We start from the raw sequence: 72089 nt of genomic DNA, 5'->3' as shown, positions 1-72089 counted from the left end.
TCGAGTGTGAGAGGCTGCAAGGGCTCGAATTGGTATAACAAGGAATGGGACAGCACTTGTGACATCACATTACGTTGACGTGAAAACATATTTCTTACTATTGTGGGCGTGGGGCATTTTTTAAATCAATTTGTAAATTGTACATGTTTTTCTTGTAGGCCTTCGTGTAAATTAATTTTGGCTGAGTCAAATCCCCTTTACATTATCAGAACTCTCTGTGTTACCCTCAAAACATTTGTTCAACTTGAAATCATTTCATTTTGTGGTCATATGCGATCGCATCTGCGATCAAATATCAACCCAACCCAGTATTTGTTAGTAGGATCGCATCGATCCTACATTACTGCCTGTGATTCTTGTTTGTGATGAATCCAAAAGTATTAACTTAAGAATGATAATATATTATGCATACACATTCCTGCACCTCACAACTCTTTCCATATTCATGTTGGAAATCTCAATTCAAAGAACACTGCACCGAAATGGGTAATTAATGTCATACTGCTTTTAACTGGGCAATCATATGATTTAGAGCAACAGAAATCGATGTAAATTATAACCATAGCCTACATATTTTTAAACAAATCACATTATACAAACCCATGGGGTTAATAACCCATACTTAAAAATAATGAAACCAAATTAATTATAAGGCTACTTGTGCAGATAAGCAAGTCCAGCTGAAAACATGAAAACATATTTTGTTCTGTAACGTGAACGTTACGGTTGGTTGATCTGTCCGTGCTTGTTTATTGGCTGTTCTTCAGGTAACCCCGTGTTTCACGTCACGACGCTATGAACTGTGGGTAATTCCCTTGGGCTAAGTCTGCAGAAATGCAGACTTACGGGAAGGGGCCATAAAGGGCTCAAAATGTCTGCCAGAGAGCCCTCGCGCACTTGCCGAGTTGACATTGGGACACCCCTAAGCCCTCGCGGACTTCGCGGGAGCGCGCTCTTGAGTCTGCGAGTCTGCAAGGGTGGACATTGGGACTGGGCCTCTGACTCCCATAAGGGAGATCAGGAGTTTGATCGCTGGTTGACGAAGAACCTGTTTGATTCCTAGATTTGGCCACGTCCTCTTTTCCTCTCCTCTCTGCCCCCTTTTTGTGAGTGGCTGTAAGCCAGCGCACCATAGATAGTGTTTGTCGAGTTGTCACTCCCTCCCTCTTTCCCTCTCTCCCTCTGTTCCGTTGTTGACCTGCATTTCTATGTTGCCACCACAGGGCCGTTGCTATGAATTTTGGGCCCCCTTAAAGAATATTGGTGTGGGCCCCTACCCCTCCGACTTTTCGTCACAACTTTTTTCGACCCCTTTTTTTAATGTTATTTTATATATACTTTTGTATTTATTTTTCTGTTCCTCTATGTTCTTTTTCCAATTAACCTCTCCATAGACATTAACTTGAGAACTTCCTGTGCTTGGACTGTCTCTGTCTGTAGCAGTTTCATGACTGGAACTACTATGAGCTCTTCACTCCCTTCACTCTCTGTTTCTAACTGGCTAGGACCTTGTAGACGGTAAGAACAGAACAGTGTCTTCTTAAGACTTGGGAATAAATCTATGTAGCACTGTAGAGTTTACAGGAAGCTGGCTAGGCGGCTGTTGATTGGCTAATAAACGCCTCTCTTATTTCAAGAGCAAATACCCTCTAAAATAAGAGAACTGAACAAATCAGCATTTAAACTGAAATCAACTCTATGAATTTCTATGAATTAACAACACTATTTATTTATTAACCATGAATTTCTTTATGTAATGTAACTGTTTCCTATGTAAACTATCTTAACCTGGATTACATCTACATGTTGCTATTCAGTACTGTAGTTCAGTAATAAGTTTAACTAGCCAACCAGTGTCTACCTCACTCACTCCATCTAAAGCATCTTCTGGGGACTGGGGGTGGGTGTCTAGGTCAGACGAGGCCACAGCTGATTCTGTGAGTAGCAGGACATAAAGGTTTTATCTTCTAGGTTTATTTTCGATATTAATTTCTATTAATTAACTTAACACTTTTGAAGCCTCTGCACTACCATTAAATAACTTATCGCCACCACCACAGAAGAAGACTACCTCGGAAAAATAATTTCACTCGGACAGAACGCGTCTAAATAAGTTATTTAATGGTAGCACCGAGGCTTCTAAACCCAGCATTTGTTAAAATAGACCCTTTTGCTTAGGTAAGTGAAGTTTCATGTTTATTTGACACTTGTAAATATGAGCACCTCTCCTAAATAGGCCGACACCGATTTATTTTGATGGAAAAGTGAATGGACCAGCAAAGGACTGTTGTCTGGCATGAGCGAGCGTAATGCGACAACGGGACTGAGAAGGGCTAACTAGCTAACGTTAGCTTAGCACTTTCTTCACACACTAGGCTAACGGCTCTCGTTGTCATGGTTAATGTGAGATTGCGGGCAACTGACCGACCATCTTAACATAGCTACTCTCACCTTTCTTGTGGAAAAAAATGTTTATGGGCTCCCGCTCTGCTGCCTTTTCTCCTGGCCTCTCTCTCCACTCTTTTCTCCTGGCCTCTCTCTCCACTCTTTTCTCCTGGCCTCTCTCTCCACTCTTTTCTCCTGGCCTCTCTCTCCACTCTTTTCTCCTGGCCTCTCTCTCCACTCTTTTCTCCTGGCCTCTCTCTCCATTCTTTTCTGGTGCCCGGATTTATGTATGGGCTTGATGTTTATGATTTAACGTTAGGTTATTGGTGCTAGTATTTGATAGCCAGCCGGTATAGTGACATTAATGTCAAAAGAGGTGAGACTTGCCAGCATGAACCATGGCATGGACCAAACCATTTAAGAAGGGGGATATTGCTCAGGAAATTAAAACTTGTTTTCATCTGTATTGCATTATTTGTGGCTTAATTTGAATTCTGATGCAGAATTAGTGTGACTGATCTACATGCAGAATAATTTTGTCATAGAAAGAGGGACCTCTTGTTTTTTTGTGGGCCCTGCTTGCTTGTGGGCCCTTATAATCATCATCACCTTTCACTGCTAAACAACGGCGCTGCAGTAGTCCCAGCACACCAAAACAAAAGCACTATGACATCCTGTGCTTCTAAGTTCCTCGGTAGAGTAGTGGATAAAGTGCCTGACTACCATGCGGGAGATCAGGGGTTCAAGACCCCGGTGGGGAAGATTTGGGGAAACAATACCCACACCCTTTGCTAGCCTGTGGGTTTATTCCTATGTTTACTTTCAGCCTTTCTCTCCCTCCCTCCTTTCACTCTCCTTTCCCCTTTTTTGGAAGTACGGGAGAGATTCCATGGGAACAAAAACACTATGACATCCCACACTTCCAAGTTCCTCAGTAGTGTAGTGGATACTCTCATGCATGAGATCAGGGGTTCAAGACCCATGTTCAGGACAAACCTGTTTGAATCCTAACTTTAGCCACAAGCTTTCTTCCTCTCCTCTCTGCCTCCTTATTTCAGACGGACGGAACAGATCTCATAGGAAGAAAAGGTTTTTTTTAAGGAAGTGTACAGTCTGTTTTACAGATTAATTAACTGTGTCAAACTGATTGCAGAAACTGGGTGACCAATTAAGTGACCAATTACCCATTGATATACTAGACTTGTGCTTACTGTTATGTTTCTCTGTGTATGCAACTCTGTGTTTTGTTTTCTGCTCCTCCTGTTCTTGGTCCCACTCCCAGATTCCTGAGTGGATCCAGTTAAAATTAATATAATTCAAAGCATTTTAATAAATATGAGCATTGTGAAATTTGTCATTTGTGTTTGTCACTGGATGTTATAGAAGTTATGTAAAAATGTGGTTACCTGGTGGTGCTATGTCAGTTATTGAATTGATGTGCAGTAATTGAACATTTGAAATACTCCTGTTTTGAAATTAGACCTACAGTATAGGTGTCTCAGTAATGATCCATTATATAGGCTATACTTTGCATGTATTTACCAGATAACTGGGGGACTATGTAAGGAAGGGTTACCAAAAAATGTTCAGAGTAAGTTAATTTAGTAATAGAAATCCATAAGCCTAGGGCCAAAGGGCCTAGAATATAGACAATAAACTACCGGTGGAAGGGTGGTGGAGCAATAGCGGGAGCATTTCGGATTACTAGCGGACCGCTGTCCCTGACGCTAATAATCCGCCAGACGTCCGCTTGCCATTCGATGTGCAAATGGCCAGGAACCAGCCAGCAGATTCGGCCGGAGGTCCGCCAGCTCGTCCATCGGGGACCCGCTGTAGGTCCGCTAGCCTTGTGTTATATTCCGCCGGAGGTCCGCCAACTCGTCCATAAGAGACCCGCTGTAGGTCCGTTAGCCTTGTGTTATATTCCGCCGGAGGTCCGCCAACTCGTCCATAAGAGACCCGCTGTAGGTCGGCTAGCCTTGTGTTATCCCTTTGTCCAGAAACAGAAGTTGAACCAATTGCAACAAAATAGCTAACGTTACAGGAATCATCAGTGTAACTGCTTTAGCCACTGACCACTACCATTAATGTTATGGAAGCTGCTGCTAGTTGTGAGCTCATGAGCTAACTGGCTATCCTGCTCTTAGTGGCATCGGGACCCGCCTTCCCGGAGGTTGTTTTTTTGGGCTGGAAATTTAACATTTCAATCATATTCAACCCGGTGATAGTCAATCCCGGAGATGAGCTCTTCGCTATGCCCTCCAGATCTATGCTAGGCTACTGAAGACGGCACTCGTTGTTCGAGCGACTTTTTGTTGCCACTGAGGAGCCTTCCCATGTCCAACCACCACCAGATCAGGGAACGGAATCAACCAAACAGAAGCCGAGCGAGCCTTCTCAGTGTGCAGATAGTTCGTCACAAGCTTAGAAACCGGCTGAGCAACAACTTCATCAATGCTCTTTGCTTCCTCAAGTCCCACTTTATCAAACAGAGGAAAGTGAAATAGCCTAATCGAGATGGGATAGGAATTTGGTTCATTTAAATGTGTAGGCTTAGGCCTAGTGTAGCCTACAATGTAAGCGCAAGGTTGTTTTTTTTCACATAGCCTACTTTTAAATTGTGAATTTGAGCTCTTTTTCGTTTTCACATGTTGATTTTTATAAATAAAACGTTTATGTGATACATTATTATACAATATCACTATTCTGTTGCATTTATTTGTCTACATAGCATAAATCTAATGTTAAAAAGCACTTCCAATTTCTACGGGAAATCACAGGGTGACCCGGGAAGAGGTCAGAAAATTCCCGGGAATTAAAATTGGCTAAATCCAGGAAAATCTGAAACACTAAAAGCATTGGAACTGATGTGTCCAGGCTACAAGACCTCTTAATTTATCAGACATTATTTCATTTCAATTCACCGCTATATTAGTGGCATGACTAGCTTCCGTCCTACCAGTCCTGAACAGAAACAAGCCAGCCACGCACATCAGCCAGGCTGGGCCTGGCCTGGTTTATTGAAATAATCCCGTCTGACACTCCTTTGAAGATTAAATATATTTGTTGCCTGATTTTTGGAATCTCTGAAGATCAGGATCTGAGTGTTTAATTGATAAAAAAAAAAAAAGACAAACGCTTAAAATAGTTTTAATAGTTTACAATTCCTTTTCCTAAATGGGTATGCATTTGTAACAAAATTCCGATTCAAAGTAATATGTTGCATTATCATTTTCATGATGAATAAACATAATGACTGTCAATTTGTAAAATAAATAGCAACTTGTGTTTCATATTCATGTGTATGGCATTTTTCATGACATACATTCTAACAACTGAGCATTTTGAAAATGACAATAGGCTGTTTCATTTCTGCATTGTTCTTTTTTTCAATGTTCGATTTCATCCATGAAGCAAGAGTCAAGAGTCAAAGGTCCTGGTTCCTTGTGGAGTTGGTCTCTGCTGGGCTGCTTTCTTGACCAGCTGGGTCTGTTAGTCATGGTAGGTCAGGTGGGCCTGGTAGCCATGGTAGGTCAGGTGGGCCTGGTAGCCATGGTAGGTCAGGTGGGTCTGGTAGCCACGGTAGGTCAGGTGGGCCTGGTAGCCATGGTAGGTCAGGTGGGCCTGGTAGCCATGGTAGGTCAGGTGGGCCTGGTAGCCATGGTAGGTCAGGTGGGCCTGGTAGCCATGGTAGGTCAGGTGGGCCTGGTAGCCATGGTAGGTCAGGTGGGCCTGGTAGCCATGGTAGGTCAGGTGGGCCTGGTAGCCATGGTAGGTCAGGTGGGCCTGGTAGCCATGGTAGGTCAGGTGGGCCTGGTAGCCATGGTAGGTCAGGTGGGCCTGGTAGCCATGGTAGGTCAGGTGGGCCTGGTAGCCATGGTAGGTCAGGTGGGCCTGGTAGCCATGGTAGGTCAGGTGGGCCTGTTAGCCATGGTAGGTCAGGTGGGTCTGGTGAGCCTGGTAGGTGTGGTAGGTCACTTGGGCCTAGTAGGCATGGTTGGTCAGTTGGTCCTGGTAGGTCAGGTGATATGACTGGTAGGTCAGGTGATATGACTGGTAGGTCAGGTGATAGGACTGGTAGGTCAGGTGATAGGCCCGGTACAGTACAGTAGGTCAAGTGATAGGCCTGGTAGGTCAGGTGGGCCTGGCAGGTCATCTGGATCAGGACCATGTGGGCCTGGTAGGGCTTGTAGGTCAGGTGGGCCTGCCTATCTATCTATATAATGATCTATCGATCTATATATTCATTTATCTATCTATCTATTTTTTTTATTTTTATAAATCTATCTCATATCTATCTATCTATCTATCTATCTATCTATCTATCTATCTATCTATCTATATATATATATGTTTTATCTATCTATCTATCTATCTATCTATCTATCTATCTATCTATCTATCTATCTATCTATCTATATGTTTTATCTATATCTATCTATCTATCTATCTGTCTACAGGTATCTGTCTATTTAATCTCCATCAGCATCTCAGTTAGTTTGGGCGGCAGGCTGGGCGGCATGACCTGGACCTGGACGAGGACTCTCTCATCTGGAGGGGAACAGAGGGGAACAGAGGGGTGGTTGGTATGTTGTGTGGATGTAAGGGGGGCATTACAGCATAACAACATTATAAAGTCCATATGACGGGAGCACAGGAATGTTTCCTATACTGGGAATGAAAGGACAGGGGAGAGGTGTCATTTTTACCAGAACTTTAAGGTGGGATGGACTACAGTGTGACACCAGAGCAGTAGACTCACCCAGCATCACCTGTTGCACCTGAGGTGGAGCAGTAGGCAGCATGGAGTCAGTCAGAGGCTCCTGGCTCTGCATGTGGACAGCAGGCTGGAGGAGGACAGAGGGACATAGTTAGACACACAAGGCTAGTGCTGACAATGTGGAGAAAAAGAGCAGTGAGAATATTGCTGTACCTGCGGAACACTGGTAGCCATCTTGGGCGTGGCGTCCATGTGCTGCTGAGGTTTGTGGACTGCAGTGCCCCACTTGGGCTGGGACGCTCCGAGCACGGGGGCTTCATGGCTGGTGGGAGCAGGGTCCCTGGTCTGGGTGGAGACACGCTGGGTGGACATCATGTGGGTCACCTGGGAGTTGGGCGTCATGGTGGTGAACGTCTTGGGTCTCAGGGCAGATGGAGGCATGGCATCTGGAATGTTCTGAACATGCTGAGGACAGACGCCCTGGGTCACCTGGCGAGGGCCGGGTCTCAGCTGGTCCAGCTGGGTGTCAGGGTGGTACCCAGCCCGGTTCTGAGCCTCAGGGATGGCAGCCATGAAGTCTCCAGAGGGCGGTGCAGGCCGGTAGCTCACGGTGCCGACGCTGGCCTCCCGCTGCATGTACCTGTTGGTGAGGTATGTCTGGCGCTGCGTCCTGCTCTGGGCCGGGGCCACGTACAGAGGCTTGGTGGCCATGATGCGGCCGTTCATCTCAGTCAAGGCCTTGGTGGCCTCCTCGGGGGAGGAAAGACTCACAAAGCCAAAGCCCCTGCTGAGGCCACCGTGCATCATGACCTTTGCACTGAGGACATTCCCGAAGGAAGAGAACGCATTACGGAGTCGCTGGTCATCAATCTGGTTGTCCAGATTCTTGATATATAGGTTGATGCCCTTGTGGTGGATCACGCGGTCCTGTTTCTCCTGCTTCAACTCCACCTTGTGTTCTTGCCGGGATTTGAAGCGGCCCACAAAGACAAGCCTGTCATTGAACAACATCCCGTTCAGTCTTTGGATGGCCCTGTCAGCAGCCTCCTGAGTCTCATAGTGCACAAAACCATAGCCCTTTGAGTCATGCTCATCACATGCAACTTTGCAAGAGAGGATGTTACCAAAGGCAGAAAAGGTGTCCAACAGGGCTCTGCTATCGATGCTCTTCTCTAGGTTGTTGACATACACGTTCCCAACACCGCTCTTTCTAATGGAGGGGTCGCGCTGAGACCACATTATGCGGACCGGTCGGCCCTTGAGCTCCTCAAAATTCAAGGTGTCCAGGGCACGCTTGGCGTCCGCTGGCTGTTTAAAGTTCACATAGCCGTACCGTAGGGAGCGCTTGGTGATCCTATCCCTGCAGACGCGCACAGAGAGGATTGTCCCAGCTGGGCTGAATTTGTGGTAGAGCATATCCTCGGTCACATCAGAATGCAGGTCCCCCACGTAGAGGGATGCTTTCTGGCAGCTAACACTTAAATTCATTTTCTCTGATCTATTAGAAACGCTACTGACAACTGAAGGAATGAAATTGGACTTTCAAGCAAAAGTGTGCGTTCTAAATTCTAAAGGGGTTTGTTATGTCAGGAGTTCCAACTTCCAACATTCCCTTGATGACAATGATGACCAATTATGACAGTTATGTTTTTTTTTCAAGGGAAACCAATAATGTATGTCATCATGATAAAGACTGTGTTTACACACTTGGGTGCGCATGGTAGCCTACCTCTGCTATTACGCACAGGTCAGAGTGCAACCTGTTTTCTCGTGGCGTTGGCATATTTTAATGCAAACCAAATTAGGCCTCAGTCCTCAGTAAGCTTGTTGCATTTTTCTAATTCATATTGGTAGTAGTTTGCGCATACGATCCTCGTGAACTGAATTAGGCTACCTCCAGGACATATCAGTTTACATCTGGCGCCACAAGGCAGGTGCATGCATGACCTGCACAGAAAAATGAATGGCCTAAGAAGGGGTCTTGTCAAGTAATCTGTGTACCCTTCAAAACTTAAAAATGAATTTGTCACATTGAAAAATTAGTTCAGTGTTATGATTTTCTACTTTTTTGCTCTCGTGAAAATTGGATAATCGGTAAATTGTTTTTTCATACGACGTTTGCACATTACATTACAATAATTCAGTAAACGCTTTTATCCAAAGCGACTTAGAATAATGACACTCAACAGTAGCAAAATATAAATACAATAGCATATGTGTTTAGGAGGGAGGATCCTGGCAGTATTTCCTGAAGAGGTGAGTTTTGAGCCTGCGGCGAAAGATAGGTAGCCTAGACTCCGGTGATTCCACCATTTTCTTATCCTCTCGGAAAAAGTGGAAAATATGGAAATGCATTTTTGATATGTTTGCATTTTTCTTCTCTCTCTCATCTTGTTTGAATTAATGAATATGTTTGTGTGGGTGCTCATGAGCATATTGGTTGTTAAACTCAAGTCCATTTAGACTTTTACTCATTAGCTCCATGTCCAAATAAAAGTTGATAGAGTCGATATAACCAGTCATTCACACTCATAACGCACTACATGCAAAACATTACTTCTGCAATCTAAAAAAAAATTCCCTTGGGTATTTATGGGAACACGTCAGTGTCTTACAGTAGCCTATCCATCCCAGAACGAAGGTTACGTATAGTAACCCCAGTTCTACGAGTGGAGCGGCGCTAACGCTCCTATTGGTAACCTATGTTGGCATGCCAACAACCAATCTGAAGATAAAAATTTACTCTTTATCGTCTTAACCAATCACAGACCCCCCACCTTACTATAAAGGTGGCTACACCCCAGCAACTTGCTCTCTAACACTAAGTCAGACGAGCTAGAAAGCTAGAGGCAGGGCCTGGAAAAAAATCCTATGGGGCTCCGCTCCACTCGTAGAAGTGGGGTTACAATACGTAACCTAACCTTCGTTCTACATCGTGGAGCTCCGCCCCATAGGGGGGCGCTAGCGCTCCTATTGGTGACAGGCGGAGCTCCAGCGATGCCCACAATGTACGCGGGCCCGGCCGACATAAAAACATCAACCCACTGGAGGCAAGGGAGTAGGCTACACAAGCACCACACAGTAGTAAAGGTCAACTCCCTCCACCCGAACCCCAACGGAGGGCCGGTCAGGCAATAAGACGGGCGGACGAGGCAGAGGGCCGCAAACGGAACGCAAGGGTCCCCTGGTGTCCACCAGGTGCTAAAAACCAAAGGCCGCGCACCCCGCACAGGGGGCGGAACAATGGTCAAGCTGCATAAAACATGCATGTAAAATTGATCGGGAAGTTACCATAAGCACAGTCCCGACACCACACAGGCTTTAGAAAAAGGACATGGATTTATTAATTATATTTCATTTAAAATATCCACATCAGCGTGGCTCAGGACGCTCCCCAAACCCCCTATAGCTACCCCACCCCACAGGAGCTCAAGGCTTAAATTATAACACTGCACTCTCACTGCAAAATAATGTAAACTACACTGCAAAAGAATACAACTGCACTCTCACTGCAAACGAAACATAACACACGTGTGTAAAACCAAAACGCCAAAACAACCGGCCTGCCACACCGGCCTAACACGATTTAAAGATATTAATTAGGGTACTCTGCCCGGTAACCAAGTCTCACACTGCCCACACAAGTGGCAGTGACAGAGTCCATGAACAGGCACAGGTGCGGTTTGTCAGTCTAATTGCGGAGCCTGGTTGTCAACCTAACTCCTCCCCGTTTAGGTTTGCCACACCCCTTTCTGATCTCTGATTGGATAAAATGTGTCTTAGTGCTAAGGATTGAACGAATGGCATTGGCTACTGAATGAGTCTGGGAGGGGCTTACTCGTTAACATCACCTGAGAGAAAGCATGACATGTAGTTGCAGACCTTTCGCCATTGTGTCAAACGGTGGAGATTGTTCAAGTCCTGAAAGACCTTAGCTTGTCGTTGCTGTTTTTAGAGGAAGAAAATAGTGACTTGCTTCAGGTAGGTAAGTTTAAAATTGGGGTAACGCAAGAAAGAATGGGAGTGATATCAAGGCTGTTTTTTTTTTTTTTTTTACAATTTCTCATTGATATCTGATATGGCTTTGCCTTGTATGTTGAATGCCAACGTAAATTTAATTTAGCTCTAACTTTCCTTTAGCCTACATTCTAGAATTTTTACTAAGAAGACCCGCGGCAGAAAGACTTCTCCGTCAAATCAGTAGGCTAGATCACCAACAGTGTGTTTAACTGTTAGCCCAACTGTTAGCCCAACTTGAGTGTATGATAGTACAGTGGTTTCATCATACAGTAGCATTCAGTGGTTGTACTGTTAGTTTTCACCCAATAATGTTACCAACACTGCCTCATTCAAGTTTAACTCAAATTCTCTATTCTTAAGTGTCCCTACTCCCTACCTATTATGTTTTGAGTTTGTCTCCCTGCTAGTTATTTCTATTTATTGAAATAAAGAAATTTGACCTTGCAGCAATGGCCACTGGCAGCATTACACTGGAGGAGCCGTTCCAGTGTTCGGTCTGCCTGGACCTGTTCACAGACCCGGCCACCGCTCCATGTGGCCACAGCTTCTGCAAGGCTTGTATTGAGGGCTACTGGAACAGGTCGGACAACCCCACCTGCCCGCTGTGCAAGGCAAGTTACTCACGCCAACCCAAACTCCAGGTGAACTATGTCCTACGAGAGATAGTGGAGGATTTCAAGCAAAGAACCGAGGATGGCAATGCGGAGGCATACACATTCATCAGGCGTCCGAAACCTGAATCATCAATGAGGAGGGAATATATGCTCCAAAAGGTGAGGGCTTGGGTTCCTGGTTGGTTCCTACAGTAATGAGACCTTGGGTTCTGGTTGGTTCTGAATGGGATCTTGTTTTCCCTTGGTGGTTCCTCCTAATTTCTTTGTTCTTTCTGCTTTCAGGCTACGCTGAGGAGAACTTTGGTAAATGTGACGAGGCAACTCGACGTTGCTTCGAAGGCTGCTAGCTGCTATAACTTTAATATGCGGCGCAGCAAAGTAAGTTCTTTACTACAGTACTTGTTTTTCTCATCTTTCAACCATTCAATAGCTGAAGAAATAGGTGAGAACTAGGTGGACAAAATGCTGTTTTTCTCAACGCTGAATGTATATCTAGCTTGTCCACCAACTCACTGATGCAGCTAGCCGCTTCCCAGTAAAACTTTATAGAAGCCGTCCTCTCCTCGAGTGCCATGAACTGATCCTGTCCCGTCTCCTCAGAACAAGGCGGAACGAGAGATCCAGCAGGTGGAGTCGTTGTGCAGGGTTCGGATTGACTCTGTGAAGCGCCTCCGTGAGCGCTTCATGATGGAGGCACAGAGGAACATCACAAAGGTGGAGGTGGAGGTCTCACGCCAGAGTCGAGAGCTGGGAGAGTACATTGTTGCTTTGAGTACCAGGAGAGAGGAGCTGGAGGCACTGATAGGCTCTACAGACCCCCTCGACTTTCTCAAGGTTGGTCATGCGTGGGTTTCTAAATGGGGGATCATTTAGGGGCCATTGGAAGTTTCTGAAAGTGCTTGAAGGAGGAGAAGAATCAAGGCTCATCTTCTTCCCCAGTGCGTTTCAGAACGAGGCGCAAAGTAAACTGATCTACAGTAAGCAAGGAAATAATATGGAGAAACTCCTTCAGTTCATCCTTCTTTTTCTCCTTCCTTTTTTAGAAGCTTCCTGTTCTAGGTGCCGGTCCACAGAGGATGCACTTGTTGAGTGAACACCCCAAAGACCTGCTGGCCAAACCCCTCCATACCTTCAATAAGGCGTTTCCCAAAGCATGATGCAGTAAGTCATCTTCCATATTAGCAATGCAATATTGTCTTGGTACAGTAAGCCTGGTTGCTGGGCCCAGATTTCTGATTTTTATTTTTTTTCTCGTATCCCACTCTCCAGGACTGTACCCCCACCAGAGCCTGCCCCCCCCCCCCCCCCCCCCCCCCACCAGGCTGGGCATGGAGGCAGGGACTTCTGAAGGGGCATCATGTTCTATTTAAATTATTGTGGTTTTAAATTTGTGTGTATTGATATGTCTATTTTTATATGACCTATTTTAATAAAGGTTTAAATTAAATCTGAATGGCCATGAATTCTCGAACTTGACTATACAGCACTGTAGCTGCATCCAACCCAACAGTGAGGCTAGTTCTCTTCACTGGGTTGATGGGTCCCCCTAGCTAGTTCTGTTCCTGGGTCAGGGATACTGGCGGTGAGAGGAGGATCATCCTGGTTCTCTCCACAGCGAGCTGGGAGATAAGAAGCTGAGAGGAATGGCGCCTTGAGGAATGGTTCCTTTTCAGTTGTGACAGCGTTTATGGACTAACAGGAGGGCTAAATGAGACTGGGAGCTTTGAGTGGGGTGGGTCTGGGAAACCTTTTCATCCATCATACTGTAGCTAGGCCTATTCTATGTATGGACCTATTCTGTTTGGCTTCCACGTCAACATGATTCTGATGTTTTTGTTCTGTATTGGATATGGTGAGGTCAATAGATGGCAGTACTGACATGTTAAGGCTTGATGGTAGTACAGGCAGGCATAGAGGTTAAGACATGCAACATGTTTTAGCTACCTTTTAAAATGGAAACATTGGTGGGAATAGAACTGTTTCTTTCAGAATATGTGAATTGATTTATGGCTTATCTAATCACTACCTAATGACATGACGCACGCACACACGGTAATACACACATGGTAATACACACACACACACACACATGCATTTTGGAGTCGCCGATTAAATTTCTCTGCTCTTCACCCACTATGTGTGTATGGATGATTACTGTGTGTGGACCCTGTTCTCTGCTGTGCACTCTGTAGTAAAACTGCCACTGCTCCTGTCCATCATGCCCATGTAACCCATACTGTACGTTTTGGCATGCCCATTCTCGCTACCTGTTCGACTCAAGGACTCACGGACGTTATAGTATTGGGCCACCAACAAATTACACCTACAGGAGCTTTTGTAAATTCATAGGCATTAATATGGAGATGGTACCCCCTTTGAAGCTATAACAGCATCCACTCTTCTGGGAAGGCTTTCTACCAGATGTTGGAGTGTGTCTGTGGGAATTTTTGCCCATTCATCCAGAAGAGCATTTGTGAGGTCAGACACTGATGTTGGACGAGAGGGCCTCGCATCACTAAGCGCAAGGCCAAGCGTAGGACGGAGCGATGTAAAGCACGACGCCACTGGACTCTGGAGCAGTGGAAATGTGTTCTGTGGAGTGATGAATCACACTTCTCTATCTGGTAGTCTGATGGATGAGTCTGGGTTTTACTGCATTGTGCCAACTGTAATGTTTGGTGGAGGAGGGATAATGCTCTGGGGTTTTTCTGGGGTTGGCCAAGGCCCCTTAGTTCCAGTGAAGGGAAATGTTAATGCCTCAGCTTACCAAGACATTTTGGACAATTCGATGCTTCCAACTTTGTGGTAACAGTTTGGGGAAGGCCCTTTCTGTTCCAGCATGACTGTTCCCCAGTGCACAAAGCAAGATCCATAAAGGCATGGTTGGGTGAGGTTGGTGTGGAAGAACCCAGCCCTGACCTCAACCCCACCGAACACCTTTGGGATGAACTAGAACGGAGATTGCGAGCTAGGCCCTCTCGTTCAACATCAGTGTCTGAACTGACCTGAGACATTCATTTTACAGTACATGCCATATTGGATAGGAAAAGGCTTTTATAACTTCCAGGAATACATAAGGACATATTCTAATGATGACACTACCATCTAAAAGTTTCCACTCCACCTGTAAACGTCCCCTCTTGTGTGATGAATCTCGTTGTCTTTTATTATTGTCCTTGATTAGCTCTGCATTGTGTTTTTTGTTTCCAATAAAAGACGGCCCCAATCTCACACAATACCACACAGTCCAGAATGAATCTCTCCAACGTGGGACTTGAGCCTCAGCAAAAGTGATTTATTCCAGAAGGTTTTACATACAAAAGACGATGGCATGCCTAATGTACAGTTGACCTCTCTGTATGCTGTCTGGACCCAAATCAAAGCATTGGTCTCGTTGCAACGTTCTTATGTGGTTTGAGTGTCCCCCCTCCCTCGTCTCCGCTCGCTTGGGAGTCTGGGATCTGCATACACACAAACATGATGACACATTCTTGACTGACGTAGCTACCTTATAAGCCCAATTTCAAAGCAAGGTTTTCCACAGCTGACGGTGTTGGTCTAACCATGGAAAGCCACAGGATGATAAGACACAAACCCTTCATGACAGCAACTTGAAACCACCCAAATCTAGTCTGTGAGTTTGAATCGACGTGTCTTCTCCCTGAGAGACGTTCTTTAATTGCTGTGTGTATCTCTGCTGTGAAAGGAAAATTTACTCAAAATCCGAGTGTCCCCGACCCCGAAATAAAATGACCTTTTTAACAAAATACACGTCCCAATACCCCTGTCTCCGTTTCATGAGTATATCTCAAGTGCAACCTGGAGTTTTTAATCACAGAATGACAATGACCTCCACGTCCTGTCCCTGACCAGCAAGCTGTAAATGGAAGATGTGGTTATTGTGTGGTGTGAAAGTTCAAATGTCCCGTCTTGGTCTGTCGACGTCTCCACCCGGAGTAGTGTAGTCCTCCCTGCTGAACTCCAGCACATGTTGATCAACCGTGTCTCAAGTCAACCCGGAAGTCCTTCTCTCCAACTCCACCTGTTAGCACAGAAAAACACAAGAAAACTGCGACGGTATCATTCATTCCACGACTCTGATTGTGATAGCATATCTCTCACTCTCTCTCTCTCTCTCACTCTCTCTCACTCAGACCAGATCTAGAGGTTATGGTTTCACAAAATCCTTAGTTCCATTATCCTATTTCTAGAAGAGCCCCCCCCCCACTCCAGACTGTGACCCTCCGAGAAGGTCCGTTCTAAGCCTGCCTGCGGTCTTAGCACCCATTCTCCTGTCCCTTTAGCAGCGCTACAGTCATCCGAGCAGTGGGCACAGGTATAGAGCATTACGTCGTAATTCTCTAAGTTGTCGTCTTCATCCCGAGTCGACCCCCACCGCTTGACGGATGGTTCTTTAGCTCAAGGACTCTGCTCGAACAACAGCTGCCACGACTGTCCCTAGTTTTGGGGTGCTAAGCCTGGACGCTATTCTACCCCGATGTTTTTAAGTCTGGAGTGGTTGGCTCTGCAATTTATCCAATTCAATACTACAAGGGTGTGTTCGCTTTGAGGTGTACTCAGTCTAATCTGTGTCTGGTGGTGCAACCACCTTGCATTGACTGGCATGAATCCAGTTGGGTTTCCCTACTACCTTAACTGCTGTGTGGGTGATGAGCCAGGTCTGATAAGGTCCATCCCACTTTGCATCTAATTTCTCTTCTTTGAAAACTCCTTTATCATTACGTACTGGCCTGGGATTAGAGCCTGTCCCCCCCTTGGGGATCTCGCTCCATACTGCCAGCACCTGTTGTGGGCCCTGGCCACAGCCATGCTTAATTACTCACAGTAACCACTCAACACCTCACTAGTGAGATGAACATCTGCCTGCCACAGATGACCTCGAAAGGGCTAAGGCCCATCTCCTGATTGTGTTGCTCGAATGGAGCAAAGCACGAGACTCAAACTCCATGAGAGTGTCCTTTGACCTTAATCACTGTCAGCTTTTGGAAGGCTGATGGCCTCCATGAGCTCCCTAACAAACTCTCCATTCTTAATGGGCGTCCCTAAATGCTGACAGGAAACATCTCTGTTTTCCAAAGTTCTCCAAAGTCATGCCATGTGCATACCGACTGACTACATGGATGTTTGCAGTCTTGCCCTTTAAGTGGAAAGTGATGGGAGACATTTCGCGTAGGTGATTACGCAACACCTGATGATAGGTGTTTGGGAAGCTGTGTAAACCCAATTGGCGTTCAAATGAACTGATATTGATCTCCATCAATATTGAAAGCTGTCCCTGGTTGCACCTCTTCTGCAAGAGGGACGCTAAGCCTTGTGTCATGTTGATGACTGAAACCCATTGGTGTTCAGGTTTCAAGGCACTGAAAATGGTGGACCAGTCTCCACCAGGGGCTCTATCTTATCCCCATACTCATTGGCCACTCTGTAGTTCACACAGAGGCGCCATTCACCTGAAGGTTTCAACACAGGCCACGCTGGGCTTTTGGAGGCCCTGTGAGTTTCTTCAGAAACCTTCTATCACTTCTGTCTTTTGCCCAGATTGGCAACTCTGCTATGTCAGGTTTGTTTACCCAACTCCATTTAACTTTCCCTTGTGGGAACTGAGGGGATGAATCTATTTGTTAACACCTCAAGGCCCAGTAGGGGTAATCCTACCGGTCCCACACACACAGAGGTCGTGAGAGACACAGATCCCAATTCCCGCAGGAATGGCCTGTTTTTTTTTTCACCCAAAAATAGGCTCCCCTCCCCATCACCAATGCATGCATGCCTTGCTCTCTCACCATGGTGTCGGTTCCCTCCAGACAGCGATGAGGAGTGACGGTGGCCACCCCCCCCCTCGCATCGAGGAGAAACTCTACATGTTTTGGCTTCCGTTCTAGGTGGTTGTTACACCCAGGCCTTCTGGCTTTTGTAACAGAACGGCCTTGGCCATGGAGCGGCATCAGCTTCTGAATAATGGGGGAGCCGTGTGAGGGTGAAAGCTGTTCTCTGAGCTTCTGCTCCCACAAAGATGACAGCGTTCTCGTTTGTCATCCCTAGCTCTGAATGGGATCTGTGGAGCTCTGGCTTTCTCCTCTACTCTCTTGACCTTGGTGGTGATTGCTTTAGTTAGAGTGTAACCAACCAACGGGTGACTGGCCTGAGCCATGTTCACATCACCTACATCGCATGGATGTTTTACACTAACCGACCAGCATTCTAGATTGTCATCTGTACTGACAGTAACACCCCCCGGTCGTAGGGGGCGCCAGTTCGAAACAGCTGGTGGGAGTGTTACATCTACAGTACGATCCCTCCTCTCTCTCCTGAGCTTGTGAGGAGGGGGCGAAAAAACTTGGGCTCCTCCTTTAACCTCTCGTCATTTCTGTCCTCATCTAACAGCATTGTCAGCCCCGCCCCCTGCAGTGGGACGGGCTCACTTTGGTAAGATGAGACAGACCTCCGACCACCATTGACGGTGTTCTATCTCCTCCTCCGACTCCCCTCCCTAAGCCTACTCTGCTCTCACTGATAGTCAAGCGACTGGTTGACTGTAGTTTGGCTCTGTGGCTGTGTAAGGGAGGAGCTGAGTCGGGAGCGAGAAAGAACGGCTCCAGCACTCCGCTGGAGCAGATAAGGTCTTGGTTCACACAGTATGATTTTATCACAGTGACCTAACCAAACCGCTTCCCTAGACTGTGTATATATACATGTACATAGGCCTATGCATACATACATACACATCTAGAATCCATGTGCGACAATACACATACATCACAAACCCATCCAAAACCCCGGTCTTTCACGGGGGCCTTCTCAAGGACTGCGCAATCCTTAGAAGTGAAATACCCTCCACTGATCTCTCGCGTGGGCGGGCAACCCCAGGGTGATAACCCTGCTGGTCTTCCTTAAGAAAGTCTTAAGGGCCTCATACACCTGTACACAATATTTCATGCGATAGGTACCCCAGGATGTCCAATATCCTGCTGGTCTACTTTAAGGCAATTCCCTGTACACCACAGGCTGTCCTTAAAGGTTACACATAGAGAAGTGGTCTACTTCACATAACAAAACAATGCACGCACCTTGGCAGATACCTTGGCATTACAAACATAAGACATGTAGCTACAAATAGACATATATTTACATCCAGCACTGGTTTCGTTTTACGTGCTGAGAGACTATGTGTGGTATAGTTGAGATTTACTGATTTGTTCTTTATGATCGGGATATCGAACCCACTCACCCAGTTGGGTCTGATTGTCTGTCTGGGGTCGTTCAGGTCACAGCTGCACTGCCAGGCGTCTCCCGTGGCTGTCGCTGTCTGCTTTGGCTGAAGACCAGTCTTGGACTTTCTCAGGGTTCGGTGTCCGATCCGGGTCACGCCGCACCAATTGATGAATCTCGTTGTCTTTTATTATTGTCCTTATTTCAGCTCTGCGTTGTGTTTTTCGTTTCCAATAAAAGACGGCCCCAATCTCACACAATACCACACAGTCCAGAATGAATCTCTCCAACGTGGGACTTGAGCCTCAGCAAAAGTGATTTATTCCAGAAGGTTTTACATACAAAAGACGATGGCATGCCTAATGTACAGTTGACCTCTCTGTATGCTGTCTGGACCCTAATCAAAGCATTGGTCTCGTTGCAACGTTCTTATGTGGTTTGAGTGTCCCCCCTCCCTCGTCTCTTGTCCGATAAGACTGTCTCTGGTCTCTTCTGTGGCCTTGTTTTGTCACGTTAACCTACGCCGCCTCGGCGCCCAGGCCTTTATCTCTAACCACAACAATGGTGTTTGGCCCAGAGTGTACCAGCCATGGAATGTCTTTATCTCATAAGTCTATGGAAGAGGGACACTTCTTACCGAAAACTCAAGCCGAAAGCCATACTCAGAGGTCAATCATCATAATTAGGAAATAGCTAACAGGATCATATTAAAAGGCATTTCTCTGAAAATCAACAATATTCAACATGTGTGAAGAAATCATATATTTAGGTCTGGTATGTTATCTCTCTCTAGCTGACAGCAGAAAGTTATATGTCATGTCCATCTCTTGTCGTGAAAGCCTTGAAACTGTTTCCAGCAAGTAGCACTATATGGTTTAGAACAGAGAGCCTGTCTGAGGGCCCCATCCAAGCGCAGAAGGGGCCTCTGGGGCCAGTAAATCTGTCTTTGCAGGATTAGAAATGTCACTAAGGGCACCACCTGCATGTGGGTCCTGGTGCTAAATGTAATGATCTGTATGCCTGTGTGAGCCGGTGGAGCGCTGTGGTCTGATTCTAGGGGAGAGTGTTTCCTGCCAGCTCGTAAGAATTAAAACACTTAGACCTGTTCTTTTTGTGTCTCATACTTTATTGATTCATCTCAACAGCAGTATATATTGATAGGCAGTGATATAATAGTTTGCCACTACACTGTCTCCCCCCTCCGTCTAGGTGCAGTGTTTGTGAGCATTGCATTTGTGGAGATGCGGAGTTTGGGCGAGGCAAAATCACTGGCCCAATCCCAAACCAGCCCCTACCCACTCCATTCCACCACCAAGTGTCCCTCCAAATTAAGTTTCACTCGCAGCTGTGGAGGGCACTCTTAATTGAGGGGGGAAATGTGGTACGGACTCCCCACTCCACTGGAACCAGGAAGCAGCCGCCATCATGGCATATTTACATGATTTATAGGAAAATGTTATTATAATTTATATTATATATTAGCAATGCAATATTGTCTTGGTATAGTAAGCCAGGTTGCTGGGCTCAGATTTCTTTCTTTTTTTTCTTTTTTTTCTTGTATCCCACTCCAGGACTGTGCCCCCCCCCCCCCCGCCGGGCATGGAGGCAGGGACTTCTGAAGGGGCATCCTGTTCTATTTAAATTATTGTGGATTTAAATTTGTGTATTGATATATGTTTTATCTATCTATCTATCTATCTATCTATCTATCTATCTATCTATCTATCTATCTATCTATCTATCTATCTATCTATCTATCTACCTACCTACCTACCTACCTACCTACCTATCTATCTATCTATCTATCTATCTATCTATCTATCTATCTGTCTGTCTATTTAATCTCCATCAGCATCTCAGTTAGTTTGGGCGGCAGGCTGGGCGGCATGACCTGGACCTGGACGAGGACTCTCTCATCTGGAGGGGAACAGAGGGGAACAGAGGGGTGGTTGGTATGTTGTGTGGAGGTAAGAGGGGCATTACAGCATAACAACATTTCAAAGTCCATATGACGGGAGCACAGGAATGTTTCCTATACTGGGAATGAAAGGACAGGGGAGAGGTGACATTTTTACCAGAACTTTAATGTGGGGTGGACTACAGTGTGACACCAGAGCAGTAGACTCACCCATCATCACCTGTTGCACCTGAGGTGGAGCAGTAGGCAGCATGGAGTCAGTCAGAGGCTCCTGGCTCTGCATGTGGACAGCAGGCTGGAGGAGGACAGAGGGACATAGTTAGACACACGTGCTAACTAGGCAAGTGCTGACAATGTGGAGAAAAAGAGCAGTAAGAATATTGCTGTACCTGTGGAACACTGGTAGCCATCTTGGGCGTGGCGTCCATGTGCTGCTGAGGTTTGTGGACTGCAGTGCCCCACTTGGGCTGGGACGCTCCGAGCACGGGGGCTTCATTGCTGTTGGGAGCAGGGTCCCTGGTCTGGGTGGAGACACGCTGGGTGGACATCATGTGGGTCACCTGGGAGTTGGGCGTCATGGTATTGAACGTCTTGGGGCTCAGGGCAGATGGAGGCATGGCATCTGGAATGTTCTGAACATGCTGAGGACAGACGCACTGGGTTGCCTGGCGAGGGCCGGGTCTCAGCTGGGCCAGCTGGGTGTCAGGGTGGTACCCAGCCCGGTTCTGAGCCTCAGGGACGGCAGCCATGAAGTCTCCAGAGGGCGGTGCAGGCCGATAGCTCACGGTGCCGATGCTGGCCTCCCGCTGCATGTACCTGTTGGTGAGGTATGTCTGGCGCTGCGTCCTGCTCTGGGCCGGGGCCACGTACAGGGGCTTAGTGGCCATGATGCGGCCGTTCATCTCAGTCAAGGCCTTGGTGGCCTCCTCGGGTGAGGAGAGACTCACAAAGCCAAAGCCCCTGCTGAGGCCACCATGCATCATGACTTTTGCACTGAGGACATTCCCGAAGGAAGAGAACGCATTGCGGAGTCGCGTGTCATCAATCTGGTCATCCAGATTCTTGATATATAGGTTGATGCCCTTGTGGTGGATCACGCGGTCCTGTTTCTCCTGCTTCATCTGCATCTCAGTTAGTTTGGGCGGCAGGCTGGGCGGTATGACCTGGACCTGGACGAGGACTCTCTCATCTGGAGGGGAACAGAGGGGAACAGAGGGGTGGTTGGTATGTTGTGTGGATGTAAGGGGGGCATTACAGCATAACAACATTTCAAAGTCCATATGACGGGACCACAGGAATGTTTCCTATACTGGGAATGAAAGGACAGGGGAGAGGTGACATTTTTACCAGAACTTTTAGGTTGGGTGGACTACAATGTGGCCACGTTTCCCAGAGCCATCGTAGCGCTACGTTCATCGTAAGATACATCGTAAGGTCCCCCTCTAGGTGGCGCCTCGTTTCCCAGAGCCTTCTTCGGCTGAGGTGTACCTTGACTAAGGAGGCTCTGGGAAACAGCTCTTCCCAAGGTACATCATAAATCGACCTTACGATGTACCTTCTGAAGATACATCGTAAACTCTCCCTTGAGCTGATGCGCTGTGTGCCAGAGCCTCCATAGACAAGGTTTACCTTACCCAAGGGATAGTTTCTTAAGGGCGGTCTGAACCCATCGTAAGCTGTCCTTTATCGATGCGCTCCATTCATTGTGTTATAGTTTTAGCCCAATTAGAGCAAAATGATATATTTAGAAAGGAGAGTTGCAATATAGCGCACATCTGTCTACCCTACCTGCACGAATTACATCATTAACACATCAAGGGAATGTTGTCTTTTAAAATAGTATTGAGCCAAATAAAATATAGTAGCTACCCATAATATAAATTCAAAACTTTCTTATGTAAAGGAGCAACCTTTTCTTATGTAAATGCGCAATTTGATGGCATATGGCTTTTCTGGCTGTCTGTAGGCTACCCCACCACTATATAGGATACCAACAGATATTAGGTGAATTGATTAATCCAACGAGGCCTTCTAGACCCATAGTAGGGTAGACTCAGGTAATTAATCAAGGTCCCCTTCTATTTAGTATCACAGCCAACTCGTGCTTCGTGTAGGCCTATACATCATGGCTGCATTAAAACAATTTTGTGTTTAATTCATGAGTAGTGTATTGTGTCATGTAGGACATTTCGAAATCCCTATCAACATTTCCTACCTGACAGGATGCGCTACCCATGAATTGAACATAACATAATGGGTGGTAGGTCATCCTGAGGAGGTAGGCTATATGACAACTTTTCAGAACACCAAGTGAACAAAATCAGTCACTCATTTAGCTATCATCATCATCATCATTAGCCATCATCATTATAATTTTTTTCCTGGGCTTTCAAGAAGTCCCAGACTAGGCTTATGTGTCCCAATAAATGCTCTTTATTTTATATTTTGTAGACTATAATGTATGAATTGGAATTATCACGAGTTCTCGCCTTGACTCTTAAATATATTAGCAGATGAGCTTTAGTAGCCTAGGCATAGCTTCCTTTTTGTTAATATTAGATTGAGGTAAAATCTAAATGATTATGAGAAGGCTTAAAAACGTCAACAAGGGACAGTTCCACTAACGATGTACCTTACGATGTATCTTCAGACGCCCACTAAGGGATAGTCTGGGAAACACTCGTAGGAAAAACTGTTCCTTCGCCAAGGTATACCTTAAGAAGCGTCGTAGATCGCCAAGGTACATCGAATCTGGGAAACGCGGCCAAGAACTTTAAGGTGGGATGGACTACAGTGTGACACCAGAGCAGTAGACTCACCCATCATCACCTGTTGCACCTGAGGTGGAGCAGTAGGCAGCATGGAGTCAGTCAGAGGCTCCTGGCTCTGCATGTGGACAGCAGGCTGGAGGAGGACAGAGGGACATAGTTAGACACACAAGGCTAGTGCTGACAATGTGGAGAAAAAGAGCAGTAAGAATATTGCTGTACCTGCGGAACACTGGTAGCCATCTTGGGCGTGGCGTCCATGTGCTGCTGAGGTTTGTGGACTGCAGTGCCTCACTTGGGCTGGGACGCTCCGAGCACGGGGGCTTCATGGCTGGTGGGAGCAGGGTCCCTGGTCTGGGTGGAGACTCGCTGGGTGGACATCATGTGGGTCACCTGGGAGTTGGGCGTCATGGTGGTGAACGTCTTGGGTCTCAGGGCAGATGGAGGCATGGCATCTGGAATGTTCTGAACATCCTGAGGACAGACACCCTGGGTTGCCTGGCGAGGGCCGGGTCTCAGCTGAGCCAGCTGGGTGTCAGGGTGGTACCCAGCCCGTTTCTGAGCCTCAGGGACGGCAGCCATGAAGTCTCCAGAGGGCGGTGCAGGCCGGTAGCTCACGGTGCCGACGCTGGCCTCCCGCTGCATGTACCTGTTGGTGAGGTATGTCTGGCGCTGCGTCCTGCTCTGGGCCGGGGCCACGTACAGGGGCTTGGTGGCCATGATGCGGCCGTTCATCTTAGTCAAGGCCTTGGTGGCCTCCTCGGGGGAGGAGAGACTCACAAAGCCAAAGCCCCTGCTGAGGCCACCGTGCATCATGACTTTTGCACTGAGGACATTCCCGAAGGAAGAGAACGCATTACGGAGTCGCTGGTCATCAATCTGGTCGTCCAGATTCTTGATATATAGGTTGATGCCCTTGTGGTGGATCACGCGGTCCTGTTTCTCCTGCTTCAACTCCACCTCGCGTTCTTGACGGGATTTGAAGCGGCCCACAAAGACAAGCCTGTCGTTGAACAACATCCCGTTCAGTCTTTGGATGGCCCTGTCAGCAGCCTCCTGAGTCTCGTAGTGCACAAAACCATAGCCCTTTGAGCCATGCTCATCACATGCAACTTTGCAAGAGAGGATGTTACCAAAGGCAGAAAAGGTGTCCAACAGGGCTCTGCTATCGATGCTCTTCTCTAGGTTGTTGACATACACGTTCCCAACACCGCTCTTTCTTATGGAGGGGTCGCGCTGAGACCACATTATGCGGACCGGTCGGCCCTTGAGCTCCTCAAAATTCAAGGTGTCCAGGGCACGCTTGGCGTCCGCTGGCTGTTTAAAGTTCACATATCCGTACCGTAGAGAGCGCTTGGTGAGCCTATCCCTGCAGACGCGCACAGAGAGGATTGTCCCAGCTGGGCTGAATTTGTGGTAGAGCATATCCTCGGTCACATCAGAATGCAGGTCCCCCACGTAGAGGGATGCTTTCTGGCAGCTAACACTGAAATTCATTTTCTCTGATCTATTAGAAACGCTACTGACAACTGAAGGAATGAACTTGGACTTTCAAGCAAAAGTGTGCGTTCTAAATTCCAAAGGGTTTTGTTACGTTTGTTCCGAACGAGTTCTAACTTCCAACGTTGCCTTGATGACCATGATGAACAATTATGACAGTTGTGACGTTTTTTTCAAGGGAAACCAATAATGTATGTCATCATGATAAAGACTGAGTTCACACACTCGGGTGCGCATGGTTCGTACCTCTGCTATTGCGCACAGAGGTTGAGAATCACAGCATTTAGTAGCCATGATCGACTCGATCAAAGAAGTTGACATATTTCATTTTAGAGTAGAGGCATAAGCTACTGTTACTGTAGGTCAGAGTGCAACTTGTTTTCTCGTGGCGTTGGCCCATTTTCATGCAATCCAAATTGGCCTCAGTCCACAGGCATGTTGCATTATTCTAATACACATTGGTAGTAGTTTACTCATGCGATTCTCCTGAACTGAATTACGGTCCGTGTACCGTTTATCATTTTAAAATTCGTTAGTCTGAATTCACATTGAAAATTTGGTTCAATTTTCAGATTTTCTACTGTTTTGCTCTCGTTAAAATGGGATCATGGGTAAATTGTTTTTTCATACGACGTTTGCATTTGCATTATTACATTAGGCTACATTACAATCATTCAGTAGTCGCCTTTTTCCAAAGTGACTTACAATAATTATACCAAAGAGTAGCAAAATATAAATACAATATGAGTTGACAAATCCATTATTATTATCAGTGAACACAAGTTGCTACCCAACCTTTATGCCTAACTTTTATTAATTATTTTCTCATGTAGGCTACAGCAGCCTGTTACAGTTGTTTTGATGTTTCTTGATTATTATTATTATTATTATTATTATTATTTGTATTATTAATAATAATAAGATTGATATTATTATTACTGCTAGATTGGTATTATTATTATTATTCGACTATTATTATTCTTATTATTGTTGTTGTTATTGTTATTATTATTATTATTATTAATATTGTTATTATTTCTTAGATGATTTGACTGAAAGAGACAGTTGCATGGATGGCTATCATACCTCAGAATTGTTCCAGTTGTATTATATAGCCTAGCATTCAGTGATGGCCTCCAAGGAGTAAGTTGTCAGGCCAATGATTGAACCTGCCTTCTTTATAAGATCATTTGTCCTGTTCCTATCCCCGACTGTAACACCAGTCACCCAGCAACACATGAAGAGATCATCAAAGGACTTACATTTACAAGAGTATAAAGACCGGGCCTTCTGGCCTTGCACCATAACAAAGCTGTTGACCTCCTGTCTGTAATATTCCCCCTGCTAGATGACATGTTGTGTTCTTATGGCTATAATCTGAAGTGAAGGCTACAATAAAAATACAAATGTTGATGAATGGGGGCCATTTGGAGCTAGTAGGCTATATGTCTGAATCATCGCTGAGGTAGACCTACTGCTCTCATGTTAAGACCGGGTTGAAACTGGACCCAAGCGCACGACACAGGAGGCGGTGGAAAAAGTGCAAAGCCCTGGAGCCTCATTTATCATTGTGGATACACCCTATTTCATTTACACCAGATTTTTCTACTTGCTTTTCTCCGCAAATAATGTCATGTATCATGACAAAACTCGATGGGAAATATTGTGTATATATCTCACAATATTTCCCATTGAGTTTTGGGTGTATGCACAGTGATAAATGAGGCCCAGATGACGGTGATTGTCGAGATGAGCAGGTTCTTCTAGAGAGATGAGTAGATGATGATTGGAGTCAGGTGTGCAGCGCCAAGCCATAAGCTCATTCACTAATTAGCCACAACCGTATTCACCTGCGGCGAAGCGCGCGCTGCTGTATTGGGCGTCTCTGGATCAGTCTCCGGGGGAGAGGAGCGGGAACGCGCCCCAGCTCCGGAGACGGGAGGCGTGGGAGCACGGCCGGGCCGGAGCGCGTCCGTCATTACGCATGGCTGAATAAAGACCTCCCCCTTGGATCCTGTCATTTGTACAACTTTGTAAAGTCCCGAAAACAATGTTCCGCCTTGCGTACGATCGGGGCAATAGAGGCCAGTGATTAGAACACGGGGGCAGTAGATAGGTCAGTGAATAGAACACGGGGGCAGTAGATAGGTCAGTGATTAGAACACAGGGGCAGTAGATAGGTCAGTGAATAGAACACGGGGGCAGTAGACAGGTCAGTGGTTAGAACACGGGGGCAGTAGATAGGTCAGTGATTAGAACACGGGGGCAGTAGATAGGTCAGTGGTTAGAACACAGGGGCAGTAGACAGGTCAGTGGTTAGAACACGGGGGCAGTAGACAGGTCAGTGGTTAGAACACGGGGGCAGTAGATAGGTCAGTGATTAGAACACGGGGGCAGTAGATAGGTCAGTGGTTAGAACACAGGGGCAGTAGACAGGTCAGTGGTTAGAACACAGGGGCAGTAGACAGGTCAGTGGTTAGAACACAGGGGCAGTAGACAGGTCAGTGGTTAGAACACAGGGGCAGTAGACAGGTCAGTGGTTAGAACACAGGGGCAGTAGATAGGTCAGTGATTAGAACACAGGGGCAGTAGACAGGTCAGTGGTTAGAACACAGGGGCAGTAGACAGGTTAGTGGTTAGAACACAGGGGCAGTAGGTAGGCCAGAAACAGCTGTTCTGTTTGCTATCCCAGAGCTACCCAAGACCCGAGAGATACCCCAGACCTGAGAGGTGATCATCTACCGGATCATGTGATCCTCTACCGGATCATGTGATCCTCTACCGGATCATGTGATCCTCTACCGGATCATGTGATCCTCTACTGGATCCCAGAGGCCCGATGAGAGCTGGTGAGGAGGGAGGTCCGGACCATGTTAGACCTGGGTCCAAATACAGAAGGTGGCACCTGCCTGGGAAACTACCCTAGTGTGGTGTTACCTCCTCCCTCAGATGGAGCACTAGGATGGGAGGGAGGAGTGCAACACAGCCTGTACACACACTAGAAAACCCACTGCTCTACAAGTGTGCTGCTCAAACACAGCCTGTACACACACTAGAAAACCCACTGCTCTACAAGTGTGCTGCTCAAACACAGCCTGTACACACACTAGAAAACCCACTGCTCTACAAGTGTGCTGCTCAAACACAGCCTGTACACACACTTGAAAACTTTTGAAAAATTCACACAGCTAGCAAGCTTATCTACCCGGAACCTAACCTACAGTACCTAGAGATTCACACAGCTAGCGAGCTAATCTACCCGGAAACTAACCTACCTAGAGATTCACACAGCTAGCTGGTGTGTTTAGACTAATGGTTCCCTACGTGATGTAGCGTAAACCCCAGGGTATCTGACCCAGCCCTCTCCCTTGACGGGGCCACCAGGGACCACAGAACACCTAAAAACCCAAACTCAAACATCTAGGAAAGACAAAGTGTAGCAACAGACTATTCAACTAACAACAACAGACTATTCAACTAACAAAATAGAACTCACAAAATAGAACTAGAATTTAACAGAACATAACATCAGCCCCTTCCCCTCTAACCTACACAGATAACAAACAGCCATATACTGTGTATAGGAGACAGGTAGTGTATCGGCCTGAGACCATTCCTGGGGAAGTAGGTGAAGTGGTTTGACGCGCTTTCCATTCAGAAAAAAGGTCTTCACACGTTGCTTTCTTTGGACTACCACAGATAGTCCATTTATTTTCCCTCAAATAAAAACAACAAAAACCTGCCCTAAAGCGGTCGAAAAACTATGAGCCTTCCCCATACTTCCTCCACCAGGTGTGTCTGACATCACTAATTTATACCTGAACATTGTGCAGTGACTTGTTTGCACTAGATGGTGCTGTTTAGGTATGAAGGTATGAATCAGGTAAGTATATCTCCTTAGGCTACACAGTGAAATAATAATAACAATAAATAATAATTATAATCCAGAATAATCACTATCACAATATCAACCAAGACTCGCAATACCCATATGGCAGGGAGACAATGGAACCAGGACTTGATTGACAGATGATCTGCAGGTCAGGTGATGGACAGATCAGAACACATGGAGGAGGGAGAGAGAGAAAGAGAGAGAGAGAGAGAGACATTAACACAGAGCAATACAGACAGAGGCGTAACACAGAGTCATAGAGGAGTCTCACAGTCCCGTGGTCCTGGTCCCCAAACCTGACGGCTCATGGATGTTCTGAAATGACTTCCGCAAGTTGAACCAGATCTCCCGGCTCCATGCCTATCCCATGCCCCGAGTGGACCAACTGATGAAGCGCTTGGGCTCAGCCAGGTTTGTACCCACGCTGGACCTGACGAAAGGGTACTGGCAGGTCCCCCTGACCCCCCGGGCCAAAGACAAACCTGCCTTGGCCTCCCCCGGGGGGCTGTTCCAGTACACGGTGTTGCCCTTCGGAGTGCATGGAGCCCCAGCAACGGTCCAGAGGCTGATGGACCGGGTCCTCCGGCCGCACAAGGACTGTGATGACATCATTATTTACAGCAGCGAGTGGGAAACCCCCCTGACGCCCCTCCGGGCAGTCCTCCGGGCGCTCCGCAGGGCGGGGCTCACCGCCACCCCTAAGAAGAGCCGGCTCGGTCCGGAGGAGGCCTCCTACCCAGGCTATCACATCGGCCGAGGCCGTGTTCGGCCCACAGAGCAAGAAGGTGGAGGCCATCTCCAGCTGGCCCGCCCCGCGCACCCACAAACAGGTGAGGTCCTTCCTGGGTCTCGGGGGGTAGAACCAACAGTTGGTTCCTCAGCTCACCACCGTCACAGCTCCCCTCCACCACCTGACCAGGAAACGCCTGCCGGACAAGGTGGAGTGGAACCCTGCGGTGGACGCGGCGTTCCGCTCCCTCAGCCAGCCTCATGTAGAGAACCAGTGCTGGCCACCCCTGACCTCACCTTTGACCTCCATACAGACGCCTCAGATGTCGGCCTGGGGGCCGTGCTGTCGCAGGAGCAGGGCGAGGAGGAGCACTCTGTCGTATACGTGAATCGGAAGCTCCTCCCACATGAGCGGGACGCCACGACAGAGAAAGAGGCGCTGGACATTAAATGAGCCGTCACCCGCCTGAAGTATTTTGACCGTCGCGCCCTCCCTTTCCAGTGTACACGGATTGATTGATTGATTGATTAATTGACAGATTGACAGATTGATTGACTGAATGATTGACTGATTGATTGCTTGATTGATTGCTTGAATGATTGCTTGATTGATTGCTTGATTGATTGCTTGATTGATTGCTTGATTGATTGGTTGGTTGGTTGGTTGGTTGGTTGGTTGGTTGGTTGATTGATTGATTGATTGATTGATTGATTGACGTCACTATACTGTATATTGAAGTGTGTTTTCGACCAGAGGCTGAAGGGCTGGATACAGTCGCTATGGTGATGAGTTGATAACAGAACTGTATAAGGCCACACTGGGCCGTCACGCCCTCCGGCGTAGAGGGAGACAAGTATGTGTGTGTGTGTGTGTGTGTGTGTGTGTGTGTGTGTGTGTGTGTGTGTGTGTGGATTAAAGATATGATTTATAAGATCAAATTGTTGTCGGCTTGTTTGCGATGACATTAACAATCTCAAATTATATTCTCTGTTGTGTATCTGACCAACAGTAGAATACCACAGTCTACCCTGACCAACAGTAGAATACCAGTCCCTGACCAACAGTAGAATACCACTGTCTACCTGACCAACAGTAGAATACCACTGTCTACCCTGACCAACAGTAGAATACCACAGTCTACCCTGACCAACAGTAGAATACCACTGTCTACCTGACCAACAGTAGAATACCACTGTCTACCTTGACCAACAGTAGAATACCACTGTCTACCTGACCAACAGTAGAATACCACTGTCTAACCTGACCAACAGTAGAATACCACAGTCTACCTGACCAACAGTAGAATACCACTGTCTACCCTGAGCAATATTACTGTCTATCCTGTACAGTATATCCTATACCATATTCTTGTCTGTCTACCCTGTCTCCTCCACTGCTCTAGAACCTTGTCTGGGCTGTGAAGTAAAGACACAACTCTTGTCCTCTCTGTAGTCAGGGGTTCCCCTGGAGTTTGGGAAGTGGAGGAGTCCTTCATTCATCATTTGGGAGGTGGGAGAGCCCAACTGTCTGTTAATTGGCTGAAACTCCCCGAGCTCCTCATCATCACAATGAGAAACACAAAATAAACACTCAAGTTGACTTATCAAACCCATTTTATTTCTAAGAGAATACAGAATAACACAATAAACCTTTAATAGGATGTTGTAGACGAGGGAAAAGAGGAAATCTATTTCTAACTGAACAGAAAATAAAGTCTATTTTGATTACTCTGATTTGATTATTTTGAGAACTGAAAATGTTCACACACAATTGAAAACGTAAGATCTTTTCACAACATATAAAAAATTCAATAAAAAAGCAGAAAGAGATCACACAAGCAACAAGACAAGCTCTCCCAACATGTTAAAGTTAGTTACTAAACAGGTGAATAGTGACGGTAGTTTGTGACGGGTAACGGCTTTACAGAGATGTAGCAGAGCATCACTGAGCTACACAGAGATGTAGCAGAGCATCACTGAGCTTTACAGAGATGTAGCAGAGCATCACTGAGCTTTACAGAGATGTAGCAGAGCATCACTGAGCTACACAGAGATGTAGCAGAGCATCACTGAGCTACACAGAGATGTAGCAGAGCATCACTGAGCTACACAGAGATGTAGCAGAGCATCAGTGAGCTTTACAGAGATGTAGCAGAGCATCACTGAGCTTTACAGAGATGTAGCAGAGCATCACTGAGCATTACAGAGATGTAGCAGAACATCAGGGTCCTCTGAGGAGAAGACAGGCACCAGAGAGGGGGGGTCAGCCCAACCCTAACCCCAGCTTGGAGGGAGAGTGGTTCTGCAGAATGAATACACTCTTCTGTAGCCAATCAGAGCTTCGTATTAAACCAAGCCCAGATAGACAGTATCAACATAATCTCTATGGTCAAACTGTAGGATTCTGCTGCCAGTGTTGAGAGACGGAACAACACAGAGGAATGTGTTCATCTGGACGGACAGACCGGGCTGTGGTCTAAACATGACCGTGACATCATCACCCCGCTCCTGATAGGACAGAGTCAGGTGACCTCATCTGAGAAGACACGCCCAACTAATTATCATATTTACAGTATGACAGCAGGAAGCAGTGCAGAAAGAGAGAAAACATACTGGATAAACCAGGAAAATAAATGTATTTGTATAAATAAATGTATCCTAACATCAAATTGAAATATAATTTCTATCAAATTATGTCAGTCATGAAGGCCTCATTAATGATCTATCGAACATCATCAGAGACACAACTGTTTTATTAGTCATCTATTGACATCATCAGAGACACAGCTGTTTTATTAGTCATCTATTGACATCATCATCAGCTGTTTTGGATAAATTTGTCTTTGTGCTGCGCTGCATATGAATCTGATTGTTGAGTTAGTTGACTGTCTCCTCTTCCCCCGCTAGTTTCTGCTGCTCTTCTGTGAGGACACACACACACACACACACACACACACACACACACACACACACACACACACACAGAACATCAAGGTAAATAACAGTGTAAACACTGAACTCGTTGATGGTGATTTTACATTTAGGACAAATTAGGACAACTAGCAGGTCATACAATACAGTTCACTATGCTGTTTACTATGCTGAATATGTCACTGTGTGTGTGTGTGTGTGTGTGTGTGTACGTATGTGCGATGTTATTGGAGGAGTGAGACAGAACCATGGTTTCAGGAATTTCGAACCGAACCAGAGTTCCTTTGGTGGAGAAGCGTTATCAGACACCATGTCATACAGTTCACTATGCTTGTAAAGAACTCCCCAACCGCTGGAAGCGGCCCCACTATATATATTTAATTTTTACTGTCCTATGTTATTTCCCTATACTGACTGTTGAATCTGCTGCCAAGAAAAGGAAGCCACACCTACACATTCACCCCTGGAAGAAACCCTGTTATACACACACCTGTTATAATTAGCAACCCATTTCTGTACACTTCACTCGTTCTCCCCTCCACTGCTGGCAAACAACACTTCTGTGTGCGTCTTCTGGTTTAGAACCACACTCAATAAAGAGTTATCTGGAACATCATCTCCACTCTCCATCATCATTCAATCAGCCACCTGTCACCTACTGGCTTGCTCCCAAAACGGTCACACCTACCACCATAACCTAGACAGTTCCTTCAATGCTGTTTACTATACTGAATATGTCACTGTGTGTGTGTGTGTGTGTGTGTGTTAGTCATCTATTGACATCATCAGAGACACAGCTGTTTTATTAGTCATCTATTGACATCATCAGAGACACAGCTGTTTTATTAGTCATCTATTGACATCATCATCAGCTGTTTTGGGTAAATTTGTCTTTGTGCTGCGCTGCATATGAATCTGATTGTTGAGTTAGTTGACTGTGCGTGCGTGCGTGCGTGCGTGTGTGTGTGTGTACGTACGTGCGATGTTATTGGAGGAGGGAGACAGAACCACGGTTTCAGGAATTTCGAACAGAACCGGTTCACGAACCAGAGCTCCTTTGGTGGAAAAGGGTTATCAGACACCATGGATACCAAAACACACATGACACATGTTGACCAACAGGAAGGACAGTACAGCCTCACAGGATAGTGTGGTGAGATGGACATGTAGGAGAATAACATGTGAACACAGATATACTGTATGTGAACATGTATATGTGTAGTGTATGTATGAGTCATATTTTCATCACAATACTCACTGTTAGCTGGAGTGAAGCCTGAAACACAGATGACTCAGCATTATTAAAGTGATACATATGATTAGTAAAACATTGATCATCTCCACTACTGAGTGCACATAGTAATCCACTATCAATACTGGAAATGCACAGTGGTGCTCAGAGCGTCAGGGTCAGATATCCAGAGCTGCTTCTCCTCTCTCACCTTCCTGAGCAGTCATCTTCCTCCAAATGACCACTCCAGAGATGATGCAGATGCCCAGGAGAAGAACCACCACCCCTCCAATGATGAGGCCAGAGGAACCTGTAACAACCAACACAGAACATTCAGACTGTAGCTGGGAGTCTCCCATGCTGCTGATGTTACAGTTTCATCATCAACTCTCACACTCTTCTCTGGTCACTTCATTAGGAGACCAGATGGTCACTCTGGGAAAAGACACCGCGGACTAAAACACTTCCACACAGAACAATGCTGTCACTTGTAGCAGAACCCTGTCATGTCAGGTAGAACACTTTTGGGAGGGTTCCGTCATGGCGCCAAATGGTTCTATAGTATGTGGAACGTCTTGAGTGTATGTGTGTGGGAATGTGGTCTCCTCTGAAAGATGAGCAGGATAGAACACTGATAAACAAGGACCAGAGGATATGTAATAATAATAATAGTAATAATAATAATAAAATAATAATCATAACAACAACAATAATAATAATAATAATAATATTATGAATGTATACTATAATCTGTGTTTAAAGAGGTCATCCTATTGTGATTCTCTCTCTCATTCTATGGTCATTCTCTCTTTCCTGGGTCTTTCCTCCTGTCAGTCTTGCCTGGGTTACCTGGGTCAGGCCAGTTGGTCTTCACCACCGAGCGCTCCAGCTTGGTGACAAAGTCCTCCTGGATCCCTGAGACCTGGGGCCTCATTTATCATTGAGGTACGCCTTCTTTTACACGGTCTTTTTCGCGAGTTCAGGCGTACGCCATTTGCCCCCCCCACATTGCGATTTATCAAGCCGTAAGGGCGAAAATTTAGTCGCCTTTCTCCGCGCTTTTGTAGGACACCTCTCCAGTTGGCGTACCGATTTACACGGTGTTCTACGCCCTTCTTGAACACAGGGGGAACTGGCGACGCCGGTGGTGCGTCGGTGAATTACTATGTTTGACGGAGAGAATAAGAGCGACAGTTCATGAACGCACAATCATGTAGGCTACTAGGCCAATTCAGCACAAACATATATCGCAATGCAAGATTAGACGTGTCCTCTAACCGGCTCATTCATGGTTCGATATGGATTTGTTCCCCAAACTGAACCTATGCGCTGTCCCAAACCCTTCCGCGCTATATGTCACACACTTAATGCAGGCACTCCATCAAACGGCAATAATTGACCAATTAGATTGTCATTAATATGTGATCATGTGGACCTGTTTGCTCTTTGGTAAGCATATAAATGACAGTCCTCCTGTGCGTAATGCGAGCCTAAATGAATCCGGCGCTACTCGGCCTAGGCTACTGGCCGAGATAGAACTCCAAAGAGGTGACGGCGATGGCGACTGCACCCACATAAGGGCACCATCAGTGAATGAATACGTCTATGTGAATCGCTAAAATGTGCACACTAGAAATACCCAAATCATATGTGACGCCGACATGCTCATCACAAGTGTAGTGGCACGGTGGCCTGGCTCCACGCATGACTCATTCACCCTGGCGCACAGCAGGGTAGGGACTAGACTGGAGGCAGGCGCTGCGCGTGACGGCTGGCTTGTTGGTGTGTCCATAGCCAAGATACATATTCTTTGTCTTATTTACTTTTAATCTTTATTAGCATTTTCCATCCATACAACGACAATACAATAAAACATAAAAACCTACAATAACAGCTTATGGGTACATCCATCCATGCAGCTTTTTTTTCTTACTCAAATATGACAATTTTAATATAAGTGGTATCATCACATTTCCTTCTATAATCCATCCATTTATCCCATCTCCCTTCTAACTTTCCTTCCTGCATCCTCAATGCATGCGTGAACCTCTCCCTAACATACATCTCCTCCACAACACCCACCACTGCTCCTTGGTTGGGGGTTCCACCTTATACCAAGCCCTCGTTATTATCTTTTTACTAGCAACCAATAGTACTTTCACTAGGTATCTGTCCCCTCCTTGTACATCATCCCGTGTTATGTTTGCCAAGATATATATTCAAAGCTGATAAGAAGGTGGAGGAACTGGAGGTCATGACGCTGGAGGTGGAGTCTACAACTCGCGGGGGCACGACCGTCAGGTCCAGGACCACTGCAGACTCCCTCTCCTCTGAGTCCCACCCCACGTCAGAGTCTGGAGAAACAATTTCAATCATTTTCTTTGAGTTTGTCTGTGAACTTGATTATGCATTAAACATTTCATTGTGCAGCCATATTCATTTGATATGTTTTTCTGTTGGCAGCCAAATAAATGCTTAAGTGTGATTTACCGGGTGATTTAGATGAGAGTCTTAATAATGTGGTCTAACATTATGAAGTGGTCATCTGTGTTATCGTTCCCTGTTTTTGGTCCTGAATCAATCATAGCCTACCACAGAATGTGTGGAATGTTTGCTTTCCAACACTTTCAAATGTAGGCTCGTACAAATAGCTTACCTTCCGAAGATGATTTTCTTTCCTCGCGTGGACCTCACCAACAAGCACATGCACCTCCGTCTCCGAAAAGTTTCTCTTCTTTCCGCGTTTTTCCATAAACGTCTCGTCTGTCCTGCTCCACGCTATATTATGTCGGTTCCTTCCGGGGAATCCCCGTTGTTCGCTGTCATAGTTTTGACCATATATGGTTGAATTTGGGCGTGGAGGGGGCGGAACACGGGGCGCGTGCGCGTACGCTCTCCTCCCCGCCCGTCTCGGATTTACCGTGCAGAAAAGGGCATACGACATTTTTGATAGATCCGAAAAGCGTGTAAATATTCTCGTCGTACGCTACATTGTGCATTTTCCGCGTTTTCGTCGTACGCCCTCTTTTACACCTGAATTTACACGCTCTTTGATAAATGAGGCCCCTGAACCACACACTCCCACCTCCCGCTGTCCACGTCCTCAGGCTTCACTGTCAGGAGAACACGGGTCTGGAAGGTTCCGTCCTGGTTGGGGAGAACCTCTCTATAGTCCACGTCCTCGTACACCTCCTCTCCATCTCTCCTCCAGAACACCATGACTCCTCTGGGGTAGAAGCCTGTAGCATGGCAGGTCACTGGAGAGGAGGGGCTCTTCTGGAGGAGAGACACATAGGGAGGGACTGGAGAGAGAGAGAGAGAGAGATGGGGAGAGACAGAGAGAGAGAGAGAGAGAGAGAGAGAGAGAGAGATGGGGAGAGACAGAGAGAGAGAGGGGGAGAGATGGAGAGAGAGAGAGATGGAGAGAGAGAGAAAGAGAGAGAGAGAGATGGGGAGAGATGGAGAGAGAGAGAGAGAGTGAGAGAGATGGAGAGAGACAGATGGGGAGAGATGGAGAGAATTTTTGAATTTTAAAAACCCTTTATTAATAATTCACACTAAAAACAGACAATAACCACAACCACAAACGTCAATACCAACAAAAATCCGTACACACTCAAAAATTAAACACTAACGCTCCATCCCGCACATAGCATAAGGCTCCCCCAACCCCCCATACACTCATAAACGTCACCAGGTCATTGGTCATCTGATAGAAATCAAACTCCACTCTCAGGGAAGGCGGTCATCAACCCCTTGCACATCGCCACCGGATCAACTGACCCCCCACCCACAATGCAATTCCTCCTCGTCTTCTAGATGGACAGCTTCGCCACGCCAAAAAACATATTCAGCAGTACATGAACCCCCTTCCTCTGCACAGAGTACCGCGGACCCCGAAATAAAACCCTCAAATGAAAAAGTCACTCCCAGCCCCTGACACCAACCCCGAAGAAGGTCAAAAAGCCCCCCAAGCCTAACACAGGTAACAAATAGATGCTCCACCCGCTCCCCCTGCCCACAGAACGGACAGCCCTCCCCCGTACCAGGATCCATGTGCGCCAGATACCTGTTAGTAGCTATAGCCCCATGCAAAACCCTCCACTGGAGATCCCCCGTTCTCTTATCAGTGGGTGGCTTGTACAGGGACCGCCAGCAGCCTTTCGGGGAAAAGTCCCGACCAAAAAAATCTGCCCACCTCGAGTCCCTCATCGTGGCCAAAGCCCTCAAGTGTGCGACTTTCACACAGGCGAGGTAGACAGCCTTCTTGCTGACTGCTTGAAATCTTCCCAGCTCAGGGGTCCAGAACGTCAAAAACATCCCTCTCTCCTCCCACCTCTCTCCTCCTCCCACTCCCCAACCCCAGGAGAGACTGAGAGTGAAGGGAAGGCCCAGTCATGTCCATCCTGCCACTGTGCCAGACAAAGACCACTCCTGTCACAACCCATGCCCCTAACCCTGCCTCTCTGCCTGCCCCTAACCCTATCTCCGAGAACGAGTCCCCTGGCACCTCCCAGAGGGCGCAGAGGGAACTGCGGGCTCGTCGGCGTGAGCAGCTGCCGGTCATTCCGGTGATTGCACCCCATCCTGGCCAGCCACCACCTGCAGCCCATCAGCCCAGGAGGTTAAGAAGCCACTCCACACAGCATGCGGCGCCAGATCGTTGAATTCCCATGTGGTAACCTCACGGCTCTAGCTCCCTTTACCTTGCCCGTTTTTGACCTTGCCTGTTTTTGACCTTGCTACTGTAACCACCGTTTTTGTCCCCTGAGCTTTTTATTTACCTGTGTTGTTTTTGGTTTACCCTTCCAGGACTCCCGCCATTGCCTGAACCCAGCCTGCCTGACTACCCTGCCCGTCTACCAAACCCAGCCTGTCCGACTACCCTGCCTGTGTAACAAACCCAGCCTGCCTGACTACCCTGCCCGTGTACCGTACCCTGCCTGGATTATTGACTATTCTCTGCCCAACCCTGGACTGTACCTCGAACCAATTAAACGCGCCATCTTGGCTTCTCCCCCTTATCCTGCCGTCGTGTCTGCTCTTGGGTTCACCTCCTGACCCCTTAACAGAACGATCTGGCCAAGACATGGACCCAGCGGACGTCGACGCCATACGCACTGCCATCGCCAGCCAAGGTACGCTGATTGGGAGACACGACTCTGACCTCCAACATGCGGCCAGTGCCATGCAGGGCCTCTCCACCAGCGTGAACGCGCTCGCCACCCAGGCAGCCCAAACCGACCAGGGCCTGCAGGCTCTCACCCAGGAGTTCCGGAACCTGATCGCCCACCTTACCCCTCTCCAGGCCCCAGCACCACCCCAGGACCCAGCACCACCCCAGGACCAGCCCGCCGCTCCAGCTCCTGGCGAGGCCGCTTCCCCCGCTCTGCCCCGGAGAGAGCCCAAGCTCTCCAACCCCAGGCCATTCGACGGCGACCTGGCTGAGTGCGGGTCCTTCCTGATGCAGTGCAAATTCATTTTCGCTCACCAGCCTAGCCGGTATTCTGGGGACGCGGAGAGGATTGCCTTCGTCTCCAACCTGTTGACCGGCCAACCCCTCCGCTGGTTTGAAGCAGTCTGGGAGTCAGGGGCGGCCTGTTTCGGGTCCTTTGAGACTTTCTGTGTGGAGTTTAGAAAAGTTTTCGACCATCCAGCCCACGGCCGCGACTCCGCCTCACGCCTGCTCCATCTCCAGCAGGGCACCCGGAGTGTGGCAGAATTCTCTGTGGAGTTCCGCATCCTGGCTGCGGGGAGCGGGTGGAACGATGCCGCCCTCCAGACCGCTTTCCGCTCAGGCCTCACAGAGACTATTAAGGATGAGCTGGCGCTCAAGGAAGATGCCACCTCCCTGGACAACCTCATCTCGCTCGCCGTGAAGATGGACAACAGGCTCCGGGAGCGCAGGAGAGAAAGAGCCACCCATCCCTCTGGCTCTGTCCGGCCCCCCAGTCACCGTCCCCCAGGCCAGCCGGCCCCCTTCTCGTCTCGCCCCGACTCCGCCCCCCTGCGCTCCTCTGCTCTGTCTGCCTCTCCATCCCCTGAGGACGAGCCCATGGTATTGGGCGGGGCTCATCTGACCGCTGAGGAGCGCCTCCGGAGGGTTACAGAGGGGCTCTGTTTCTATTGTGGCGGCCCTGGACACACCCGGAACACTTGCCGAACCGCCCAAAAGCTCCAGCCCGTCGGTGAGAGGGGTGTCACTGATGGGCGGCGTACTCACCCCCAGCCACCAGGGGCGCCTGCACTTGGAAGCCGTGGTCACATCTAACGACCGGCCATTCCCCGTACCTGCTCTGATTGACTCGGGCGCGGACGACTGCTTCATCGATGCCACGCTCGTCCGTCAGGCCGGCATCCCCACACAACCCCGGGACACGCCCCTTGCCGTTCACGACCTCAGCGGGAGACTGCTGGCCGAGGTCACCCAGGTCACAAAGCCCTTGGAGATCCGTCTGTCTGGCAACCACCACGAGACCCTCTCCCTGCTGGTGATCTCATCACCCCAGAGTCCCCTCGTCCTGGGGCAGACCTGGCTCCGGCGCCACAACCCCCACATCGACTGGGAGACCAACAGGGTGATTGGCTGGAGTCATCACTGCCACAGGACCTGTCTCAACTCTGCCACCCCGCCTACAGAGGGCGTCAGCGCCTCACTGGAGCCACCTGACCTGTCCACGGTTCCCTCCATCTACCATGACCTCGGAGAGGCGTTCAGCAAACAGAGGGCCCTCTCCCTGCCTCCTCACCGCCCCTACGACTGTGCCATTGAACTGCTTTCAGGAGCGCCCCTGCCCTCCGGCCGTCTGTTCAACTTGTCTCGTCCTGAGAGAGAGGCCATGGAGAAATACATCCACGAGTCCCTGAACGCCGGCCTCATCAAGCCCTCCAGCTCACCCGTAGGAGCGGGCTTCTTCTTCGTGGGCAAGAAAGACGGCACCCTACGCCCGTGCATCGACTACCGGCGATTGAACGACATTACAGTCAAGAACCGCTACCCCCTGCCGCTCATCGCCTCCGCCTTCGAACCGCTCCAGGGCGCCACAGTGTTCTCCAAGCTCGACCTCAGGAACGCTTACCACCTAGTGCGCATCAGGAAAGGAGACGAGTGGAAGACGGCCTTTAACACCCCCCTCGGACACTTTGAGTACCGCGTCATGCCCTTCGGCCTAACCAACGCCCCGGCCGTGTTCCAAGCCCTAGTGAACGACGTCCTCAGAGACCTCCTCAACCACACTGTCTTCGTCTACCTGGATGACATCCTCGTCTTCTCGCGCACCATGGAGGAGCACACCGGGCACGTCAGGCAGGTCCTCCAGAGGCTCATGGAGAACAGGCTCTACCTCAAGGCGGAGAAATGCGAGTTTCACGTGCCCACGATCCAGTTCCTGGGTTTCGTCATTGAGGCCGGGAGGGTGAGGGCTTCCCCAGAGAAGATCAGGGCGGTGGTTGAGTGGCCGGTCCCCACCACCCGCAAGGAGCTCCAACGGTTCCTGGGGTTCGCTAACTTTTACCGGAGGTTTATCCGGAACTACAGCCGGGTGGCGAGCCCCATGACAGCGCTGACATCCACGGCCATCCCCTTCGCCTGGACCCCTGCGGCGGACGTGGCCTTCAAGGCCCTCAAGGCCCTGTTCACCTCCGCACCTGTCCTCATCCAACCGGACCCCTCACTCCAATTCATCCTGGAGGTTGACGCCTCCGACACGGGGGTTGGGGCGGTCCTGTCCCAGAGGGCCGTGACGGACGGCAAGCTCCACCCCTGCGCCTTCTTCTCCCGCCGCTTGGAGCCGGCCGAGAGGAACTACGACGTAGGAAACAGGGAGCTTCTCGCGGTCCAACTCGCACTGCAGGAGTGGAGGCACTGGCTGGAGGGGACGGAGCAGCCGATCATCGTGTGGACTGACCACAAGAACCTGATCTACATCCGGGACGCAAAGAGGCTGAATCCCCGGCAGGCCAGGTGGGCTCTGTTTTTCGGCCGCTTCAATTTCACCCTGACCTACCGACCAGGGTCCCGCAATGTGAAGCCAGATGCTCTCTCACGCCAGTTCTCACCCCCGGAGCGGAGTGCAGAGCTGGACACTATTCTGCCCTCCTCCTGTGTGGTGGGTGCTCTCACTTGGGAGGTAGAGGGGATCGTGAGGGAGGCCCAGAGGACTCAGCCAGACCCAGGCGGTGGTCCGGCAAACCGCCTCTTTGTGCCTGACCGGGTCCGTACCCAGGTCCTCCAGTGGGCCCACACGTCCCAGTTCGCCTGTCACCCAGGAGCCAGCCGCACGCTAACCCTGCTTAGGCGCCGGTTCTGGTGGCCCACCATGGCCGTCGACACCACCAAGTACGTCCAGGCCTGTACGGTGTGTGCCCGGAGTAAGTCCTCCCACCAGCCCCCTTCAGGACTTCTGCGTCCCCTGCCTGTTCCCGGCCGACCCTGGAGCCACATTGGGTTGGACTTCGTCACCGGTCTCCCCCCATCCCAGGGAAACACGGTGATCCTGACCATCATTGACCGTTTCTCGAAGGCTGCCCACTTCTTGCCGCTGCCTAAGCTCCCCTCTGCCTCTGAGACTGCGGACCTGCTAGTGACTCACGTGGTCCGTCTCCATGGCATCCCCCTCGACATTGTGTCAGACAGGGGGCCGCAGTTCACCTCTCGGGTCTGGAGGGAGTTCTGTCGGGCTATGGGGGCCACTGTCAGCCTGTCCTCGGGCTTCCACCCCCAGACCAACGGGCAGGCGGAACGGGCCAACCAGTACCTGGGCACTGCCCTGCGGTGCATCACGGGCCGGAGCCCGGCCTCTTGGAGCGAGCGCATCTCCTGGGTCGAGTACGCCCACAACACCCTGCCCAACGCCTCCTCAGGTCAGTCCCCGTTTGAGTGCTCCCTGGGTTACCAACCGCCCCTTTTTCCTGAGCAGGAGGAGGAGCTGGCTGTCCCGTCAGTCCAGGCCCACATTGACCGCTGCCGCAGGATCTGGAGGACCGCCCGCTCGGCCCTGCTCCGCTCCACCCGCAGAAGCCAGCGGTATGCCGACCAGCGTCGGACCCCGGCCCCCAACTATGTGCCTGGCCAGGAGGTCTGGCTCTCCTCCAGGGACATTCCGCTGCAGGCAGGTTGCAGGAAGCTGGTCCCCCGCTTCCTCGGCCCCTACGTCATTGAGAGCGTGGTCAACCCTGTGGCGGTCAAGCTCAGGTTGCCCCCCGCCATGAGGATCCACCCGGTCTTCCACGTCTCCAGGATCAAACCTGTGAAGGTCAGTCCCCTTTGCCCCCCAGGCGATGCTCCTCCCCCCGTCCGCCTCATCGACGACCATCCGGCCTGGACTGTCCGGCGGTTGCTGAGGGTCCGTCGCCGGGGCCGGGGTCTGCAATACCTTGTCGATTGGGAGGGTTATGGGCCTGAGGAGCAAAGCTGGGTGCCCCGCAGGCACATCCTGGACCCCTCTCTTGTCCGGGATTTCCACCGGGCCCACCCTGGCCTGCCTGGTCGGTCGCCGGGAGTCGCCCGTAGAGGGGGGGGTCCTGTCACAACCCATGCCCCTAACCCTGCCTCTCTGCCTGCCCCTAACCCTATCTCCGAGAACGAGTCCCCTGGCACCTCCCAGAGGGCGCAGAGGGAACTGCGGGCTCGTCGGCGTGAGCAGCTGCCGGTCATTCCGGTGATTGCACCCCATCCTGGCCAGCCACCACCTGCAGCCCATCAGCCCAGGAGGTTAAGAAGCCACTCCACACAGCATGCGGCGCCAGATCGTTGAATTCCCATGTGGTAACCTCACGGCTCTAGCTCCCTTTACCTTGCCGGTTTTTGACCTTGCCTGTTTTTGACCTTGCTACTGTAACCACCGTTTTTGTCCCCTGAGCTTTTTATTTACCTGTGTTGTTTTTGGTTTACCCTTCCAGGACTCCCGCCATTGCCTGAACCCAGCCTGCCTGACTACCCTGCCCGTCTACCAAACCCAGCCTGTCCGACTACCCTGCCTGTGTAACAAACCCAGCCTGCCTGACTACCCTGCCTGTGTACCGTACCCTGCCTGGATTATTGACTATTCTCTGCCCAACCCTGGACTGTACCTCGAACCAATTAAACGCGCCATCTTGGCTTCTCCCCCTTATCCTGCCGTCGTGTCTGCTCTTGGGTTCACCTCCTGACCCCTTAACAACTCCGCACATATGCTGCAAACTCCTCAGGCAGGGACGAGATGACTTCCGCCACCACTTTCCCCAGCAGGCGTACCGACCGAACCGCCGTGGTCTCCCCCAGCTGATCAACAGGCGTCCTCAAAAGATGTCCCAGTTTGATACAGCCTGCCTCCCCCAGCCGGGAACGCAGACTAGGGGAAGAGAGAGTCCCCGCTGTAACGAGGTCAGACCCAAAAAGGGTCTCCTCAAACAGCCAGGGTCCCGCTCGCTGCTCCAGGTCACGCCGCTCAGTGAAAGTTCTCCAGGCCACCAACACCCACCGGTAAAAAGGGCTCAGTCCCGCCAAATTGACCAGGTCAGGCTGGAATAGGAACAGCTGTTTGTCAAGCCCCAGACACCCCGCCCTCCTCAGGAGCAGCCCCGCGGTGTCATGCCAGCGGGACCCCGCCCCATACAGGAGCCTCTGGACCGTCTGAAGCCGGAAGGCTTTAATCCTGCATGGAATGTCAATCAGCCAAGTCCCCCTTCTTTGGCAGCAGGGAAAGGGCTGCACGCCGACACGAGACCGGCAACAACCCACTCCCCACACACTCCACCAACACCTCCAGCAGGTCTTCACCAATACAGCCCCAGAAGACCTTATAAAAATCGGCGGGGAGGCCATCAACGCCAGGCGCCTTGCCAGACACCATCTGATTCACCGCTGCCGTAAACCCCACAAGAGAAAATGGCGAGTCCAGGGCTAGGCGATCCACATCCCCCAACCGCGGGAGGTCTCGCAGTAAGTCTTCACACCCAGAGTCACAGCCCTCCTCCCCATAGAGGCCAGAGTCACAGCCCTCCTCTCCATAGAGGCCAGAGTCACAGCCCTCCTCCCCATAGAGGCCAGAGTCACAGCCCTCCTCCCCATAGAGGCCAGTGTAAAACGCCACAGCATGTCTCCTCATTTGGGCCGGATCAGTCGTTGTCCTCCCATCCACCAGACAAAGACACGCCACCTGCTTTTTCTGGGAGGCCTTCCTCTCTAAATTAAAGAAATATGCACTAGGTGCATCCATATCCTTAATACCAATAAACCTACTGTAGCCCTCACCATGGCACCCTTCACCCTTTACTGCAAAATGGAGCGAGCTCCCTCTTTTTCTCAATCAATCTCCTCTCCTGCTGAGGCTCTCTATGACTCATGAGGTCTCTCTGAATAGCAGTAATCTCCTGCTCTAGCCGATAGACTGCTGCTTTCACTCTGATTGTGGAATGAGCAGTATATTGCTGACAAAACACCTTTATTTGTGCTTTCCCCACCTCCCACCATTGGCTCAAAGACACAAAGTCAACCTTCATCGTCCTCCATTCATCCCAAAAATCCTAATACTTCTCACGAAACACCGTCCTGTAAAAGTTTGATATTGAAATGCCAGTACGAATTTGCTTTCACACTGGGAACAAGGCATTTATCCGCAACAGCTAAATGGTGATCCGTTAAACCCATAGGATAAATAAAACTCCTCAACAACTTATTCCTAAAAAAACAGGATATGTATATTCTATCTAACCTAGCTGCAGACATTCGACCATCCACAACCCTAACCCAGGTATACTGCCTCGCCAAAGGATGTTTCATCCTCCAAGTGTCCGTTACATCCAGCTGTACAAGTATATTAGATAGAAACCTGGATGACTGCAGATGAGGCTCCTCAGTTGTTCTATCTGAGGTGAAATCCACTGTACAATTCCAGTCCCTCCCTATCATGAGACAGTCCCTCTGATCAGCTTGTGTTAGTGCATCCTTTAACCTTCTAAACATGGCCAGCCTCTCTGAACCCACATTAGGTACGCACACATTAACAAAACAAAATGTTGTTTCCCCTATTTCAGCCCTCACCATTTGCACCCGACCTGGTACTATCTCTATACTAGAAATTACATTGGCATTGCCAGTGACACTAGGGGAAAACACTATAGCAGTCCCTGCACTAACATTAGTCCCATGGCTGAGGAAAAGGTCCCCCCCCCCCCCCACCACATCTCCCAATCTAGCTCGTTCGACTTATCAGTGTGTGTTTCCTGCAAGAATAAGATATCTAATGTCTTCTGCTGAAATATTTCAGAGATTAAAGCTCTTTTTTACCTATCCCTGCCTCCATTGATATTAAGTGACCCTACTCTCAAAGCCTGCATAAGGAAGTTAGAGAGGAGTGAGAGCAAAAAGAACAGAAGAAACAGATTGAAATAGGAAAACACCCTGTGAGACACAAACATCACTTCTGAGTTTTACGCCTTCTGCCTGGAACCTTCTTAAGAAGGTTAGGTCGTCTTAAACTAGTCACAAGCTTCTTCAGCCTAAAACGCTTTCTCTCATCTAACAACTGCAACCCTACAATCTTGCTCAACACCGTAACAGATTTAATAAACTTCTCAGTGTCTGGAAAATAATCCTCTACTTTGACCTGCTTTCCAAACGTTTCATCAAGAAAATCATTCACTTCCTGAATTGTATACAAAGTATTCCGAGCCTGTCAGTGACACACTATCTGAATCAGAGTCCATCTCGTCGTCAACAGTCTGACTCTCTGGGACCGGCTGCTCAGCTGCCTCCTGGCCTACAGTCTCTCTCTGGCCCGGCTCAGCGACAGCAGCAGCAGCCCCGCCCACCAAACCAGGGCTACTGTCAGTAGGTTCAACTACACTCTCAACTACAGTCCCCATATCCCCCTGCTGGGCATCTCCCTCAGCCCGCTCTCCCGTTCCATCCTCCCCTCCTTCCACAGACTGACTAGCCTCCTCCTCTCTCTAGTCTGCTCCCTCCCTCCTACCACAGACTGACTAGCCTCCTCCTCTCTCTAGTCTGCTCCCTCCCTCCTACCACAGACTGACTAGCCTCCTCCTCTCTCTAGTCTGCTCCCTCCCTCCTACCACAGACTGACTAGCCTCCTCCTCTCTCTAGTCTGCTCCCTCTCTGGTTGAACGCTCCTCTGTGCACCAGCCGGACCGGAGCTCCCCGCCGCATCAGTCCCTCACGACATGACCCTCCCTACCGCACCCAAAACACTACATGACCCTCCCCACCGCACCCAAAACACTACACGACCCTCCCTACCACACCCAAAACACTACATGACCCTCCCTACCGCACCCAAAACACTACATGACCCTCCCTACCACACCCAAAACACTACATGACCCTCCCTACCACACCCAAAACACTACATGACCCTCCCTACCACACCCAAAACACTACATGACCCTCCCTACCACACCCAAAGCACTTCGATGTTTCGAAAGAAACAAAAACCACAAAATCAAAGTCATCTACCCTCACCTTGAAAACTAGGTTCAGCTCCTCATTTCTATTATTGAGAATCATGCTCACTTGTCGCCTATAAGAAACAACGTGTTGCAAGAACGGCGTTTTAATACCCGACGGGAGCATTCTTATCGGAAAGATTTTTCCATGTCTCGATAGTTCTCTCACCAATAACTCATCGCTAATAAAGGGTGGAACATTGGATATAGTTACCCTCTTGGCGGGTGTAGACAGGGGCAGAATTGACACCAAAGTATCATTGATCACGACTCCACTCACAATCAGTCCGTGTGTTTTGTCAACCTTATCAACAAAAATCACACAAGCACCGTTCATCCGAGCCGCGGATTTAATACTATCGTATCCAACAACCTTCCCCACTTCCAGACAACACTCCTCCACCGAACAGGGGAAAGGAGTAGAAATCCTAACCCCATTTTGCCGACTGAGTCAAACTCCATGCCACACAACCAGACCAGCACACGCTGGCCGGTAATCGACACTCACTGCAAACCCTGTATTAACTATTTCCTTACAGAAACCAAGACTAAACCATAGACCATGTACCAAAAAGAAAAGAACACGCTGGAAAAGGAAAAAAAGCTCCAAACACACCGACCAGCTTTCAGCTCACTCACCCACCACCAGCTCTCAGAGAGAGAGAGACAGATGGAGAGATGGAAAGAGAGAGAGACAGAGAGAGATGGAGAGACAGATGGAGAGAGATGGAGGGAGAGAGATGGAGAGAGAGAGAGATGGAGAGAGAGATGGGGAGAGATGGAGAGACAGATGGAGAAAGAGAGAGAGATGGAGAGAGAGAGAGATGGAGAGAGAGAGATGGAGAGAGAGAGAGAGAGATTGGGAGAGATGGAGAAAGAGAGAGATGGAGAGAGAGAGAGATAGAGAGAGGGAGAGAGAGACAGATGAAGAGAGACAGATGGGGAGAGATGGAGAGAGAGATGGAGAGAGAGAGATGGAGAGAAAGAGACATGGAGAGAGATGGAGAGAGAGAGATATGGAGAGAGACAGATGGAGAGATGGAGAGAGAGAGAAAGAGAGATTGAGAGAGAGAGATGGAGAGACAGCTGGAGATAGACAGATGGAGAGAGAGAGAGATGGAGAGACAGATGGAGAGAGATTTAGAGAGGAGAGAGAGACAGAGAGAGAGAAAAAGAGATGGAGAGACAGAGGGGGAGAAAGAGAGAAGAGAGAGAGAAGGAAATAGAGAGGTGGAAAGAGATAAGAGAGAGAGGGAAAGAGATGGAGAGAGAGAGAGGGTGAGAGAGAGGGAAAGAGAGTTGGAGAGAGATGAGAGGGAGATAGAGAGAGAGACAGACAGAGACAGGGAGAGGGAGAGAGAAACAGAGAGCGAGAGGGATGGATAGAGAGTGAGAGAGGGGGAGAGAGAGATGGAGCGAGGGAGAGAGAAGGAGAGATAAAGGGAGAGAAAAAATATATACAAAATTAAAAATCATCTCTATGGAGAGAGGGAGAGAGAAAGGGAGGGAGAGAGGGAGAGACAGATGAAGAGAGACAGATGGGGAGAGATGGAGAGAGAGATGGAGAGAGAGAGAGAGAGATGGAGAGAGAGAGAAATGGAGAGAAATGGAGAGAGACAGATGGAGAGATGGTGAGAGAGAGATATGGAGAGAGACAGATGGAGAGAGAGAGAAAGAGAGAGATGGAGAGAGAGAGATGGAGAGACAGATGGAGAGAGATGGAGAGAGAGAGATATGGAGAGAGATGGAGAGAGTGAGAGAAAGAGAGAGATGGAGAAAAAGAGAGAGATGGAGAGATGGAGATGAAGACAGAGAGATGGAGAGAGAGAGAGAGAGATGGAGAGAGAGAGATGGAGAGATGGAGAGAGAGAGATGGAGAGAGAGAGACAGGTGAAGAGAGACAGATGGGGAGAGATGGAGAGAGAGATGGAGAGAGAGAGAGAGATGGAAAGAGAGAGAAATGGAGAGATGGAGAGAGGGAGAGATGGAGAGAGACAGATGGAGAGATGGAGAGAGAGATATGGAGAGAGACAGATGGAGAGATGGAGAGAGAGAAAGAGAGAGATGGAGAGACAGATGGAGAGAGACAGATGGAGAGATGGAGAGATGGAGAGAGAGATGGAGAGACAGATGGAGAGAGACAGATGGAGAGATGGAGAGAGACAGATGGAGAGATGGAGAGAGAGAGAGAGATGGAGAGAGACAGATGGAGACAGAGAGAGATGGAGAGAGAGATAGACAGATGGGGAGAGATGGAGAGAGAGATGGAGAGAGAGAGATGGAGAGAGAGACAGATGAAGAGAGACAGATGGAGAGAGAGATGAAGAGAGAGAGATGGAGGGAGAGAGAAATGGAGAGAGAGAGAGATATGGAGAGAGACAGATGGAGAGAGAGAAAGAGAGAGATGGAGAGAGAGAGATGGAGAGACAGATGGAGAGAGAGATGGAGAGAGAGATGGAGAGACAGATGAAGAGAGATTTAGAGATGAGAGAGACAGAGAGAGAGAGAAAGAGAGAGATGGAGAAAGAGATGGAGAGAGAGAGATAGATGGAGAGACAGAGGGTGAGAAAGAGAGAAGAGAGAGAGGTGGAGAGAGATAAGAGAGAGAGGGAAAGAGATGGAGAGAGAGAGGGTGAGAGAGGGAAAGAGAGTTGGAGAGAGATGAGAGGGAGATATTGAGAGAGAGACAGACAGAGAGACAGGGAGAGGGAGAGAGAAACAGAGAGCGAGGGAGATGGATAGAGAGTGAGAGAGGGGGAGAGAGAGATGGAGAGAGGGAGAGAGAAGGAGAGAGAAAGGGAGAGACAGAGATATGGAGAGAGGGAGAGAGAAAGGGAGGGAGAGAGGGAGAGAAAGAGGGAGAGAGAAAAAATATATACAAAATTAAAAATCATCTCTATGGAGAGAGGGAGAGAGAAAGGGAGGGAGAGAGGGAGAGACAGATGAAGAGAGACAGATGGGGAGAGATGGAGAGAGAGATGGAGAGAGGGAGAGAAGGAGAGAGAAAGGGAGAGATATGGAGAGAGGGAGAGAGAAAGGGAGGGAGAGAGGGAGAGAAAGAGGGAGAGAGAAAAAATATATACAAAATCAAAAATCATCTCTTCCATGCTCCTCCTCCTCCCTGCCACCCCAGACCTCCCAGCTGCTCCTCCTCCTCCCTGCCACCCCAGACCTCCCAGCTGCTCCTCCTCCTCCTCCCTGCCACCCCAGACCTCCCAGCTGCTCCTCCCTCAGATCCTCACACAGACATTCTCACTACACGGGTCCCGGGTCCGGGTTCAGAGCCCAATAATTAGTTTGTCATGTTATTAGTGTGTCATGTTATTAGTGTGTCATGTTATTAGTGTGTCATGTTATCAGTGTGTCATGTTATCAGTGTGTCTTGTTATCAGTGTGTCATGTTATCAGCCTGTCATGTTATTAGTGTGTCATGTTATTAGTGTGTCATGTTATTAGTGTGTCATGTTATCAGTGTGTCATGTTATTAGTGTGTCATATTATCAGTGTGTCATGTTATCAGTGTGTCATGTTATCAGCCTGTCATGTTATCAGTGTGTCATGTTATCAGCCTGTCATGTTATTAGTCTGAGGTCATGTGATTCTCTACCTGTCCTCTTCAGAGTGCTCTTCCCGTACTCCACATACTTCTTCAGCCACTCAATGCAGGTCTGGGTGTAGTAGTGTTTCCTGTACTCAAGGTCAGCTCTGTCCTGGTCCCACCTCAGTTTGGTGATGAAGGCCTGGGGTGATGGAGCGATGTATCTCAGGTTCTTCAGGTCTAAGATGAGGAAGTCTTCTCCATCATAACCAAGCTGACGATACCCCTCTGTTTCTCCAGTCTCCTCATCCCACTCACAACCATACATCAACTGGAATATGTGCACACCTGAGAGAGAGAGAGAGAGAGAGAGAGAGAGAGAGAGAGAGAGAGAGATGGAATCTCTTCATATAAATGCATATACAGTACACACACACACACACACACACACTCTCTCTCTCTCTCTCTACTGTGTGATGTCACACCTACACCACACACACAGACTGACAGACAACTTGAGACAAGACCGGCAGCGTTACCATGGAAACCCAGAGAGAGGGTGTATCTACCCCGGTTGATGTTGCCATGGTGACATGTACAGGGCTGGAGGTAGCCCGTTGTTCAGTAGAGTGGTGTTACTATGACGCGTGTGTGTTGAGTGAGACCGTGTGTGTTAGGTAGCTGTGTTAGTGAATAAAACACTGTAGATGGATTTATATAGCGTCTTAACGGACGCTCAAAGCTCTGTTAGAGGGAAGGGGGTGGAGCTCACCTCATCCACAACCAATGGGAAGCCCCCACCTGGGTGACCCTCTGCTGCCAGTAGGCGCTTCAACGCTCAACACATCAGCTACAGGTGATGATGTCACAGAGTAGACTAGAGGTGAGGGAGGAGCCTCTGTTCAGTCAGTTCCAACAGCAGAGACACCGTGTGGAGCTACACTCTCACCTGCACTGGCTCACTGTGTGTGTGTGTGTGTGTGTGTGTGTGTGTGTGTGTGTGTGTGTGTGTGTGTGTGAGTGTGTGTGTGTGTGTGAATGAGTGTGTGTGTGAGAGTGTGTGTGTGTGTGTGTGTGTGGGGGGGGGGGGGGGGGGGTGAGTGTGTGTGTGTGTGTGTGTGTGTGTGTGTGTGTGTGTGTGTGTGTGTGTGTGTGTGGATGGATGGTCATGTGTGTTAGTTATGGGAACTTTATCTCAGTTGGAGTCAGGTGAGGTCCTGGTTGAGGTGCTGGTGAGTTAGGAAATACAACAGTGACGTGTTCTACACACACACCCACACACACACACACACACACACACGCACACACACACACACACACACACACACACACACGCACACACACACATACACGCACACACACACACACACACACACACGCACACACACACGCACACACACACACACACACACACGCACACACACACATACACGCACACACACACACACACACACACACACACACACACACACACACACACTCCCACCCTGAGTGTGACACTAACATGCTCCTCATTTAAGCAGCAGCAGGTTGCATCTCCTGCTCTGTGTAACGTTGTGATGCTGAAGTTAGCAGATGAAGGCTCTGATGAGGAGCTGGGTGGAGCTTCAGGACGTCTCTGATGTTCTTGGTTCTGAGGCACAAGTGATGCTCTTTCTAACCCCACCGTGAAATCAACCTTGTAAAAGGTGAACATGACTGCAGATAAAAGACCCAACCTGATCTGAAAAGGCTGGTGCTTACCTCCACTCTGGTTGAAACGCTGCTTCAAAACTTCAAGGTTGTACTTGAAGAACTGCTGGTTACCCAAACATACACCAGTTTGCACCTCCCAGTACTGAGGGTCGTCTTCAGCTGCCTTGTTCATCCAGTCCTGTTTGGGAACGGCCCTCTGGTTGTTGCTGTCGTAGTAGTCCATCTGAATATCATCCACCATCCCCACAGACACATACTCTGGGAAGTTGGGAACTTCAGAGGAGGCGGTGAGGAAGTACTTGAGGGAGTGTGTCACTGGAGGAAGACAAGGGGAACACATGCAGATGCTGAGATCATTGTTGGCCAAACCCTACATGATGTCCAGGCAGGTCTGTTGAATGCAGTTTGTGTGTTTAAAATCTACTTGTTTCAGAAAGATATCTTGGCATTATTTGATGAGAAATAGCGCCACCCAGTGGAACACTGATGCTATTTCTGGCTTGACTATCAATGCCGTCACTGTTAGCAAAGGACAGGCATTATTGGTGTGCTACAAGCACACAATTACAATTTACTCCAATTTACTTACTATAAATCCTAGTTTGTGGTGTAATGAATAAATCACTTTACTTTAAATTCAACTTTTATGCAACAAAATGAAAATAGCAGCTCAGCCCACAACTACACAGTATGTTGAGTTAAGATACCATTTTAAAAACGTCAACACATTTATTCTCATACACACAACCAACCTGCAGAACAGCATGAAGACAGAGAGAGAAAACCTTCAAACATCATCTTGAGCTGTAAACTGAGATGTGATTAAAGAGAGTAGCTATAGTACACAGTGTGTTGAGGGAGGCACTGAGCACGTCCCAGTCTGCCTCCCCAACACCTGACCAACCCTCCACCTCTGACCAACCCTCCACCTCCACCTGACCAGACCTCCACCTCTGACCAGACCTCCACCTCTGACCAACCCTCCACCTCTGACCAACCCTCCACCTCTGACCAGACCTCCACCTGACCAGACCTCCACCTGACCAGACCTCCACCTCTGACCAGACCTCCACCTCCACTTCTCTCTCTTTCTCTCCCTCCCTCTCTCTCTATCTCTTTCTCTATCTCTCTCCCTCTCTCTGTCTCTCTCCCTCTCTCTTTCTCTCTCTCCCTCTCTCTCTCTTTCCCTCTCTCTGTCCCTCTCTGTCTTTCGTTGTCTTTCTGTCTGTCTCTCTCTCTCTCTCTCTCTCCCTCTCTCTATATCTCCCTTTCCCTCTCTCACTCTATCTCCCTTTCTCTCTCTCCCTCTCTCTCCCTCTTTCTCTCTCCCTCTCTCCCCCTCTCTCCCCCTCTCTCCCTCCCTCCATCTCTCTCTCTCTATCTATCTCTCTCTATATTTCTTTCTTTCTCTCTCTCTCTCCCCCCCTCTCTCCCTCTCTGTCTCTCTCTATATCTATCTCTATCTCCATTTCTATCTCTCTCTCTCCCGCCTCTCTCTCTCTCTGTCCCTCTCTCTATCTCTGTCTTTCGTTGTCATTCTGTCTGGCTCTCTCTCTCTCCGTCTCTTGCTCTGTCTCTCTCTATGTCTCTCTCTCTGTCTCTCACCCTCTCTCTCTCCCTCTCACTCTCTCTCCCTTTCTCTCCCTCTCGCTATCTCCCTCTCTCTATCTATCTCTCCCTCCCTCTCTTCCTCCCCCTCTCTCTCTCCCTCTCTCTCTCTCTATCTCTCTCTCACACACTCTCTCCCTTCCTTTCTCCCCCTCTCTCTCTCCCTCCCTCTCTCTCTCTATCTATCTCTCTATTTCTTTCTCTCTCACTCTCCCTCTCTCTCTCCCTATCTATCTATCTATCTATCTATCTATCTATCTATCTCTCTCTCTCTCTCTCTATATATATATATATATATATCTCCCTCTCTCTCTCACTTCCTCTCTCTCTCTCTCTCTCTCTATCTCTCCCTCACTCTCTCTCCCTCTATCTATATCTCCCTCTCTCTCTCTCTCTCTCTCTACCTCTCTCTCTCTCTCTCTCTCTCTCAACACCCTCTCCTCCTCCCACGGTCCTCTCTTTGGATCTGGGACTGGACTCTGTTGACAGACGCACGCACGTTCAAACAACACCTGTCCAGCCATTATCACCTGCCCTCACTGGTAAACCACAGTCCTGACATAACACCCTCCACATAGCTAACTAGACTACACATCCCACCTCCAGGACTACAAGCGCTCCATCCACTCTCCCACACTTTCCCTCCCCTCTCCCTGTGAACAGATCCTCCCTCGGGATCAAGGAGTCCTGCTCTGAGACTCTCTTTGGACCCCCGGGTCAGACCCGTTACACAGAACCCACTAAACAACTAACAGTGAGCACAGCCCACATGTAGGCTGCTATCAGACAGGGCTCCACAATATGAACATGCTAAACACTTCAGGAACCCCTTTGAGACAGTAGAGATGTGATCATGGTTGGTACGTCCTGGGACATCACTCAAAACTAGGCTGATCAAAGCAACAGAGGTTAGCTTTCAAAACTGAACGTCCAAACAGTTCAACTGGAGGAGGAATTCTACATCTCTAAAAGACAACTGATATAAAGTAGCCTATGGTCATTCAAATCAAGTAGGCTTAATAGACCTGTAAAAATAAGATATGTTTAAATGCCAGTCATTTCCACTATCCACATTCACCTCTAGTCTGCTACTATTCAGCCAAAGATATGAAATAACATTACATTCAAGTTCTCCAACTCACTCACTTTCTGGACACAGACAAGATGTTTGGTCTACATACATGAGCTCATGATATGGGACTAGACAGACCTTTATTCAATCACATGAACTCTTATATTTAGTCAATTTATTGTCAAAAGAGTAATATTAATATCATCACTTTTGTGTGAAATCAAAGACCAAATCAATAGTCTGCAGATATAGCATTCATAGTGTATTTAAAGTCAGAGTCAGAGTATGAGTCTATGTTCTTAAACAACAAAGGGCTGGTGTGCTCGACTCATAGAAAATAATAATAATAATAGATACTTAAGAGTCTATAGGTGCGGGATCTTGCCTGTGGCAAACCTTGAAATATGATGAATGGGATGTGTTTTCCATGTGTGTGGATCCCATTCATCATATGAGTCTATGTTCCCCATCAGCTCTCTCTGTCACAGTGAGATCAGGTCTGAACACAGCAGCGTCTCAAACAGCTTCACTCTGCTGCTGAGTTACTGTTTCACTATGAAACCAAACACACTGGACATGTGCTTCAGGGGTGGATGAGGACTTGGATGTCCAGAGGTCACGCAGAGAAGCCGTGATTAGCTAGCTGACAGACATTTCTCTCTTTTGCTCTTATATTCAATAATCATATGTTTGAGACAGGGGACACTACAGTATATAGAATCAAATTTGTGTAACTTAGAATAGATAAACATTGCTGCCTAAACACAGCGGTGTCAGCCCATCAAGAAGTGACACTAGAAGTGTCTGTCTGTGTGTCAACAAGAGATTATCAGGTCAACATCAATAACTACCAAGACTAATTAGTTCTAGTTATAACCCTGTACTTTTTATGAGTATTCTATTGAACCTTTAATGAAGTACTGAGGCTTGGCTGAAGAGTCTCCACCCCTGCTTGCAGTGACAGTACAGACAGAGGAGAGAGAGTTTGTCTCTGGGGTCTGGTAAGAGGAAAGGTTGACTTCTCCACAGAGAGAGACACAGTATTCTCATCTCTATGGGTCCTCCTTGGCAGGCAGGCATGCTCATGTGATTTGTTGAGTGGGGAAGGGGGGGGGGGGGGGTGCTCGTGTGATTTGTTGAGCGGGGAAGGGGGGGCGGAGGGGGGGTGCTCGTGTGATTTGTTGAGTGGGGAAGGGGGGGCGGAGGGGGGGTGCTCGTGTGATTTGTTGAGTGGGGAAGGGGGGCATTTACGGTCATGTACAGCAGGCCGGGCCAGTTAGCGGCGGGAATATCCCCTCTGAATATTTCACTCACAGCAACCAGGCCGGCCCACACCGGCCCACTGGATGAGGACCGGCCCATCGGGATTCGTCCCGAGCGTCCCGATGGCCAGTCCGCCATTGACTGCAATTATATAGCGCTTTTAAATACGCACGCACACACACATACTGTACACACACACACACGCGCACACAAACACACACACACACACACACACACACAAACAGACAAACGCACACAAGCACATCCACATGTACACAAACACACATTATGCCCACACACACACACACACACACATAAAGGATCAATAAAAGTAAGAGTTCACTGAGTCAGCCTGTCTATGTTGTGATGGACACAACACTTCTTAAGTAAAATGGGATAATGTTGTGTTTAGTAGCACCATGCCTTCATAACACTGCTACACAGCTGCCTGAGACTCCTGGGATCCAATCATAACTGGCTCTCATCATTTGTAGCGCCCTCTAGTGGTCATTGTGGGCTGACAATAAATATTGGAAGTGAAGTCAACTATTCAACCAGATTCAAGAAAATATGGCATAATATTACACAAATAGAGGGTTATTTCAAAGTCCATGGAATTTGAAAGTACATTATAGTAGCTGCAACAGCTGGACTAAAGGTTCCAAATGGTACAGTAAACATATTAAAAACATCCATTCAACACATGAAGATATACTGTACGTAAAAGCGTTTCTCTAAGTGAAATAACAAATAACAAAGACAAACGATGAATTCTAAAATGCCGTCATCTGTAATTTTACTCAAGAGGTTCTACTGACCAGCATGTGCTGCATGGATTCCCAGAAGAAGACAGATGATCAACTTCATAGTGAAGTTGGTGGAAGGAAGAACACATCTGAACTGGACAGACAAGTCTCTCTGCGTCTGGATTCTCTAGCGTCTCAACGTTAATGAGGAAAGAGATCAGAAGGTTCAGAGACTAGATTCTACTGCACACTGCTTTAAGCCAATGGGATTTTGATTCTACTCCGTGTTGCTTTAAGCCAATGGGATTTTGATACTACTGCGCGCTGCTTTAAGCCAATGGGATTTTGAACTGCAGAGCGTCAGTGAAATCTAAGCAGCAGAGGTTGCCTATCCAAACTGACAGTAGCTCAGAGTAAGCACAGTTAAACTGACTTCGCTTGAATTTACTACAGGTGCATCTCAGAAAATTAGAATATTGTGGAAAGTTCATTTTTTTCCGTAATTTAATTCAAAAAGTGAAACTTTCATATATTATAGATTCCTTTCACATGAAGTGAAATATTTCAAGGCTGATTGCCTCCATGTTGCTCCACGTTGATGCAGTAATTTGTGCAAAAGGAGCCCCCACCAAGTACTGAGTGTATAAATGAACATACTGAACATACTGTACAGTCATAAAGATTAAAACAAAAAAGGCTTGAAATATTTCACTTTGTGTAATGGATCTAGAATATATGAAAGTTTCATTTTTTGAATTAAATTATGGAAAATAATGAACTTTTTCACAATATTCTAATTTTTTGGGATGCACCTGTAGTTAGGACCTGGTCAACTAAAAGAAAGACTGGTTCTGACTAAATTAGCACATAATAACCCAATATGACCAACTGGATGTGTCTGAACTCGTTGTGTTCCAGTGAGATCAGGAGTCTAAGCAGCGTCCCAAACAGCTTCCCTCTGCTGAGCTGAGAGCTTTTACTATCATTACCATGAAAGAACAGACTGTGTGTTTCAGGGATAAATGACTCTCATTATTAACTGGTATCTGTCGTCTTCAAATTCATCACCAATAACATTTAGTTGAGGACTCAGACCTACTGTGATCAATGAGAGAAGAATGTTGTGCCCCATTCAAGTATTCTGAGACTATGTGTGTGTGTGTGTGTGTGTGTGTGTGTGTGTGTGTGTGTGTGTGTGTGTGTGTGTGTGTGCGTGACTTGAATATAGATGATCACACTATGTGTAGTTACTAGACATCATGTGACTTCCTCTTCATTGGTTCAAAGCTGGTCAGATCAGACTGAGGTTGGTGAGGTTGATCCTCAGAGGACGGGAGGAGGAGATTTCCATGTGTTATAAAGTCACTGTCAGCATGAACACCTGCAGTAGAGCAGCAGTCTGCCCTGGCCTCCTCAAACACACGCTGCTCAGTCTGCTGTGTTGGAGGTGTAACAGAGGTGGCTCAGTGACCGCATCCCTGCAATGAATAATCCTCTGGGACTTGAGTTATGGCTTTAGTTCTCCTGCCAAAGCCAGAGCCTGAACTACTGTCTAGAAGCTATGAGAGTGAAGGGAGTTAGTTCTTTGGTGAGGGGGTCTGGGGTTCAAACCTGCCTCTGTGTGGTATGAATGGAGGATCACTTTCTCTCCCTGGGGTGCTGACTCATGAGTTTAGCTGGAGTTCAACCCACAATACAAACAGCAGCAAGTCAGAGTGCTGGAGTGTTGGTCAGTGTGCTCTGGGAACAGAGGGGAGTCTGACCACTAGTGGTCGTGTGATGAACTAAGACATAGTGGGGCTCGTCCACTCTGTCCAGCCCTGGAGTGGACACACATGTCCTTCAATGACAGAACTCCTGGGTGGTGGGAAGGGATGAGCATGACAGAGGATTAAAGACATGAAGGATGATTTAGGAGATCTAATTGTTGGCTTGTTTGGGATGAAAGAGAAATAAAAAGTAGTAGTGTTGGACGTTACAGATCATTAAAAAGATCAACAATGATACGTTCAAAACGCAGTGGGACAGTTTGGGAAGAAACATGACCAGTAGTGTCAAATGATATGAAGCTTCAACTAAACGCTGCTGATTGTTGTGTTGAAGAAACAGAACCATGCTGACTCTGGCTTTGGATGACATTGATATGGCGTCAAACTAGAAAACACACCAGGAATACCCCATGATGCTGCAGAGGATTGGAAAATACATGCACAAGCGCTCACACACACACACACACACACACACACACACACACACACACACACACACACACACACACACACACACACACACTCTCTCTCTCTCACATACACACACACACACTAGGGCTGCTCGATTATGGCAAAAATCATAATCACGATTATTTTGATTGATATTGAGATCACGATTATTTAACACGATTATTCATTGAATTCTTTTTTTTAATCAAAAGTTTTAACATTTTCTTAACAAATTTTCTTAACAAATCAAATTATTGACTTTGATAACAATTAATTTATTAAATGTTGACAGTGGCTTTTCTTTTTAACAATGTTCTTTGGATTAGATACATTTCTCCCATGGGAGACAAATAGTGAACCTTGACCTTGATAAATAAATTAATAAAAGTGCCAAAACTGATAAATAAAGAAGCTTCAAAGCCCCGCCACCACCACATAAGAAGACTACCTCGGAAAAATAATTTCACTAGGACAGAACGCGTCTAAATAAGTTATTTAATGGTAGCGCCGAGGCTTCAAAACCCAGCATTTGTTAAAATAGACCCTTTTGCTTAGGTAAGTGAAGTTTCATGTGTATCTGACACTTGTAAATATGAGCGCCTCTCCTAAATAGGCCGACACCGATTTATTTTGACGGCAAAGTGAATGGACCATCAAAGGACTGTTGTCTGCATGAGAGAGCGGAATGTGACAGCGGGACTGAGAAGGGCTGCTTTGAGGGGCGGCTACGTCTGCGTAGCACATTTTACACACCGTGTCAACTTGGTCCAAATCTGTCTCCGCGAACCCATAGTGTTTCCACACCACTGACGTTGTTTTAGCTCTCTTGTCCACCTCTCTTTCTGCTGCCATAATCTTCTTCTTGTCGTGTTTTGTTCGAGAGGAGCATGCGTGCGCCTCGCTTGACAACTCGCTCTGAACTAAAGTGTTTGTTTTGGGGCTTTGGGGGGTGGGGGAGGGGTCAAGCGCAGTATAGCTCTGCAGTGTAGGGTGCGCTTGATTTGTGCAAAATCGTTTTATGGCGATTATTTAGTTTTAATGATCGTTGACAGCCCAAATCGTAATCTAAATTAAAATCCGATTAATCGAGCAGCCCTAACACACACACACACACAATCTCTCTCTCACATACACACACACACTCTCTCTCCCTCTCTCTCTCTCTCTCACACACACACACACACACACATACACACACACACACACACACACACACACACACACACACTCTCTCTCTCTCTGTCTCTCTCACATACACGCACACACACTCTCTCTCCCTCTCTCTCTCTCTCTCTCTCTCTCTCACACACACACACACAGACACACACACACACACACACACACACTCTCTCTCTCTCTCTCTCTCTCTCTCTCTCACATACACGCACACACACTCTCTCTCCCTCTCTCTCTCTCTCTCTCTCTCTCTCTCACATACACACACACACACACACACACACACACACGGGTGGAGATGGCTATGTTGAGGTGAGCATCACATCCTGGTCCTCCTCCATTTTGAGTTCCTCTACCACTCCTGAGATGGCCGTCAACACTCTGTCACATCATGGAGTTGTCATGACGTTCCTCACAGCTGAGAGGAACACAGAACATTGAAACATGTCTGTTACTCTTCATGAGTCACTCTGTCATAATGGGACTTCATCTCTGGTCAACTGAAGCCCCTGGTTCACATGTAAACCAGAAGATGATTCTGCATGGACTAAAGGGCCAACCAACCATAGCATCTATGCTCACCAGTATTCACACCTCTTCTATTCAGATTTAGGGGCCGTGTTCTGGAACTCTCAAACTCTCAGAGAGCATTGTGGGATGTGAGTCCAGCAGGGACATCCAGATTGTTCAGTTATTAAACCTGTGAACTCAGCTCAACCTTCATGGCTGGATAGTCCCTTGATCAAAATCAGCACAATCAGAAACACACCCTCAGATTCTGCCAACCAGACGAGGGTTGAGCGGGGTCACAGCGCCACCTACAGGCAGCAGTCTGTCATCCCCCCTGACGCTGTTTCTGAGAAATCACGTGGTTCAGTCACTTGGCTGGCTGGCCTGTCTGTTCACCAGCACCTCTGTGGCTCCTGTCAACAAAGGACTGGTAGTGACACCTGAACCAGGAAGTAAGATCAGCAGGGTTGATATCTGTCTGTCTCTTAGGTCATGGGATGGGAAATGACAGGACTTATATCCAAAGCGCTTTACAATGAAGGCCTCTAATTCACCCATTCACACACACACATGCACACCCCAATGGCAGCAGCTGCCATTCAAGGTGCTAGCCTGTTCATTGGGAGCAATTTGGGGTTCAGTGTCTTGCCCAAGGACACTTTGACATGTGGACAGGAGGAGCCGGGATTCGAACCGCCGACCCTGCGATCATTGGACGACCCGCTCTACCACTGAGCCACAGCCGCCTCCTTGGCTGGTTCACACCACCTTGTTTTACTGCATTAAGACAGGGAGGGGATTCTTCCACGTCCCCCATTCAGGAATGATGGGATGAGAAAGCAGATTCATCATCATCACTAGTAGGACCGCCCCCTGAAAGTCCACCTGTCCAATCATCAGTCAGAGACCCTTAAGTCCACTGAGATATGAAGCCCCACCCATAGAGAGACTACTGTACCACTGATGATTACATAGAGAGAGACTACTGGACCACTGATGATTACATAGAGAGAGACTACTGGACCACTGTAGCTGATTACTGTACCACTGTAACTGATTACTGTACCACTGTAGCTACAGAAGGCAACACTGCGCTTATTACAAAATTACATTATGGGTTACCAGGGTTACCATACAGTATCATCTGAGCATCCACCTGAACCAATGCACCATGGCCTTCCATCAGAGTATGATGATGATGATGATGATGATGATGATGATGAGGGATACTGAGTCTGGTATAACGATGCCATCTACTGGCTATAACTAGGAATACATTCAACAGGTCACCTGCACTTTGCATCCCATCATATTTCTGCTATCATCACACAAGATCTAATGATGTGCAGCCCTGCTTATATCCTCACACTCAACCACCAGAAATATGAACCTGAACATCACAATGAAACAAATGTTCCTCTGTCTGAGTTCATGTCCTGGGTGTGTCTGGTGAGAGATCAGACATTAGCAGCATAGGCCTGTCCCAAACCTCTCAGCTTCTGAACAGTGTTGCCAAGTCTCACGCATTGGCCGTGAGACACACGCATTTCAACTAGTTCACACTCTCACACGCCACACTTCACATTTCTAAAAATAACAATAGTTTCGCGGGACTTGTAGTTTGAAATTCCTTTCAGACTTTCCTTTCTTTTAGTTTCTGCTCGTGTTGGTTGCTGCATGTCTATATTGGTTGTTGTGTTGGTGCAGCAGGAGGGTGAAGTCTACCGTGCGCGAGTCGACCGCTGATGGAAGAATATCTGTCCACGTGACCTGCAGCCCTCACCTGAGGCAGGCGGGTAAAACTGTAAGTGTCATGTATCCTGATCACCTCATTCATTTGAAAAATGATGGGCAGGGTTGCCAAGTCAGAAATAATAAATCTCTGTTATAACCCCCCCCCCCGTGCTCTATAGTCTAGGTGTCGCATCATCCGACCCGAATCGGCCTATTAATCTAAAACAGCCCCAGATTTGATCAAAAACATCACATTCACAACGATCACAACTTATTTGAGCTGACAGTTACAGTACTTTAACTATTTCACTTTCACATTTAAAGTGAAAATAAATACCGTAGGCCTAACATAAACATGCCCACCAGAAAAACTTTAATTCAGTCTACTGACCAGCATACGCTCCAGAAATTCCCAGAAGAAGCGAGATGATCAACTTCATGTTTCATTTGGCCGTTGGATATATCTTAAAACAAAACCTACATCGACTAGACTACTTGATTACTGTAGTTCGCAGATACATGTTCTCAGCTCTCAGAACCGCTGGTCTCAAATGAGCAGCCTTGTCCCTCGTGTCAACAAATAATGTTCTCTGCGGAGGCTGAGCCAATGGGAATTAAGATAAGTGTAGATCGTCAGTAGTATCTAGGGTGGACAGAGCTACACAGGTTGGATAAGGAAACTGAAAGTAACATTCAGATGAAGCCATCATTTCCATGGAGCCATGATACAGTTTAAAGTTACAGGACTTTTCTTCAAAGTTCATATAAGGGGAGTGAGTAGTACAACATACTGTAACCTTGGCTCCCAAATTTCTAGTTTTAATTTTTTTCCCCCTTTGTTTGATATCTCGGTCTTGAAATAAACGCATCCCGGCGCTAACCTCGACCTCAGTGCTGTACTCCACCCTGCATTCCCCCTGACTCCACCTCAGTGCTGTACTCCACCCTGCACCCCCCCTGACTCCACCTCAGTGCTGAACTCCACCCTGCACCCCCCCTGACTCCACCTCAGTGCTGAACTCCACCCTGCACCCCCCCTGACTCCACCTCAGTGCTGAACTCCACCCTGCACCCCCCCTGACTCCACCTCAGTGCTGAACTCCACCCTGCACCCCCCTGACTCCACCTCAGTGCTGAACTCCACCCTGCATTCCCCCTGACTCCACCTCAGTGCTGAACTCCACCCTGCATTCCCCCTGACTCCACCGGGGTGCTGTACTCCACCCTGCATTCCCCCTCGGTGTCCCACAGGTGGTGGAGGAGGTGGGCAGCGTGAGTCCTGCAGGAGTCCAGCACAACCCTGACAGAGATGAGCGCTCTGGAGAACGCTGTGACCCCCCTGCTGCAGGCCCAGGCGCAGTTACAGGATGGACTCAACCGGCTCGCCACAGGAAGCAGAAGCCTGAGTCCGGCTCCCCCACCCAGAACCCCCCCGACCCAGCTGCTCCCCAGGCTAGGACCGGAGGACGATATGGAGGCCTGCCTGGAGTTACTGGACAGGACGGCGGGCCGTGAGTACTGGGCCCGGGGAGAGTGGGCCACCATCCTGGCCCCGGTCCTCACCGGAGAAGCACAGAGGGCTCGTCATGACCTGGGTGAAGAGGAAGCGGCGGACTACCACACCCTGGAGACCGCCATCTTGGCCCAGTACGGGGTGAACCCTCAGGTCCGAGCCCAGCTATGGCACTCCTGGGATATCGACCTACGTGGACTAGTACGCGGCCAGGTGACCCAGCTAGACCGCCTAACCCGCCGTTGGCTGCGCGGTCGACCGGCTGGTCATGGGCCGATGCCTGAGGCTCCTCCCCCCGGCTGCCCCCAGGAGGAGATGACCGACGCCTTGGAGACCTACCAGGTCACTGAGCAGATGATGGCGAGCGGGTCCCACCGGCGACTCCACGACGGACTGGAGGGAGCCGGCCACCCTACCCCCCCGGGCCCCGCCTCCTCCCTCACCTGCCCCGCGCCGAGGGGGAGCCGACGGCCCAGAGTCCTGGAGGTGCTACACCTGCGCTGAGCCTGGGCACCTGGCCCCACACTGCCCCCTGCAGGACGTCCATGTGAAGCAGGCGAGCGGCAGGGAGGAAAGACGTCCTCCCGCCCCCACTGTCCTCCCCACCTGCTTGACCCACCGTCCCAGAGAGGACAGGCAGAAGACGGCTTGGCTGGCCTCCGTCCTCACCTCACCGGTTCACGGGTCGGACCCATCGGGGGGGGGGACACAGCCCCGGGACAGACCCTGAATCCGCGGCTAGGGGGGTTTCTGTCTTAAGTTCTTAAAACCCGTCCACTTGTCAATGTTCCAATCAAATTCCTCTAAACATATGTCCCACCCTCATTGCTTGTTTGCGTCGGAAATACGTCAAACTACGGAAGTTAGATGATCTCTGTCTGTTTCAGTGTGACTTTAATATCAAATGTTGAAATGATGAATTAATACCATGTTTACAATTCCTTTTCCTAAATGGGTATGCATTTGTAACAAAATTCAGATTCAAAGTAATATGTTGCATAATCATTTTCATGATGAATAAACATAATGACTGTCAATCTGTAAAATAAATAGCAACTTGTGCTTCATATTCATGTGTATGGCATTTTTCATGACATACATTCTGACAACTGAGCATTTTGAAAATGACAATAGGCTGTTTCATTTCTGCATTGTTCTTTTTTTCAATGTTCGATTTCATCCATGAAGCAAGAGTCAAGAGTCAAAGGTTGTGGTTCCTTGTGAAGTTGGTCTCTGCTGGGCTGCTTTCTTGACCAGCTGGGCCTGTTAGCCATGGTAGGTCAGGTGGGCCTGGTAGCCATGGTAGGTCAGGTGGGCCTGGTAGCCATGGTAGGTCAGGTGGGCCTGGTAGCCATGGTAGGTCAGGTGGGCCTGGTAGCCATGGTAGGTCAGGTGGGCCTGGTAGCCATGGTAGGTCAGGTGGGTCTGGTGAGCCTGGTAGGTGTGGTAGGTCACTTGGGCCTAGTAGGCATGGTTGGTCAGTTGGTCCTGGTAGGTCAGGTGATAGGACTGGTAGGTCAGGTGATAGGACTGGTAGGTCAGGTGATAGGACTGGTAGGTCGGGTTTAAGGCCTGGTAGGTCAGGTGATAGGCCCGGTACAGTACAGTAGGTCAAGTGATAGGCCTGGTAGGTCAGGTGATAGGCCTGGTAGGTCAGGTGATGGGACTGGTAGGTCAGGTGATAGGACTGGTAGGTCAGGTGATAGGACTGGTACAGTACAGTAGGTCAAGTGATAGGCCTGGTAGGTCAGGTGGGCCTGGCAGGTCATCTGGATCAGGACCATGTGGGCCTGGTAGGGCTTGTAGGTCAGGTGGGCCTGCCTATCTATCTATATAATGATCTATCGATCTATATATTCATTTATCTATCTATCTATCTATTTTTTTTTTTTATAAATCTATCTCATATCTATCTATCTATCTATCTATCTATCTATCTATCTATCTATCTATCTATCTATCTATCTATCTATATATATATATATATATGTTTTATCTATCTATCTATCTATCTATCTATCTATCTATCTATCTATCTATCTATCTATCTATCTATCTATCTATCTATCTATCTATATGTTTTATCTATATCTATCTATCTATCTATCTATCTATCTATCTGTCTATCTGTCTATTTAATCTCCATCAGCATCTCAGTTAGTTTGGGCGGCAGGCTGGGCGGCATGACCTGGACCTGGACGAGGACTCTCATCTGGAGGGGAACAGAGGGGTGGTTGGTATGTTTCGTGGATGTAAGGGGGGCATTACAGCATAACAACATTATAAAGTCCATATGACGGGAGCACAGGAATGTTTCCTATACTGGGAATGAAAGGACAGGGGAGAGGTGTCATTTTTACCAGAACTTTAATGTGGGGTGGACTACAGTGTGACACCAGAGCAGTAGACTCACCCATCATCACCTGTTGCACCTGAGGTGGAGCAGTAGGCAGCATGGAGTCAGTCAGAGGCTCCTGGCTCTGCATGTGGACAGCAGGCTGGAGGAGGACAGAGGGACATAGTTAGACACACAAGGCTAGTGCTGACAATGTGGAGAAAAAGAGCAGTGAGAATGTTGCTGTACCTGCGGAACACTGGTAGCCATCTTGGGCGTGGCGTCCATGTGCTGCTGAGGTTTGTGGACTGCAGTGCCCCACTTGGGCTGGGACGCTCCGAGCACGGGGGCTTCATGGCTGGTGGGAGCAGGGTCCCTGGTCTGGGTGGAGACACGCTGGGTGGACATCATGTGGGTCACCTGGGAGTTGGGCGTCATGGTGTTGAACGTCTTGGGGCTCAGGGCAGATGGAGGCATGGCATCTGGAATGTTCTGAACATGCTGAGGACAGACGCCCTGGGTTGCCTGGCGAGGGCCGGGTCTCAGCTGGGCCAGCTGGGTGTCAGGGTGGTACCCAGCCCGGTTCTGAGCCTCAGGGACGGCAGCCATGAAGTCTCCAGAGGGCGGTGCAGGCCGGTAGCTCACGGTGCCGACGCTGGCCTCCCGCTGCATGTACCTGTTGGTGAGGTATGTCTGGCGCTGCGTCCTGCTCTGGACCGGGGCCACGTACAGAGGCTTAGTGGCCATGATGCGGCCGTTCATCTCAGTCAAGGCCTTGGTGGCCTCCTCGGGGGAGGAGAGACTCACAAAGCCAAAGCCCCTGCTGAGGCCACCGTGCATCATGACATTTGCACTGAGGACATTCCCGAAGGAAGAGAACGCATTGCGGAGTCGCGTGTCATCAATCTGGTCATCCAGATTCTTGATATATAGGTTGATGCCCTTGTGGTGGATCACGCGGTCCTGTTTCTCCTGCTTCATCTGCATCTCAGTTAGTTTGGGCGGCAGGCTGGGCGGTATGACCTGGACCTGGACGAGGACTCTCTCATCTGGAGGGGAACAGAGGGGAACAGAGGGGAACAGAGGGGTGGTTGGTATGTTGTGTGGATGTAAGGGGGGCATTACAGCATAACAACATTTCAAAGTCCATATGACGGGACCACAGGAATGTTTCCTATACTGGGAATAAAAGGACAGGGGAGAGGTGACATTTTTACCAGAACTTTTAGGTTGGGTGGACTACAATGTGGCCACGTTTCCCAGAGCCATCGTAGCGCTACGTTCATCGTAAGATACATCGTAAGGTCCCCCTCTAGGTGGCGCCTCGTTTCCCAGAGCCTTCTTCGGCTGAGGTGTACCTTGACTAAGGAGGCTCTGGGAAACAGCTCTTCCCAAGGTACATCATAAATCGACCTTACGATGTACCTTCTGAAGATACATCGTAAACTCTCCCTTGAGCTGATGCGCTGTGTGCCAGAGCCTCCATAGACAAGGTTTACCTTACCCAAGGGATAGTTTCTTAAGGGCGGTCTGAACCCATCGTAAGCTGTCCCGTATCGATGCGCTCCATTCATTGTGTTATAGTTTTAGCCCAATTAGAGCAAAATGATATATTTAGAAAGGAGAGTTGCAATATAGCGCACATCTGTCTACCCTACCTGCACGAATTACATCATTAACACATCAAGGGAATGTTGTCTTTTAAAATAGTATTGAGCCAAATAAAATATAGTAGCTACCCATAATATAAATTCAAAACTTTCTTATGTAAAGGAGCAACCTTTTCTTATGTAAATGAGCAATTTGATGGCATATGGCTTTTCTGGCTGTCTGTAGGTTACCCCACCACTATATAGGATACCAACAGATATTAGGTGAATTGATTAATCCAACGAGGCCTTCTAGACCCATAGTAGGGTAGACTCAGGTAATTAATCAAGGTCCCCTTCTATTTAGTATCACAGCCAACTTGTGCTTCGTGTAGGCCTATACATCATGGCTGCATTAAAACAACATTGTGTTTAATTCATGAGTAGTGTATTGTGTCATGTAGGACATTTCGAAATCCCTATCAACATTTCCTACCTGACAGGATGCACTACCTATGAATTGAACATAACATAATGGGTGGTAGGTCATCCTGAGGAGGTAGGCTATATGACAACTTTTCAGAACACCAAGTGAACAAAATCAGTCACTCATTTAGCTATCATCATCATCATCATTAGCCATCATCATTATAATTTTTTTCCTGGGCTTTCAAGAAGTCCCAGACTAGGCTTATGTGTCCCAATAAATGCTCTTTATTTTATATTTTGTAGACTATAATGTATGAATTGGAATTATCACGAGTTCTCGCCTTGACTCTTAAATATATTAGCAGATGAGCTTTAGTAGCCTAGGCATAGCTTCCTTTTTGTTAATATTAGATTGAGGTAAAATCTAAATGATTATGAGAAGGCTTAAAAACGTCAACAAGGGACAGTTCCACTAACGATGTACCTTACGATGTATCTTCAGACGCCCACTAAGGGATAGTCTGGGAAACACTCGTAGGAAAAACTGTTCCTTCGCCAAGGTATACCTTAAAAGAAGCGTCGTAGATCGCCAAGGTACATCGAATCTGGGAAACGCGGCCAAGAACTTTAAGGTGGGATGGACTACAGTGTGACACCAGAGCAGTAGACTCACCCATCATCACCTGTTGCACCTGAGGTGGAGCAGTAGGCAGCATGGAGTCAGTCAGAGGCTCCTGGCTCTGCATGTGGACAGCAGGCTGGAGGAGGACAGAGGGACATAGTTAGACACACAAGGCTAGTGCTGACAATGTGGAGAAAAAGAGCAGTGAGAATATTGCTGTACCTGCGGAACACTGGTAGCCATCTTGGGCGTGGCGTCCATGTGCTGCTGAGGTTTGTGGACTGCAGTGCCCCACTTGGGCTGGGACGCTCCGAGCACGGGGGCTTCATGGCTGGTGGGAGCAGGGTCCCTGGTCTGGGTGGAGACACGCTGGGTGGACATCATGTGGGTCACCTGGGAGTTGGGCGTCATGGTGTTGAACGTCTTGGGGCTCAGGGCAGATGGAGGCATGGCATCTGGAATTATCTGAACATGCTGAGGACAGACGCCCTGGGTTGCCTGGCGAGGGCCGGGTCTCAGCTGGGCCAGCTGGGTGTCAGGGTGGTACCCAGCCTGGTTCTGAGCCTCAGGGACGGCAGCCATGAAGTCTCCAGAGGGCGGTGCAGGCCACTACTAATATAGAGGGCACCTGTCAATGTGATTGATTTATGACCCCTAATTAGATATGCAAATGAGATTAAACGTATTTTATGACATGCACCTGGTCCGGGGTGTGTGTGTCACAATAGGAGGGGGGGTGGTTTTGTGTGTGTGTGTGTGTGTGCTGCTCTTCTGTGTGTCTGAGGTGTGTGCGTGTTTGGGTATTCTGTGTGTCTGAGGTGTGTGCGTGTTTGGGTATTCTGTGTGTGACGGTGTGTGTGTGTGTTTGAGAGTTTGTGAGGATGGTGTTCTCTAATGAGCTTGATGTCCTTATTTAGATAACAGATTGTGTGTGCGTGGCTGTCGGTTTGTGAGGCGCGACTTGTGCCCCCCCCCTGTCTGTCCCCCGGTGCTGACCCCCCCACCCAGACAAGCCCTGTGTGTGTGTGTGTGCTGCTCTTCTGTGTGTCTGAGGTGTGTGCGTGTTTGGGTATTCTGTGTGTCTGAGGTGTGTGCGTGTTTGGGTATTCTGTGTGTGACGGTGTGTGTGTGTGTGTTTGAGAGTTTGTGAGGATTGTGTTCTCTAATGAGCTTGATGTCCTTATTTAGATAACAGATTGTGTGTGCGTGGATGTCGGTTTGTGAGGCGCGACTTGTGCCCCCCCTGTCTGTCCCCCGGTGCTGACCCCCCCCCACCCAGACAAGCCCTGTGTGTGTGTGTGTGTGTGCTGCTCTTCTGTGTGTCTGAGGTGTGTGCGTGGATGGGGTGAGATGATTAGGCATGGGGCTAATGTCAGACTGCATTAGAATATTGGCCTGCACCGGCGGTGGTGGTAGTACGGTCACTAGAGATAGGATTTTTTCTCAGTGTTTATGGTTTTAAATACACAATTATAAAACGGTAAGGATGGAGGGGCTGGAGGCGTGGTGTCTGGTTTTAGTGTGTTTTTTTCACTGTGTGTGCGTGTGTGTGAGTGTGTTTCTACTGAGTGATTATGGGTCGTTAAACGGGGAGATTCTTAGCGCTGTGTTATATAAGGATAAGCTCATTACAGCCGAGGCTGTTCATAACCGAGAGACCATCACGGTACTAGCCACCGCTCTGCATTCTCTCTCTCACGACCTCAACCCAGACGATGGCGAGTTCTCCTCCGTGTCACACGCCGGACCACCACCCGCGTATCAGAATTCCTATAGTCGATCATAGTCCGACTTTATGCCGTGCGCCTAAAAAAGTGGTGCCGCGAGATTTGGCATTAACGAGACGGCCTGGTAGTTTGCTCCGTAATCTGTATGATTATGACATTGACAGAGAGTTCAGCTGGATGCTCAGCGATTTTAGACTGGCGGGGTATGTCTATGATAAAGAGGAATCAACTGTCAAGATTTCAACTACTAATGTAGCGGCAGAACTAGATAAAAACGGGGTGGTTTTTGACAGAGAGTCTTGGTGGTCGTTTAAAGGGGCCGTTTTATCAAATCTGCGTCAATTGGAAATACCTGAAAACGAGGTTTTATACAATAAGCTCGTTAAATGTGGTGAAAAACAATATTTTGTTTTTGCCGACAGGGATTCTAAAAAAACAGGCACTTATGTGTATGTATGCGGTGGAAATTATAGAAATACCATTATTGCAAACCCTAATGATTTATCGAATGTAATCGCAGACTCTGATGCTCTTTTCGTTTTTCCTTTAAGCGATGTGCACATAATGTACGATATTTTTGATAGAATAGATGACATTTTTCGTTGGAGGAATGTCTTGGAGGATTTTAATGGTATTAAACGTACTTTATTCATAAACAATCTTGAATACTTCAACCAGACATAGTGGTTGATTCTAAAAGACTTGATATGGCAGATATGACTTGATATGGGTTTCTTTTTTTTTAATGTCTTCTATGAATTTTTAATTTTTAATTTTACGGTTGATAGATGAATGTGTGTGTGTGTGTGTGTGACGGGGCATGTGTGTGTGTGTGTGTGTGTGTGTGTGTCAATGAGAGACTTTCTTAAATCATTCATTCCCCTAGGCCTTTCAGCATCCCATCAAAGACTAAATGATGAAACGGTCAAGTA

General features: G+C 48.3%; 3 protein-coding genes across 4 annotated transcripts; all 3 read right to left on the bottom strand.

Moving 5' to 3' along the window:
• Window positions 1-6853: 6853 nt before the first annotated feature.
• Window positions 6854-8593, bottom strand: LOC311318505 (polyadenylate-binding protein 1A-like; the record flags this gene model as incomplete). The annotated part of the gene is made up of 3 exons (XM_084449854.1): window positions 6854-6936; window positions 7148-7232; window positions 7319-8593. 3 exons carry the CDS (start codon window positions 8591-8593, stop codon window positions 6854-6856), a joined length of 1443 nt encoding a protein of 480 aa, XP_084305980.1.
• A 12210-nt stretch (window positions 8594-20803) lies between these two features.
• LOC311318504 (polyadenylate-binding protein 1A-like) lies at window positions 20804-25152 on the bottom strand (the record flags this gene model as incomplete). The annotated part of the gene is made up of 5 exons (XM_084449853.1): window positions 20804-20886; window positions 21098-21182; window positions 21277-22076; window positions 23707-23791; window positions 23974-25152. 5 exons carry the CDS (start codon window positions 25150-25152, stop codon window positions 20804-20806), a joined length of 2232 nt encoding a protein of 743 aa, XP_084305979.1.
• A 6686-nt stretch (window positions 25153-31838) lies between these two features.
• On the bottom strand, window positions 31839-63470 carry LOC311319059 (major histocompatibility complex class I-related gene protein-like). 2 transcript variants are annotated; one of them, XM_084450507.1, is made up of 8 exons: window positions 63334-63470; window positions 52663-52929; window positions 50989-51267; window positions 37024-37240; window positions 34150-34248; window positions 33966-33983; window positions 33685-33762; window positions 31839-32697 (listed from the first exon to the last, which is right to left on the bottom strand). In XM_084450507.1, exons 1-6 carry the CDS (start codon window positions 63380-63382, stop codon window positions 33968-33970), a joined length of 927 nt encoding a protein of 308 aa, XP_084306633.1. In that variant the 5' UTR covers window positions 63383-63470; the 3' UTR covers window positions 31839-32697; window positions 33685-33762; window positions 33966-33967. The 2 variants fall into 2 exon arrangements, with proteins under 2 accessions (XP_084306633.1, XP_084306634.1); XM_084450508.1 differs by having other exon boundaries at window positions 31839-32694.
• Window positions 63471-72089: the final 8619 nt, after the last annotated feature.

The sequence above is a fragment of the Borostomias antarcticus genome (assembly GCF_949987555.1).
Source record: "Borostomias antarcticus genome assembly, chromosome: 15".
In the NCBI taxonomy this organism is placed as follows: domain Eukaryota; kingdom Metazoa; phylum Chordata; class Actinopteri; order Stomiiformes; family Stomiidae; genus Borostomias; species Borostomias antarcticus.
The sequence above is the reverse complement of the archived record's forward strand: the minus strand, read 5'-3'. Positions and strand labels throughout refer to the sequence as shown.

What these genes read in the sequence shown, in the direction of transcription:
- LOC311319059 (XM_084450507.1), bottom strand. Translation starts at nt 63,382, where the DNA reads ATGAAGTTGATCATCTCGCTTCTTCTGGGAATTTCTGGAGCGTATGCT. An exon ending in AATTTCTGGAGCGTATGCTG is followed by an intron (nt 52,930 to 63,333) that starts GTCAGTAGACTG and finishes GTCTTCCTCCAG; the next exon opens with TGACACACTCCCTCAAGTAC. An exon ending in GAGGACGTGGACAGCGGGAG is followed by an intron (nt 34,249 to 37,023) that starts GTGGGAGTGTGT and finishes TGGTTGTTACAG; the next exon opens with GTTCCTCTGGCCTCATCATT.